Source organism: Hyperoodon ampullatus (genome assembly GCF_949752795.1).
Source record: "Hyperoodon ampullatus genome assembly, chromosome: 19".
Taxonomy (NCBI): Eukaryota; Metazoa; Chordata; class Mammalia; order Artiodactyla; family Ziphiidae; genus Hyperoodon; species Hyperoodon ampullatus.
The window spans coordinates 59,368,938-59,441,026 of record NC_136932.1 but is presented as its reverse complement, the minus strand read 5'-3'; the positions used below and the strand labels follow the sequence as shown (position 1 = coordinate 59,441,026).

Genomic DNA, 72,089 nt, shown 5'->3' with positions numbered 1-72,089 from the left:
TGAAATCATCAGTGTCTGAATTAGTTGGTTTCTGAATATGGCATAGATGTGCAAAAATCTGCTCATTCCCAAATCCAATTAAAAATAAGTTATTAATAAAACGTCTGAATTTATGTAAAAATACAATGCTATTAATAACTAGAAAATGTATTTAATGGTAAAAATAAATAGTATAGAATATGAAAAAAAACATAGTGATAAATGGAAAACTTCCATTACATTTTCTCTTTTCAATCCATCCTATTCTATGGAATTCTATAAGATTAAGCACAAACTCGCATTATTATTTTCTAACCTTAAAAAAAACCACTTTTCGGTACTTCTGAGAAAAAAAAAAAGACCTCTTTGTAAATGAGCCAGTGTTTTTGCCTAGGGTCCAAAGCAGGTGTGAGAATCTCCTAACTGAGTCTCTGGAATCACCTGTCTACTCAAGCGGGAGAGAAGGGGCTGCTGGAACAGACAAAACCCAGAATTGTGCCAAAGGCAAAGGCAGAGACATTTCCCCTGTTGAGTTTCGCTACTGCCTTATGCTTCCTGGAAGCGGAGTGTGGTTGTTAACACATCAGAAAGACTGGGGGTCACAAAGAGGAGGAAGAGCTGGAGCACTACTCAGTACATACTTTAAGTGCCCCAGGGATTGAGGGAAGTGCCGGGAATGAGTGAGACTGTTTACCAAACAAGGCTTATATCATCACATTTTCATATTTTGCCTGGCTCTGGCTATGTGAGCTACATAAAAACTCATTCGACTGTAGCATTCCCTTGCTCCACTGGCTTTAATTAAACTTGCTTTGTGCTTAGGAAATTAGCAAACTATCTACAGTAGAGAGGAGAAAAACATGGGTTATTCACATGGGTATATTTTTCCCTTTAACTCACACAGCTCAAATATCTGTCATATTCAGTGATTCTGGTGGCTACAGCACCGTGCCAAAATCCTTTAGCAGTGTCTGCTCACCATTCCTGTGGAATGGGATTGCCACCTAACTCTAGTGCACGTGATTGACGGCATCAGAGAAGGTCGTCACTGGATTCTGACCTTTATCAGAGATCTGACACTCTGAAAAATGGCCCCACAACAATGAGTACAAACAACAGATCCCCTCGTTGGACCATCTGAGGCAGTGGCCTGGGGATTTCCTGGCCTTTCCAGTTTACAATACTCCATTTCATGTGCAAATGACTGGCTGGTGTTAGAGGTCTGAGCCCAGAACAACCTACCTTTCATTCGTTACAAAGAAATAACATTATCTGCTTAATTGTCAAGCATGAAAAATTCTTTGGTGGCAGCAGTATGCAATATTTCAGGTAAGAGGTAAGGAGAATCAGAGAGTGAAAAGAAAACAAAACACTTCTTTGCAGAGACTGGGGCTTGATTTTACTTCACTTAAGGGGAAAACACAACACTAATAAAAAGTGATTAAGGCACATAACAAAATTGATTCTAGACCAGAAATCTGAAACTCCAGAGGCCTCAAGTCTGTTTGAAGGCAAAAATGATTTGGTGACATGTGGTCTTATATTAATGTCACAGAAACTGCAAAGTGCCCTCCTGCAGCAAATCAGACTTGCCCACAGTCACAGAAGACCACAACCTATGAAATGAAATGCCAAAGCTTTCAGAAAAGATGACTATCCATTAATTACTTCCCTTACCTACTTACTACTTATTGGATTCCTTAAATAATTTCTTAATTCAGTCATTATACTCTTTTTCTGCTCCAGTCTCCTCTTCCTGGAATATTCCAATGTCTTTTTGCCTTTGCATGTGCTTTGTCTAGATAGAAATTTTCCCAAGCAGGGCAGCAGTTTTTGATAGATTTGGGGACTTCAGATGAGCCTTGTTCTATATTCATGTGACATTGCTATCGCTAGTTCATAGCAATAAGTCAAGCAGCCTTAGGGTGGGTCCTAGGTCTGACTGATTAATGAGTCATAATGGTCACCTTGGAGTTCCATGGAGTAATACCTAGAAGGTGCTGGGCTCAAGGTTTGAGTCCTAACATTCCAGTATGAGTTATATATGTGCCTTGCCTATGCATTTGTCTTCCATTTGACACGTTTGCTTCCTTATATCTGGATTCCTGTTCCTGAGCAGATGGTGTATTTCCAATCTTGGGCACAGATTTTATAAAAAATGTCACCCTTTACCTCTGCTCAAAGCACTGGAAAGAGACAGGCATGCAATTTTGAGGTGAGTAGAAAGTGCTATCTCCAAGGAAAGGATACATTGCCTAAGACACACACATGTGAAGTGAATGCAAACTAGTATATAAGACATAATTCAAGGGGCTCTAATCCCAACATTCCCGTGCCTTAATGGGACAACTCTTTATCCTTCACATCCTACTTTACTTAATAAATATTTACATCTATTTTAAGTCACAACCTAAATATTACATCCTTGAAATGGTATTCTCTGACCACTGAGTCAAGAATAGAATTGCATATTGTACGTTTTTACATCATCCTAATCATTTCCCCCTTTGTAGTCTTTTCTGCAATTGCAGACGTGGATTTTCAGCACTTCAGATTGGAAAAACTTTTTTTTTTTTTTTTTACTGCTGCATTCCTGCATCTATCATGATGGCGTGCTTATAATGAACAAATATTTTGTTAAGTGAATAAATGAACAGATTAAATTGCAAATATCTCTTAGGGGAGGGACACACAGGTATTCAAAATAATAAAATAACCTTCCCTAAGAGAGGTTCTGATAGGAAGAAAGCACTATCTCTAAGGGTGGAGGACAAGGACCATTTGGTCTGTGGCTAGAGTGTCTTACCTATAGCAATCTCTGCCAGCAAATCACCTTACCCTCAAGACTATTTACTTATCAGTTAGCTAGGGTTGTTATAAAAATGGCGTAACCAATACACATGGAAGTACTGTGAATTATACTATATCAGTTATTATAAGGATGCTTCCTTATTCTGACTATTGGCTCTTAATCCCCAGAAGTGTTGGGGTCTAAATGATTAGCTCCAAAGACTCGTCACAGTTAGCAAAGAATGATAGAGAGCTACAAGTTGAGAGCTAGGTGCCCTTCTCTCTGGTTGTTCGAAATTAATATTTTAGAGTCCCTTGTCGAGTATGGGGAGCTAAGTGTGTCATGGCTGATAAAGGAAATATCACTAAAGATGATTAAAGTTTATGCCACAAGGGAAAGAGTTTTGATGCACCAAAGACATTGAAAGTTTGACCACAAAACCTTGAAAAAAAAATTTAAAAAGGAAAGCTTGAATCCAAAGTTAGGTACATGATAAAGAAGCAGAGAGCAACAATTCATCACAAAGAAGTTTTCTGAGGTCCAGGTCTTGAGAGTGTCATTGTTAAAGTGATAGGTACCCTGACCTGGATTACATGGGGCTGAAATAGACTTTATTCACAATGGCTCAAAACTTACAAATTAGCTCCCTGAATTTGGGCCTTTCTAAGACCACATATAAGCATGAAGAACAAGGATGAAAAATGTCTAGTAATATTTCTCCTCACATCTCAGCAAATTAAACAAACAATTCTTACTTATTTAATGCTGGTTTTCAGGATATGGCCACTTCATTCATTTCCGTGTTCTTAAAACATCATTTGAAATTGTATAGAATAGGACGAAATCTAACTGATAAGAAAGGTATAATATAATGGCTAACAGAGTAAAGTTACCTTAGAACTTTGAACCACAACTAAATTAAGTAATTGACATAACAAGTGCTTAGGGGAGAGGTGCTTACAATTCTAAACCAGGTGTTCAGTGGAAACGTTACAAAAGTGACTTTGTTCAACAATGGAAGGATTCCCCAAGCCAGGAAAACACAATGTGCAAAAACATAGGCATGAAGACTTCGGATTTTTGCATATTTCTACCTGTGTCAATACTTCAGTATGGATTAGCAGAGAGTTCTTGTGGTGGGGATGTAGGGCAGATGAAAACTGATGAGTCTAGAACCTAAACACAGAATCATATAACAGAGATTATATTTCATAAGTAACTACCAAAAAAGGATTAACACAAGAATAAAATAAATAATGGATGAAAGCACTTTAAAAAGAAACAGAATGTGAGAGTATTATTATTATGCACTGTATGAATTAGGGCAAGTTAATCCATTCTCTAAAATCTTCAGTTTTACTCTTTTGTCAAATACAAAAAATAATAACTTTTTAGTGTCTTGAGACTTGCATGAAAGAAATTAGATATTTAAGCATGAGAAAATGCTTTGACAAATCCATACTGTTTTGCACATATATGGTATTGTTATCTATCTTAGGAAAGGATAAATACATCTGGTATAAGTAAATGTTTATCTATATATTTCAGAGGACTTTTAACTTTTAGAGAATTCCCAGGGTCGGGTGGAGGCATCTATTTTCTATTACAAGCAAGAGAAAATTGCCTCTTATGGGACTATGTATTAAAAAGAGACAACAAACAAACAAACAAACATGCAAAACTCAAGAAAAGATCTTCTAGACTGAGGCTCTAAATAAAGCACAGGTTGGAAAGAGTCCTGATCTAGAAGAATGGTCTGGATATCAGATAGAGTCTTAATTTTGAGGTGTACCTCACAGTTTCTTTTTCAGTATCACACAGGTATTAGGTCTGAAACAGATCAAGGTGGATGGGGAGGATACTCCAACCCTTCATCATTTACTAAGCTACTAAGCTCTCCACTTTTCCCAGATTGTTCTTGTGGAGTTTGCACTTGTTGTACTAATCCCAAAGAGAGTCTTATCCACATAATACTAACTTGTGAAATGACCCTCAGCAGTTCCTCAAATTTTCTAACTCTATTTTCTGTTTGTGTATTTTTTTATCTCAGTAGGAAATTTCAACGCCAGTGTTCAAATTTCTTTTTTCAAATGGTGGGCATATCTGGAAGATAGGTTCTTTCTGTGATTCCTGTCTTTGTTTTTTCTAAACAAACAAACAAAAACAATTGCTTGGTCCAGAAGAGAATAATTCAGATAAACTTAAGCTTTTTGGTTGGTGGAAAAGATTTATTGAATATTTATGATGATAGCCCCAAGACACTAAAGGTGATCCCAAACTTTGAGGTGTTTTGTTGGAGAAACAAAAAGTATACTCTTTTATATAAAAGACCTTATTGATACTGAAAAAATATACAATCTCATTTACTCCTCATCTTAAAACTATGAGGTAAAGAGTATTTTGAAGATGCAGAAATTTATGCTTAAAGAAATTAAGTAAATTTCAAGATCATATAGCTAGTTATGTGACAAAGACGAGATTCCATCTCAAGTTTAACCTATTCAAATCCCATGACCTTAGCTATTAGGCTAAACAACATTTACTCAAAGAAAAAACTAAGTAAATAAAACATCCTACGTCTGATGAATCTGGTACTTTACATTAAGGTAGGAAGCAAAGCTTACTCTCATGATATCATGATGAATATCATGAACAGATTGAATGATATTCAATCATGATATCATGTGGCTTGCAGGAAAAATTTTTCAGTAGGTAGTTGAGCCATTTACCTGGTTACCTAGAGTTAGGTCTTACCTAGGTAATATTTATATTTGGTTGAACTTCTACTGGTTCTTAAAAAAAAGATCCATCCATATCTGTGAACAAAAAGGTCTCAAATCCAAACAAATTCTGTAGGGGTTATTCACCTTTTCCATTATCCAATTCCAAATTCAACTTACTAGTGGAGGTTTTAGAGCGAGGTCTAAAAAGCTTTCTCTTAAAATTCATCAAGATTTTCAGAGGTAATTAAGTTTTTAAACTACCTATTTATCAAAACTTATCAAAATAGAAATGCATGTCTCCTTATATACAGTAATTCTTCTAGGAGTTCATTTTCAAAAAAAAAAAAAATTACACATATATTTAAAGATATATAGAGGGATGTTCATCAAAGCATTGTTTAAATAACCAAAGACAAAAAAACAATGTAAAGATTCACCAGTAGGGAATGGTTGAAACCATATTTCTCATGCATTACTATGTGCCAAGCACTGTTTTGGGCTCTGGATATGTATCAATGAAAAGAGCTGACATTCTATAAATGATGGTACATCCGCATAATGGCAAACCATGCATCCATTAAAGAGAATTTGTCTTTCTGTGACGGTGGTCTGAACACTGTGTTTAGTGAAAAGGAGAACCAAGTTAAAGAACAATTTTTATAATCATCTGTCTGTGATATTGAATGTGTGGGGGGGTGTGGGTGTGGTTATGTATATGTGTGTGGGTGTGGGTTTTTTCTGTTTGTTTTAGGTTGGCCAAAGTTGGGGGGAGTGCTCCTCTTTCTGGGGTAAACTTTATTTTGACGCTTAAATCACAATGAGATGAAAATTTCAGGACAGCAAGAGATAAAATACTTTCAAAGGATTTCATGAAAACTTTATTTTCTCTCAAATGCATAAAACAAAAAAAATAGATATTACCAACTCTACTTCTTGGCTTCTTCCTATTGAAGGGAAGATCAATCATTTCATTGTTCTTGGGCTTTTAATTTGGTATTCATCCCTGATGACACATGACAGAACTGGCACCCACAGCTTATAACTAAATCAAGTTACTAGAGGGCTTGACTGGGTCTGGTCCCAGCACAATGAAGGTAGGTGATGCAGGTGGTTGTCCAGTCAATATCCTGGACTTTCCGTGGATTAGAGTAGGTGGCCTCAGGCAAAATCCAGTCACACCGCCTCTATGCTGAATCCCATTACAACTTGCCCGGGTTTAATTTTGTCTTCAGAAGGGTGAGTTTGGTCCTATTTAGTAAGACATAAAGATTAAAAAAAAAAAAAAAAAAAAAAAAAGGAAGCAGGATCCTTAAAACAAAGAAACAAAAATAAACCCTAGGGTTTGAAGATGCACTTGAATCAATTGTCTTCATGTCATTATGCAGATGATTCAGAGGAAAGTGTCCAGCAAACTTGTTTGGCATATCTTGCTTAGGAGCAGTGATCATACTCTATCTCCCTCTCATCACTGCCTACAGAAGGAAACACCATTGTGTGGCTGTTTGGCAATATGAAAGGGCTGGTTTCTCAGCCCCACTCTGGAATTTTCTTGAGAATTTTCACTCTGTGTGTGTGTGTGTGTGTGTGTGTGTGTGTGTGTGTTGTTTGTGGAAATGTTTCCAGTAGTTGCTTCTGTGGGGTGGGCCTAAGGATTTAAGGTTTTGTTTGGGAAGGAGACTACTTTTTTACAATCAGCTTTTTATTTTGCAATAGTGTCAGATTTATGGAAAAGTAGCAAAGATAATACAAAGTTTTCATATACCCCTCATCCAGTTTCCCCTTTTTTTTCCAATATTTTTTTATTGTGGCAAACTGTACATAATGCAAAATTACCATTTAAATCATTTCTAAGTATACGGTTCAGTGGAATTAAATGCACTCATGTGTTGTGCAGCCATCACTACCATCCATCTCCATAATTCTCTTCATCTTGTAAAATTGAAACCCCCATTCCCTCATCTCCCCAGTTCCTGGCAACCACCATTCTACTTTCTGTCTCTGTGAATGTCACTGCTCTAGGTATCTCATATAAGTGGACTTATACAGTATTGTAACATATGTCAGAATGTCCTTCCTTTTTAAGGCTGAATAATATTCTGTTATATTTATATGCCTCATTTTGCTTATCCATTCATCCTTTGATGGACCCGGGTTGCATCCACGTTTTAGTTATTGTGAATAATGCTGCTATGAACATGGGCATACAAATGACTCTTAGGGTTCCTGCTTTCTATTCTTAGGGTTCCCAATTTCTATTCTTTCAGTTATTTACCAAGAAGTTGAATTGTTAGATCATATGGTAATTCTATTTTAAAATTTTTGAGGAATTACCACAACTTTTTTCCACAGTGGCTGAACAATTTTATATTCCCACCAGTAGTTCACAGGATTCTAATTTCTCCACATCCTTGCCAAAACTTTTTACTTCCTGTTTTTTGATAGGCCCTTATTTTTAATGTCTTTCATCACCATGGTACATTTGTCACAACAAAGAAACCAACATCAGTACATTACTATTAACTAAACTCCATTTTACTCAGATTTCACTAATGTCCTTTTACTATGAGATTACATTTTTACTTTATAATTTTTTGCTATGACTCAAATTGTTAATCTTATGTATCATTTTTCCAAAGCTAAATGTTAAAATACAAAAAATCCAACCATCTCCAGTTTATGATTGCTTTTCATCATTCAAAATCTGTTCAATACTTATTTATCAGGCACCTAAAATATGACTAAGCCACTCTGAGGAATTGAGAAGAGATAGGTGCAAAGAAAAATGCAGTATTTTCCCTTAATTTGCTTGAAATTCATATTTTGTAAATTATATAGATTTTTGAAAACAAATATTTTACTTGGAATTATAAGTAATTGAATTATGAAGATTACTAAAAACCATGTTTTAATGTTAAAGGACATTCATACTTCATATTCCAGGCACTGTGCAAGGCATTTCACGTGATTTGCATGCATTATCTCACAACTCAAAATAACTGCTAACAAACAAGTGGATATTATTTCTACTTATCTATGAAAACCTGAGGAACCAAAGAGTTGAATGACTTGTATAAGCAAAAACAGTATGTAATAGAGCTAGAATTTAAAACCCTTTTTTCTTTTTTTAAAATTTATTTTATTGAAGTATAGTTGATTTACAATGTTGTATTAATTTTTGCTGTACAACAAAGTAATTCAGATATTCATTTATTATTTTTCATATTCTTTTCCATTATGGTGTATTATAGGATAATGAATATAGTTCCCTGTGATATACAGTAATACCTTGTTTTTTATCCATTCTATATATAATAGTTTGCATCTGCTAATCCCAAACTCCCAATCCATCCCTCTCCCATCCCCTTCCCTTTTGGCAACCACACATCTTGAACCCCTTTCTTTATGATTCCAAAGTCTCTATTGCTTTTCACTCTGCCATGTGGTTTCTGTTAATGAGTTACACTAGATCATCATAAGGTCAAATAAGTTGACTGTTATTTCTGAACTCAAGATAACTGACAGGGCAGGTAAATTAAGGCAAGAAGGCAGACGACAGCAAAATAAAAAAGGAGATCCACCAAAAGGAAATTCAATGTACATTAATTTTTCACATTTTGCATAATCTCTAATGGCCACTTTAAATCACAGTGTGCTTAAGACATGAGGAATATAGAGCACACTCAACATCAGTGTCCCCTAATGTGCTTGTAGCTCATAACCGGAATTGCATTCCACTATGATTTGTTCCCATTTTCATTAAATCTTGGGCCTTAATTTTTTTTTATTGTTTCTACTGTAGATTTACCCATAAAGTATGTTGAGGAATCATATCTTCTCTTGAGACCGTTTTTTTCCAGGTACTGTATATTTCAAAGTGACAGCCCAGAGGTGGAATAGAGATTAAGTGGAGGAAGATGCATTAAGAGATAGGCCGCAACTGCAGTTAAAGAATTAAGCAGAGAGAGATTTGAAGACGAAATAGTCTCTTGGCTTAAAGTGTTATCTTCTCTTAATACGGGTGGGGGTTGGTACTTTTCACCAGAGTTGTATTTTCATGAAACCCTGCAATATTTATTCACAGGTCTTTAAAGCTTTGAATGTAAAGACTCAGCTAGAAAGTCTGAAAACTTATTGAAAGTCAGACTTCTCTAGAAGCTCAGTTTTTTCTAGATGGAGTGTAAATTTCAGATTTTGTTAAATACTTATTTAATTTAGGTTTACTCACTATTCTGACTCTGGAGGGAATGTTACAATAGTTACTTATAAGATTAAAGCAGTATAAAAATCTTGAATATAACTATGGCTATTTTACTAAGGAGGCAAGTATAAACCCAGAGTAATCAAATGCCAATGCCTAACAGTTGTATTAAGACAGGAATATGTCTTCTAAATCTTACTACAGCAGATTCTCATTTCTTGAGAAAAAGCTACCCAAAGGAAGATTTGAGATTCCTTGAGGTGTAAGTGAACATATAAATAAATACAACTAAGATGAATAAAATTTCTATCTTCATTATACATTAAGTTGCTCAAGGCAAGGAGCATGCCTCCTTTTTCATGTATCATCCACTTACCTTGAGACCTTCAACAATGTTCTTCCCTGATGAACCCATTATTTGTGATACAACACCTACAACAGGAAAGAATAAGTTATTAATTTGTATCATTACTTAGAGAAATGATTCAAGAGTTTAAATTCAAAATATTTAGGTTCTGGGCTTCCCGGGTGGCACAGTGGTTGAGAGTCCGCCTGCCGATGCAGGGGACACGGGTTCATGCCCTGGTCTGGGAGGATCCCATATGCTGCGGAGTGGCTGGGCCCTTGAGCCATGGCTGCTGAGCCTGCACATCTGGAACCTGTGCTCTGCAATGGGAGAGGCCACAACAGTGAGAGGCCCATGTACCGAAAAAAAAAAAAATTAGGTTCTGCTTTCTAGCAGATATTCAGTAATCTATGATTTCTGAAAAGTAATTTACAATACAGAGTTGTGATAACATAAGAGAGAGTACTTTGGAAAGTATACACCAATATATAATGTTTTGTTATGAATAGTCTTATAGTTCAATAACTTAGCTAGCCCTTTGTTACTTGATTATTTATATTATCTCTATCCAGAGTATGGATAATATTACAATTATTGTATAACAGGTTAAACCAGAGCCTAGGGTGTGTCATTTATCAAACATTATTCTGGGGCTTCCCTGGTGGCTCAATGGTTGAGAGTCCGCCTGCTGATGCAGGGGACACGGGTTCGTGTCCCAGTCCGGGAAGATCCCACATGCCACAGAGTGGCTGGGCCCGTGAGCCATGGCCGCTGAGCCTGAGCGTCCGGAGCTTGTGCTCCGCAACGGGAGAGGCCACAACAGTAAGAGGCCCACGTACCACACACACACACAAAAAAAAACATTATTCTGGTCCCAAAGGAGATACACGTTTCAATGTAAACACATAGCACAGAATTTACTTATTAGTAAGAAAGCTAGTTTACAGTTAATACATCATATTTAATCTGGTTTTCAGATTAAAGGGTGTAATAAAACTTTAATTGCTTTTCTTCCAAGGTGAGCTTTCGAATGAGGTAATTCATCCCTGAAAATTTCAAATGGTATATAATGATAGTTAGCAGTTCACTCATTTTACTGTGTATAATTATCTACTCTGTCCCTGGCCTTTGCAAGACAGACCATTGTTTTAGGATGAATTATCCCAGATGCAAACCTTGAGCCAAGGATTTGAGTGCTAGTGATTTATAAAGTAAATGCTCCTAGAAGAAGGATAAGGATGGTAAGTGTGGGGGAGAAGTAGGTTATTAACGGGGAGTAAGCCAAGAAAGCGTGCAATGTCAGAGGAAGTTTCATCCTCAGTTCCATCCCACAGGGAACTACATCCCAGAATGTGTGTCCCCTGTGTCATTGGCTGCAGGCTGCAGTGCTGGGGTGTGGATGGGAGACTGACTCTGTGGCAGGAGAAGGAGGATCGAGAGGATGGTCACACCTCAGGTATGGGTGAATCCCGGGGACTGACTGCCCAGTGAGGGTCCTTCACTTAGCTGAAGAAAGAATTCAAGAGCAAGCCAACTATAGTAAAAATGCGTTTACTGAAAGGCAGATACACTTTCCAAAAACAGAGTGCAGGCCTCCTTGAAGGGTGAGAATGCCCCCAGGGTATGGGGGTGGTTATTTTTTTTATGGGCTCGGTAATTTCATATTCTAGTGAGTGGGAGGAATATTTTATTATTTGAGGGAAGGGGGGGATTTTCAGGAACTGAGGCTGGAAACCACAAATGGGATGAAAAGACAACTCTCAGAATGGGAGAAAGTATTTGCAAACAAAGCAAATGACAAAGGATTAATCTCCAAAATATACAAGCAGCTCATGCAGCTCAATATCAAAAAACAAACAGCTGAATACAAAAATGGGCAGAAGACCTAAACAGACATTTCTCCAAAGAAGATATAGAGATTGCCAACAAACACATGAAAGGATGCTCAACATCACTAATCATTAGAGAAATGTAAATCAAAACTACAATGAGGTATCACCTCACACCAGTCAGAATGGCCATTATCAAAAAATCTACAAACAATAAATTCTGGAGAAGGTGTGGAGAAAAGGGAAACCTCTTGCACCGTTGGTGGGAAGATAGATTGATACAGCCACTATGGAGAACAGTATGGAGGTTCCTTACAAAACTAAAAATAGAACTACCATACGACCCAGCAATCCCACTACTGGGCATATATCCTGAGAAAACCATAATTCAAAAAGAGTCATGTACCACAATGTTCTTTGCAGCTCTATTTACAATAACCAGGACATGGAAGCGACCTAAGTGTCCATCAACAGACGAATGGGTAAAGAAGATGTGGCACATATATACAATGGATTATTACTCAGCTATAAAAGGACACAAAATTGAGTTATTTGTAGTGAGGTGGATGGACTTAGAGACTGTCATACAGAGTGAAGTAAGTCAGAAAGAGAAAAACAAACACTGTATTCTAACACATATATATGGAATCTAAAAAATAATTAAGAAATGGTTCTAAAGAACCTAGGAGCAGGACAGGAATAAAGACGCAGATGTCGAGAATGGACTTGAGGACACTGGGCAGAGAAATCCTAAGCTGAGATGAAGCGAGAGAGTGGCATGGACTTATCTATATTACCAAATGTAAAATAGATAGCTAGTGGGAAGCAGCCGCATAGCACAGGGAGATATGTGACCACTTTGAAGGGTGGGATAGGAAGGGTAGGAGGGAGACGCAAGTTGGAAGAGACATGGGGATATATTTATATGTATAGCAGATTCACTTTGTTATAAAGCAGAAAATAAGACACCATTGTAAACCAATTATACTCCAAAAAAGTTGTTAAAAAATGTTCATTTTGTTTGTTTTTTATTTATTATTTGTTTGAAAATTATTATAAACCTATCACAGTACAGTAAAATATAGCCCATTGTGTTAGTTGGGTACCTAGTATGAACAAATTTGACTTACAAATGCACTCTTGGAAGGGAACTCATTCATATGTAGGGGACTTTATTTCTTTCTACAGATTTTTTCTTAGCTCAACTTAGAGCTTGTTTGTTTGTTTGTTTACAAGTCAGAAGGACTCTAATCTTTACTGAATCTTATATCTTCATACTTATATGCATGGTGAAGTCCCTGTCCCTAGAGAAGATGGAAAGAACTGTTAGATTTGGATTAGGACCCTACCTTTAACAATGGCCACTTTGTCCAAAGACTAGCCAGCAAAAATCTAATAACTGGTTGATGTGGGGACACAAAGGTCTGGCTCCCTTGATGGAAACTAAGGCTAGTCTAAAGGGCCATCATCCTAGGTGGGGCTGGCTGAGGCCTCATCCTGCTTCTTTCCCCTCTCCCACAGGTGTTGTTTGAGAGAACACACTCCAGTAAGCTTCCTGTATACTAATCACCACCTCAGATGCCATTTTCCTGTGAAACTGACCTGCAACAAAGTGTCATATCTTTTCATCCCTCTTATTGACATCAGTGTCCTGCTCAGATTCATAATCTGATGTCAATTTCATAACTCAAAATCACATGGTAGTATATTCATACAATGGAAGACTGTATAGCCATCAGAATAAACAAGTGATGGCTATATAAAACAACCGATATGAATCTCGTGAATGTATTATCGAAAGACGGAAGCCAGACACAAAAGAAAATATCTATACGATGCAGAGAGAAAAGTGCATTTTACATAAAGTTAAAAAGCAGGAAAAAACTAATGTAAAGGGTCAGCACACAGGATTGTAATTACACTTGGAGGGGGAAGTAATGGCAACGTGCTTTTTCTTGATCTGGGTGCTGGCTACACAAGAGTGTTCATTTTGTGAATATTGATCAAATTGTACACTCATGATTATGCAGTTTTTAGCACGTGGATTATTTTCCACTAAAATTTTATTAAAAACAGAACAAAACTTGGTAATATAGCCTTTAGTAAAATGAAGTGACTCCAAAATTTAAGGCTGTACAGGCATTTTAAGAAGCTCAGAAATAGAATATCCCTGCTGCTTATTGTAAGCCAGGCCATCATCACATCAAACATGAACAGATCTGTACACTGCAGAATCTTTTAAATATATATGCTACAAAAATATTTCCTCCTTCTTCACGAGGACAAATTATCATGATTGGACAAATGACCACCACTGGAATATTTGGAAAGCACTTAAGATGGAGAAAAATCCAACAAACAATATTTGAAATCCATTCAAAGAAAATTGCTCTTCAAATAGCTGAAAAGCAAAGAGAGCAATTGATGGCAACTTATGACAACAAAATCAATCAGCTTGTTGTTGGATTAGCTTGCTTTTAGAATGAATGCATTGAAGACAACAACACACTCAGTTAACTCCTTTCTATCTGTCCAGTATGACAAGTAGAAGTCACTTAAAGTTGTGGCTCTGCAAAGAATGAAAGTTGTTGCTAGGAGTTTTCTTAATTAAGATGCTTTTTGGGGGCTTCCCTGGTGGTGCAGTGGTTGAGAGTCTACCTGCCGATGCAGGGGACACGGGTTCCTGCCCCGGTCCGGGAAGATCCCACATGCCACAGAGCGGCCAGGCCCGTGAGCCACGGCCGCTGGGCCTGCGCGTCCGGAGCCTGTGCTCCGCAACGGGAGAGGCCACAACAGTGAGAGGCTCGCGTAGCGCAAAAAAAAAAAAAAAAAAAAAAAAGAAAGATGCTTTTTGGGTAGTAAAAATAACCCACTATAAACTAGAGTAAGCAAAACTGGAAAGTTATCTAAAGTATACTGGTATACTCAAGAGATTAAAACACACACGCACGCACACACACACACACACACACACACACACACACACATATATAGGTGAACGACCAGAAACATGGAAACATGGGAACCAGAAGCTGGAACCAAGGTGTCTTTTCTCTCAGATAAATAAATACATAAATAAGATTCATGGCATTCTAAAGTACCATTAAAATGCAGAACTTTAGTGTCACATATTTCCATACAAGTTAATAAATAAAATAAGTATATAAAACCCATTATAGCTTATATACGTACCCTATAAGTATTTAGATCGAGTTATAATATTTTTGTTTCTTTGAATTTATTCCCATGCAATGAAACCTCCTCTAAAATTGTGAGATATGTTGAGGACTTAGCTGGGGCCAACCTGATGTCCTTCCACTTTATAGGATGTATGAAAATACATGACTAGAGGTTTGGGAAATTTTTCTACCCTAGCAAACATCCCACACTCATCTTAAAATGTACATCAGAGAACATCACTCCTCTCTCCATATAACTCACAGTAAAATTCAAGACTCTGTAGTGGCCTAGAAAGCCAACCTTTCTCAACTGGGATTCCCTGAACAAATTGAGATATTATAAGTTATTCACTACATATAATAAATTTACTTATTTTTTATGCATCTGGAATATATTAGCTCTGTACAATTCTAGAAATAATTGATCAAAAATGTCACTCAAATCATTTTTATCTGGTATAGCTCTCTTGCAGAGTTGAGAAAGTCTGCCAGACTCTTTACTGTCCAACCAAGTTCTCCTTTACTTCTCTTAACTCATTCTGTTCTATTTTCTCCTCTTTACTCATCCTAGCCCAGCTTTAAGGGCTGTCTTTTGATTCCAAAGTCAAGCTGGATGTGTTCTACCTTAGGGTCTCTGCACTGGCTGTTCCCATTACCTGCAATGTCCTTCCCCCTGGATATCTACACAGTTTGTTCCCCTCCCTCCTGCATATTCTCTCAGCAAGGTGTACTGTACTGTCCCCACTGCTACCCTCCCACACACATACACTGTAACATTTTTCCTCCTTTAATTTTCACAAATCACACACATTATATAGTTATTTTATTTATTTTCTGTCTCATCTCTTGAGTCAGAACAGAAACCTAATGAAAGCTGAGCTTTAGTAAACAGTTTGCATTTGCTGTGTCTCCTAAAACAATGCCTAAGTTCTCCATGGATTTGTTGGATGAATAAATGAATTTTTATAGAAAACAGTTTTAATGATTACATTTTGCAGCATGTTGAAATAGGAAAAGAAAAAGTAAATTATCAAAAAATTGTGATTAACCTTGTCTTGAGTTGGCCAAAAAGTTCCTTCAGTTTTTAAATAAAAATAAAAGACACATTTTTCATTTTCACCAAGAACTTCATTGAACAACATATTCACTGTTTTGTTCCACTACCTTCTGCCATTTTTCAGGCAACTTCATAATTCCATCTTCCCAAAACTTTTTATCTTTTTGAGCAAAAAACTGTTCCAGGTGCCTTTTACAGTCTTCCAGGGAATTAAAAAGTTTTCCACTAACAGAATTTTTTAAAGACCAAATAAATAGAAATCCAAAGGTGCAATGACTGGTTAATATGGCGGATGAATCAGAACTACTCAGCCAAGCTGTAACAGTTTTTGCCTGGTCATCAAAGAAACATGCGGTCTTGCATTATACTGATGGAAGATTATGCATTTTCTGTTGACTAATTCCGGACTCTTTTTGTCAAGTGCTGCTTTCAATTGGTCTAATTGGAAGCAGTACTTGTAATTCATTGTTTGGTTTCCAGAAGGAGCTCATAATAGAGGACTACATTCCAATCCCACCATATACACAACATCACCTTCTCTGGTTGAAGACTGGCTTTGGTATGGTTGGTGGTGGTTCATTTCACTTGCCCCACAATCCCTTCCATTCCACATTATTGTACTGTATCTACTTTTCATCACCTGTCACAATTTGCTTTAAAAATGTTACATTTTGGTTATGTTTTAGTAGAGAATCGCATGTGGAAATATGGTCAAGAAGGTTTTTTTCACTTAACTTATGTGGAACCCAAACATTAAAGCAATGAACATAACCAAGCTGGTGCAAATGATTTTCAACACTTGATTTGGATATTTTGAGTATGTTGGTTATCTCCCATGTGGTATAAGGTTGAGTGTTCTCTAATGTCTCAATTTGATTGCTATCAACTTCAACTGTTTGCCTGACCATGGAGCATCATCCACCAAGAAATCTCCAGCAAATCTCTTTGCAAACTACTTTTGACACATTTGATCAGTCACAGCACCTTTTCCTACACTACACAAATTTTTTTTTTGCATTCCAGTTGTGTTTTACCATTCTTGAAATAAAGCATAATATGCCTGAAATGTTGCTTTTTTTCTTCCATCATCAAAATGGCTAAACAAAAATTCACCAGTTTTGATGTTTTCTTTTTTTTTTAATGCATGCTGATATGACAGCTGTCACAATATAATCTAACAAAACTGTTTCAAATGAAGTCAAAGACAACTAAGTGTTACTAGAGCCATCTTATGGAAAAAACTGAATGGACTCTTGGCCAATCCAATAGATCAAGTTATAGAACATCATTTTCTCAATGTCCAGTGATAAGAACAGTTCTGCTTCTAAAGTGATAGAACACAGGGTTTTTCATATGCATTTATAACCTATGAGTTTTCTACCAAGGCATAAGGAACTTCTCTGTATAAATCCTTATTTGTCAGATGCAGCATCCAGCATCTCTTCACCAAGATTGCAAGCCTCTTCTAGTTCAGTGACTCCCTTTGAGGCCAAATTCAGGCTTTCATCTCAGGTCCATTTGCCCAGTAAACACATAAATCTGGGCTGTATATTCTCAGTCTGTGAAATGGCTGGAAACAGTGTGGGGACTGCCACCTCCAAGGGTAACCAAGAAAAAACCTGCAATATCTTTTCTATTTTCAGACCCTAAATTTAAAGGTGGCTTCATTCTCATGGTAACTACTCTTCAAAGTTGACCCCAATGCATTGCATCACATCCTTGCCCTTATAGAATTCCCTTTCAATGTTGAATCTGTACGTGGATACAAAAGTGTCTTTGTGAAAGTTCTGGGCCTAAGCTTTAAGAAGGACTAGAAGTCTCTACTTTCATCCTCTTAGCAGCCTTGAGTTGCCATGATAGAAGCCCAGCTAACTTGCTGGGGGAAGAAAGCACAATGAGAAACCACGAAGAGGAAGAGACACTGGGACAATCTCGGGGGAGAGAGAGAGAGAGACCGAGCTATCCTAGTGTCCTCGCCTAGCTCAGCCTAATCTTGTGGCTGTCCATCAGTACACCAGTTATGTGAATAAACCATCTTGAATGTTTCAGCCCACTTGAACTCCCATATAATGTCAGCCCCAATCAATATCATATGGAACATAAAAACTATCCAGCTAAACCTATGCAATGTATAGAATAATGAGAAATTATCATTGATGATAAGTTGGTGGTTGTATTAGGTCACTAATTTGGGGCTTTGTTTTGCAGCAACAAGGAATTAAAATGATTACAACTATTAATAATATACTTTACTGGGTGAGGAAGGCAAGGTGTCGGGCTCTCTTTAAGGAACATATAGGATTGTAAGACCTCTGTCTCCATCTCATTTCCTGTTTCTCAGCATAGAAATTATGAACGTAGCTGAAGAAATGTTGGGATGACTACCTCTACAATGATTCTTCCCAAGTGGTTCTGTCTTTCATGAGAATGAAGATTCTGAGTTTTAAAACATTAATTTCTTCTTCTCTAATTATGTGACTGCTACTTTTCCTGACTATGGAGAAGTGCAGACTTCTTATATCATCTCAGATGGGGATGGAGAGCAGAAGAATTTTTAAGTCTGGTGTGACAGGGCAACACAATTAACACCTGTATATTATCCTGCCACATCTCTTCAGACCAGGCAGACACATGTCAAAGTAAGTCCTCTTGGGTTGACAAACTATTTCAAAACAGAAAGCTGCCTCCAGTTCTTACACACTGGAGTTGACCCAATATTTGGATTATTATAGCAAATATTCATTAGACTTTATTACCAGCACAAACAGCTTGTATCCTGAAGATATAAAATAAACTACAAAGAAAAACCTTAAAACAAGAATCTGTCTCTATGTTTCAATAAAAGAACTGAAAGATTTCAGGATTAGAGGCTTCACTCAGTAAGGTTCCTAAGCCAACTTCATTAAAGTTGAACCCAAGTGAGCAATCCGAGAGTCAGGAGTAGAATCCTACTCTTCTCAAATTTGTATTTACTTTCCTTTATATCATATTTATCCTATAGGTTCTGGAATAACTCTTCCAGTTGCTTTTGTCTTATAGCAAATAAATGTAACAATCTAATCTGCTCACATTCAAACTGGAATTCACAAAGCTCTTTATAAAAAGATGTGTTAAATAATTCAATGAGGATATTATCATTACAGTGCATTAAATAAATGGATTTGGTATATCTCTAACACTCTCGTGTAAAGCCTGTTTAAATTCTATAATCCCAACTGGATGCAACATACTTAAATGAGCACTATTAACTTGCATTTTTTCTATTCTGTTTAGAAACACAATAATAGTTGAGACATTTATTAAGAAAATATCAACTCTATTTGCACATTCTTAAAGAGAATATTACAAAAACAATTTTAGTTTTCATGGGTATGATTTGTTAATATAATTAGAATGGAATACAATTAGGTACTTTAAGATCTTTCAGCATTAATTAAAATGCTAATAACTTGAATGGCTATAAATACTGAATTAGTGAGACTAATGCTCCAGGCAGTTAATCCTTTATTTGTCATTTACTGAAGATCACTTAACTGAGATGCCATATTTATGTCAGGGATCCCTTACCAATGGAACTTCATGAATTGTAAGGTTCCTAAATCTTAGATGATGTGTCTCTGTAATATGTGCTTTCATATATCCTTGCACCCCACTCTGGGGATTCCCTAATAATCACAACCACTGCCTTTGACTCATTCCATAAAGGAAATTTAGTGTCAGCAATTTTCCTGCCTCCCTCAGTGCTAATAGTAATTTCTAAGCTTTAGAGAAAGGAAAAGTAGCTCCTCTAGAAAAATAAAAGTGAAGGGTTCCAGTACTACGGTTTAAGAGGCTTATCAATATGGGATTTAAATAGAAATAACATTTTAAGAATGGACAATATGAGCTTCAAATGGATTAATATTACCAATTGGTGGAAATACATCAAATAGTGTTTGATGTATATTTTTAGCAATGAAATTCATGAGTACATAACAGTTAAAACAAAATAAAACACAATCTAATTAGTCACCTTTGGATGATGCTAGGGAACCAGTCCATTATTCTTAAAACTTAGCAAATAAAGTAAAATAATTTAAAAAACTATCTGATGTTCTTTTATAAACTATCTCAGAGCACCTCCTCAGTAATTCTTCTGGGAGTAATACATAAACAAGGAATAACAGAACATCACTACTTTGCAAACCACAATAAAATAAAGATCTAAGCAATAATCATCAATGGTTGCCAAATCCATTAAATTGAAAAATGCCAGAGCAATCTGGTAACAATACAATCCACTGATCAATATTATGTCTATATCATTAAGCTTTTGCTGAAATAATGCTTTAAAAATTATCACAAAACTCAGTAGCATACAGCAACAAACATTTCTTTCTTGGTTATTAAAAGATTGAGGCTGTGGATCACCTGATGTTAAGCTAAGCTTTAAACTCCAAACTCTATGTTGGTTTCAGGTCCATTCTGTCTTCACAATCTGTAATCAGAGATTAACAACGCAGCCTCTATTTGGCATGAGGCAGGAATTCTAGAAGTTTAAGCCAGACGTTGCAAATACCTTTCAATCCTTGGCAAAGATGTGGAGTACATTTTATCCATTCACATTCCACATGCTAAAACAAGTCAAACGGCTAAATGGAGTGCAGAGGTACACTCTTCTTATGAGGGGTGGGGAGAAGAAAGTATGAGGAGAGAGATTATTTGTTGATAATATAATATATAATATAATATATATACATATAATATAATAATATATATATTATACACACATGTGTAGCTGTTTGTTAATATATGTCTCTAAAAACAATGTTGTAAGCTGCCTGAGAGCAGAGTCTAGGACTATTTGCTTTACTATTTCATATCTAGCACTTAGCTCAGACCTTGACATTTAGGAGGCAGTCATTAAGGTTTGCTGAGTGCATATCTGATTGAATGAGGTCCTTCATTAGTTTGACCTTATGTCTCTCTAAAACATCCATCACCTGTGCTAGTTTTTATAATTCCAGGAAACTTGAAAAATCCATACTCTAGACACTGAGTATGAAAACAGAAAGTATACTCTTCCCTTCTCTCAAGGTCCTTAATTATTTACCTAGAAAGGCAGATGCAGATACTTTTAATCAAAACTGGTTAAGTGTAATGTCAAAATAAATATGAAATAAAGGTGGGAATTGAGAGGAAGGCAACAAATCTACCTGTGATTGATTTAGAGGAAAGACAGCAATAGATGTCAAAGAATGTTTTTCAAGACAAGTGATGCTAAGTTGAGTCTTGATGGCTTAGCCCTTGAATTATTGAACATTCACACACATTAAATTAAATAGAACAAATTATATTATTCTTCTATAGGTAGCCTTTTAAGCATAGAGAAGTCTGTCTCTCAAGCTTTTTCTAGGACAAATATCCAAGTTCCTACAACTATTTCTCATAAAACTATAATGTTTTTTGTTTTGTTTTTTGTTCAAAAGATATGGAAAAATGTTTTTGTTCCATAGCAAATTAATTTAAATATCCTGAATTGCATAATCTAAAGAAAACTCTGAATGCAAGGAATATAGAACATGGCTTTCAAGTTAAAGAGCTGTAGCTGAACTCCAAAGGCACCTACCATACTCATGAGTAACATGATTTTTGTAGTTACAGTGTGAGTTACACACGAGCACTGATATACAGACCATCAGCAAATCCCAAGTCTCCTCCCTCAGCATCCTAAATCAAATTGAAAGCTGCAAGATGACCAACACAAATGGGTTTAAAATGAAACAATGACAATTGTTAGTCTTACCATCTTGGCTAACTTCATAGAATAACTTCCACAACCAACAGATATGTAGGAATCATCTGGGTAAGCAGTGCTATTTAATAAGCTGGGGAAGGATAGCTTGGAGTTGATGCCGTTGTCATAGAAACAATTCCTGCCTATTAAATCAGTGAGACGGCTAGAAAAATGTGGACTTTTCTGTTCTGATTAAGTGTAGTGTATGGGAAAATGTTGAAATGTCAGAAGGCAGAAATAATAGCTGCAATGGTAAAATACTATTCTCAATTTAAGTTAATTTTCCCCTTGTTTTCTAAAGGCATACACTTAGTAAGGTATCTCTCCACTCTTCAAAGAAGAAAACAAGAACTTTTAAATTGGAAATGACAAATTAAATTTTTTCAAAAAGATTTGGGAAAATCTACTGAGCTCCTCTGAAGAACTAAAATCAAACTCAGATTGCATCCATCTACTGGAAAACTACAGAACCCCAAGGTGATCAAACAAACAGAACAGCTGCTAGATGTCCATTAAAACAGTGCAAGAAAGGCACTTATTTGATGCGTTTCTCCTGGGAGGTTTCTATCTAAAATGAGACTAGAAATCACATTCCCTACTGTAAAGTAACTCTGGCAGGCCCCAACCTAGGAATATGCTTGTCATTAATAATGAAAATACTAAACTCATCTCCCGTGTTTGCTTCCTCCCACATTACCTTATACTTCTCTATATATGTACAGCTTTTGAATAAGGGGGATTTGAAATGAAATCATGATATATCAGTTGTTTGTTAAGGCATGGGCTTCTTAGTAAATACATAGAGCAAAAAGTGAAAGTAGTAAGTTCCTTGAGGATAGAATTCCTTTGGCATAGGAAACAGAACGGTGTAAGCATTTCACATATACTTATTTCTTGATTATTTTCAGTTAAAAAAAATGTCATAGTGGCTTCAGTCTCTAATATAGAAGAACTGTTCATCTACCAAATAAATGGCCATTGAGGCCATGGCCAATGATACCATGATTCATATCTAGGTCTTCACACTTTGCCAAATGCTATCTTTATCTTATTACTAAATATTCACAGCATTTTCTTAGTTGGACTGTTCCATTAGAATAAACTCCATAAAATGAGTGGGTTATATACATGGTATCTGAATTCTGAATTTTGTATTAGTAAATTAAAAAAAGATATTACTGCAATTGAAGTTCCAGATTATCAAAATTGTAAAAGCACTCAAATGACTCTCTACAATTTATTGTTATATTAACCTATGGGAATATTTTCTGTAGTCACTACTGAAAATGAAGCCTTTGGGTTCCCCTGATCAAACAAACCCAACTAGTAATAGACACTATTTCTTAGGAAGATGTCTCAGTTTAATGTTATTTTGTCTGATTATCATCAACAGGGTCAGAGAAATTTTTCAGGTTGTCATATTTGAGATAAGTACTGAAGAGCTCAAGGAAATTAGGAGGTAGAGAGAGGCTATTCTAGTCAGAGCACTGAAAAAGTAATTTTCAATGTGTGTATCCCAGAACCAGTAGCATCAGCTTCACTTGGGAATTTGTTAGACATGCAAATTCTCAGTCCCACACCTCAGACTCACTGAATCAGAATCTCTGGGTTGGGGTCCAGCAATCTGTGTTCTAACAAGCTCTATAGGTGAGTTTCATGTACCTTAATAGTGAGAACCACTGGACTAGATGTTAGTAATCTGAAAGAAAATGTTGTGTTTGAAGGACCTCAAGTTCTTCAGTATTGCTCAACTTCAGATTACATGTGGATAGTGGTAAAGTTTGAGGATGAAAAAGTAAGGTAAGATGACAAAGTGTATGATGTACCCTCTTGTGGAATTTGTACTATATCAATTAGAATGATGGAGAGCTACTAAAACATCTGTAAGCAGGGAATTAATAAGAAATTATCCATTAAAATAATTCTAGGGGCAATGTGAGAAATAAGCTGACTTCCTGACTAGATGAGGTTGCCCAATGAAGCAAGGTAATAATTGGTTGGAGATTAAAAGATGTCACAGTTATGGAAGACTTCTAGAGGCTGGAAAAGGATTACCTAACTCCAAGTCAGGATGGGCAGAGGAGGAGAGAGAAGTCAAAGATCTGTTTCAGGCTTTTGTTAGTGGGTAGATGTTGAAGCTACTAAAAGCAATTAAAAACAACTGAGACAGATTGGTTCTGGATGATGGAGTAGAAGGACGTGCTCTCACTCGATCTTGGGAGAACACTGGAATCACAACTAACTGCTGAACAATCATCAACAGGAAGACACTGGAATGCACCCAAAAACATACACCATATCCAAAGGCAAAGGAGAATCCACAGTGAGATGGTAGGAAGGGTACAATCACAATAAAATCAAATCCCACAATTGCTGGGTGGGTGACTCACAAACTGGAGAACACTTATACCACAGAAGTCCACCCACTGGAGTGAAGGTTCCGAGCCCCACGTCAGGCTTCCCAACCTGGGGGTCTGGCAATGGGAGGAGGAATTCCTAGAGAATCAGACTTTGAAAGCTAGTGGGATTTGACTGCAGGATTTCAACAGGACTGGGGGAAACAGAGATTCCACTCTTGAAGGGCAGACACAAAGTAGTGTGCACATAAGGACACAGGGGAAGGAGAAGTGACCCCATAGGAGACAGAACCAGAACTACCTGCTAGTGTTGGAGGGTGTCCTGCAGAGGCGGAGGGGTGGCCCTATCTCACCATGAGGACGAGGACACTGGCAGCAGAAGTTCTGGGAAGTACTCCTTGGCATGAGCCTTTCCAGAGTCTTCCATTAACCCTACCAAAGAGCCCTGTAGGCTCCAGTGTTGTGTCGCCTCAAGCCAAAAAACCAACAGGGAGGGAACTCAGCCCCACTCATCAGCAGTCAAGCAGATTAAAGTTTTACTGAGCTCTGCCCTCCTGAGCAACACCCAGCTCTACCCACCAGCAGTTCCTCCCATCAGGAAACATGCACAAGCCTATTAGATAGCCTCATCCACCAAAGGGCAGAGAGCAGAAGCAAGAAGTACTACAATCCTGCAGCCTGTGGAACAAAAACCACGTTCACAGAAAGATAGACAAGATGAAAAGGCAGAAGGCAGGGTACAGATGAAGGAACAAGATAAAAGTCCAGAAAAACAGCTAAATGAAGTGGAGACAGGCAACATTCCAGAAAAGAATTCAGATTAATGAGAGTGAAGATGATCCAAGACCTCAGAAAAAGAATGGAGACAAAGATTGAGAAGGTGCAAGAAATGTTTAACAAAAACCTAGAGTAATTAAAGAACAAACAAACAGAGATGAACAATAAAATAACTGAAATGAAAACTACACTAGAAGGAATCAGTAGCAGAATAACTGAGGCAGAAGAATGGATAAGTGACCTGGAAAACAGAATGGTGGAATTCACTGCTGCGGAACAGAATAAGGAGAAGAGAATGAAAAGAAATGAAGACAGCCTAAGAGGCCTTGGGACAACATTAAACCCAGCAGCATTCTCATTATATGGGTCCCAGAAGGAGAAGAGAGAGAGAAACAACCCGAGAAAAGATTTGAAGAGATTATAGTCAAAAACTTCCCTAACATAGGAATGGAAATACCCACCCAAGTCCAGGGAGTGCAGAGAGTCCCAGGTAGGATAAACCCAAGGAGAAACATGCTGGGACAAATAATAATCAAACTGACAAAAATTAAAGACAAAGAAAAATTATTGAAAGCAGCAAGGGAAAAAATGACAAATAACATGCATGGGGACTCCTATAAGGTTAACAATTGATTTATCAGCAGAAACTCTGAAGTTTCTGCCAGAAGGAAGTGGCATGATATACTTAAAGTGATGAAAGGGAAGAACCTACAACCAAGATTATCCTACCTGGCAAGGATTTCATTGAGATTTAATGGAGAAATCAAAAGCTTTACAGACAAGCAAAAGCTAACAGAATTCATCACCACCAAACCAGCTTTACAACAAATGCTAAAGGAACTTCTCTAACTGGGAAACACAAGAGAAGAAAAAGACCTACAAAAACAAGCCCAAAACAATTAAGGAAATGATAATAGGGACATACATATTGATAATTACCTTAAATGTGAATGGATTAAATGCTCCAACCAAAAGACACAGGCTTGCTGCATGGATACAAAAACAAGACCAATATATATGCTGTCTAAAAGAGACCTACTTTAGACCTAGAGACACATACAGAGTGAAAGTGAGGGGATGGAAAAGATATTCCATGCAAATGGAAATCAAAAGAAAGCTGGAGTAGCAATAGTCATATCAGATAAAATGGACTTTAAAATAAAGAATGTTAGAAGAGACAAGGAAGAACACTACATAATGATCAAGGGATCAACCCAATAAGAAGATTTAACAAATATAAAGATATATGTACCCAAATTAGGAGCATCTCAATACAAAAGGCAACTGCTAACAGCTCTAAAAGAGGAAATCAACATTAACACAATAATAGTGGGGGACTTTAACACCTTAATTACACCAGTGGACAGATCATCCAAACAGAAAATTAATAAGGAAACAAAAGTTTTAAATTCCACAATAGACCAGATAGATTTAATTGATATTTATAGGACATTCCATCTGAAAGCAGCAGATTACACTTTCTTCTCAACTGTGCACAGAACATTCTCCAGGATGGATTACATTTTTGGTCACAAATCAAGCCTCAGTAAATTTAAGAAAATTGAAATCATATCAAGCATCTTTTCTGACCACAACCTATGAGATTAGAAATCAATTGCAGGAGAAAATGCGTAAAAAACACAAACACATGGAAGTTAAATAATACATTACTAAATAATCAAGAGATCACTGAAATAATCAAAGGGGAAACCAAAAAATACCTAGAGACAAATGACAATGAAAACACGATGATCCAAAACCTATGGGCTGCAGCAAAAGCAGTTCTAAGAGGGAAGTTTATAGCTATACAAGCCTACGTCAAGAAACAAGAAAAATCTCAAATAAACAATCTAACCTTACATCTAAAGGAACTAGATAAAGAAGAACAAACAAAACCCAAAGTTAGCAGAAGGAAATAAATCATAAAGATCAGATCAGAAAGAAATGAAATAGAAACAAAGAAAACAATAGCAAAGATCAATAAAACTAAAAGTTGGTTCTTTGAGAAGATAAAAAAAAGTCATAAACCATTAGCCAGACTCATCAAGAAAAAGAGGGAGAGGACTCAAATCAAGAAAATTAGAAATGAAAGAGAAGTTACAACAGACACTGCAGAAATACGAAGCATCCTAAGAAACTACTACAAGCAACTCTATGCCAACAAAATGGACAACCTGGAAGAAATGGATAAATTCTTAGAAAGGTATGACCTTCCAAAACTAAACCAGGAAGAAATAGAAAATATGAACAGACGAATCACAAGGAATGTAATTGAAACTGTGATTTAAAATCTTCCAACAAACAAAAGTCTGGGACCAGATAGCTTCACAGGTGAATTCTATCAAACATTTAGAGAAGAACTAACACCCATCCTTCTCAAACTGTTCCAAAAAATTGTGGAGGAAGGAACACTCCTAAACTCATTATATGAGGCCAGCATCACCCTGATACCAAAACCAGACAAACATACATAAAGAAAGAAAATTACAGACTAATATCACTGATGAATATAGATTGAAAAACCCTCGACAGAATACTAGCAGACAGAATCCAACAACACATTAAAAGGATCATACACCATGATCAAGTGGGATTTATCCCAGGGATGCAAGGATTCTTCAGTATATGCATATCAATCAATGTGATAAACCATATTAACAAATTGAAAATTAAAAACCACATGATCACCTCAATAGATGCAGAAAAACTTTTGAAAAAATTCTACACCGATTTATGATAAAAACTTTCCAGAAACTGGGTATAGAGGGAACCTACCTCAACATAATAAAGGCCATATATGACAAACCCACAGCAAACATCATTCTCAATGGTGAAAAACTGAAAACATTTCCTCTAAGATCAGGAACAAGACAAGGATGTCCACTCTCACCAGTATTATTCAGCATAGTTTTGGAAGTCCTAGCCACAGCAATCAGAGAAGAAAAAGAAATAAATGAATACAAATTGGAAAAGAAGAAGTAAAATTTTCACTGTTTGCAGGTGACATTATACTATACATAGAGAATCCTAAAGATGCCAGTAGAAATCTACTAAAGCTAATCAATGAATTTGGTAAAGTTGCAGCATACAAAAGTAATGCACAGAAATCTCTTGCATTCCTTTACACTAATGATGAAAAATCTGAAAGGGAAATTAAAGAAACACTCCCATTTACCATTGCAACAAAAAGAATAAAATACTTAGGAATAAACCTACCTAGGGAGACAAAAGACCTGTATGCAGAAAACTGTAAGACACTGATGAAAGAAATTAAAGGTGATTCCAACAGATGGAGAGACATACCATGTTCTTGGATTGGAAGAATGAATATTGTGAAAATGACTATATTACCCAAAGCAATCTACAGATTCAATGCAATCCCTATCAAGTTACCAATGGCATTTCTTACACAACTAGAACAAAAAATCTTTAAATTTGTATGGAGACAGAAAAGATCGCAAATAGCCTAAGTGGTCTTGAGGGAAGAAAACGGAGCTGGAGGAATCAGACTTCCTGACTTTGGACTACACTATAAAGCTACAGTAATCAAGACAATATGGTACTGGCACAAAAACAGAGATATAGATCAATGGAACAGGGTAGAAAGCCCAGAGATAAATCCATGCACCTATGGTCAACTAATCTATAACAAAGGAGGCAAGGATATACAATGGAGAAAAGACAGACTCTTCAATAAGTGGTGCTGGGAAAACTGGACAGCTACATGTAAAAGAATGGAATTAGGGCTTCCCTGGTGGCGCAGTGGTTGGGAGTCCGCCTGCCGATGCAGGGGACGCGGGTTCGTGCCCTGGTCCGGGAAGATCCCACATGCTGCGGAGCAGTTGGGCCCGTGAGCCATGGCCGCTGAGCCCGTGTGTCCGGAGCCTGTGCTCCGCAACGGGAGAGGCCACAACAGTGAGAGGTCCGTGTACTGAAAAAAAAAAAAAAAAAAAAAAAAAAAGAATGGAATTAGAACACTCCCTAACACCATACACAAAGTACACTCAAAATGGATTAGAGACCTAAATGTAAGACTGGACACTATAAAACTCTTAGAGGAAAACATAGGAAGAACACTGTTTGACATAAATCACAGCAAGATCTTTTTTGATCCACCCCTTAGAGTAATGGAAATAAAAAGCAAAACAAACAAATGGGACCTAATGAAACTTAAAAGATTTTGCATAGCAAAGGAAACCATAAACAAGATGAAAAGACAACCCTCAGATTGGGTGAGAATATTTGCAAGTGAATCGATGTACAAAGGATTAATCTCCAAAATATATAAACAGCTCATGCAGCTCAATATTAAAAAAAATCATAGAACCCAATAAAGAGATGGGCAGAAGACCTAAATAGACATTTCTCCAAAGAAGACATACAGATAGCCAAGAAGCACATGAAGAGATGCTCAACATCACTAATTATTAGAGAAATGCAAATCAAAGCTACAATGAGGTATCACCTCACACCAGTTAGAATGGGCATCATCAGAAAATCTACAAACAACAAACGCTGGAGAGGGTGTGGAGAAAGGGAACCCTCTTGCACTGTTAGTGAGAATGTAAATTGATACAGTTACTATGGAGAACAGTATGGAGGTTCCTTTAAAAGCTAAAAATAAAATTACCATATGACCCAGGAATTCCACTACTGGGCATATACACAGAGAAAACCATAATTCAAAAAGATACATGCACCCCAATGTTCATTGCAGCACTATTTACAATAGCCATATCATGGAAGCAATGTAATTGTCTATCGACCGAGGAATGGATAAGGAAGATGTGGTACATATATACAATGGAATATTACTCAGCCATAAAAAGGAATGTAATTGGGTCATTTGTAGAGATGTGGGTAGACCTAGAGCCTGTCATACAGAGTGAAGTAAGTCAGAAAGAGAAAAACAAATATCGTATATTAATGAATATATGTGGAACCTAGAAAAATGGTACAGATGAACCGGTATGAAGGGCAGAAATTGAGACAGAGATGTAGAGAACAAACATATGGATACCAAGGTGGGAAAGCGGCCGTGGGTGAGGTTGGTGGTGTTATGAATGGGAGGTTGAGATTGACATATATACACTAATATGTATAAAATGGATAACTAATAAGAACCTGCCGTATAAAAAAATTAATAAAATTAAATTTAAAAATTAAAATAAAAGAAAAACACCTGAGAGGTTTGTCTCTCTCCTTCCCACTCTCTCTCTATATGTATGTATCTCCAAATAAAACAAATTAAACTTGGAAACCAATGAGACCTCCTAAGGAACTATTTAAGAGAAAATAGAACTAAAGGGGGAAAAAGCCCTGAAATATCTTAAAAGACCTTTATGGGTATGCTGGGCAGCAAAATAAACTTTAGTCTCTGATTTTTGCACTGTTACCACAGACCTAGTCATCTACAAAGTTATTTGCTTAGTTGTAAAAATATGGTGAACTGGGCAAAGCCCTAGTTTGCATAATTTTGAGAGAAGTCTAGCTTTTGCAAAGGTAAAGGTTTAACATGAAAAAAAACAGCTATTAAGCACCTTAAAGCAGCAATGCTTTCAACAATATAATTTAACTTAAAAAACAGAGGGATTAAAACATTTCCCTAATGCCCTTAAAACTAAGGAAAACTGATTTATAGTACAACTTTATACATCGATAATTTGGCAAATAAAATTAATAATCATAAAAACACAACTAGGTGAAGCCCTTTCTCCAATCCCTCCACTGACATTCAACATCTCCCTGAAGTGTGCACTACATACTTATCCAATACCACCCCCTCCAAACTTCTTTTCAAAATGTAAGCTTAACTAAATTTTTAAGTAAACTTTCCATTTAGAAGAAGTCAGTTGGGACTTCCCTGGTGGTGCAGTGGTTAAGAATCCACCTGCCAATGCAGGGAACACGGGTTTGAGCCTTGGTCTGGGAAGACTCCACATGCCGCGGAGTAACTAAGCCCGTGCGCCACAACTACTGAGCCCGCCTGGCACAGCTACTGAAGCCTGCACGACTAGAGCCTGTGCTCTGCAGCAAGAGAAGCCACCTCAATAAGACGTCCGCTCACCAACACGAAGAGTAGCCCCTGCTCGCCACACTAGAGAAAAGCCCGCGCGCAGCAATGAAGACCCAACGCAGCCAAACATAAATAATGTTTTCTAAAAGTCAGTTTATAGTTAAGAACTTATTTCCATATGTTACTTGATCCTAGGGAGGGTTGTAAGGGCATCATGATACTTCATGCTACTACGAAGCTTTCACTGCAATTACCCCCAGACTCACAGTCCAAAAGACAATGTGGTCCTCGGGGGAAAAGAAGGTTCAACTTAAAGTGTCACCTTAATCCTCATGTTGGCCTCTCTGGCGGCTGATATACTTTTTGTTGTTTTTTGTACATCATCCTACAGAACACATTGCAAACTTGCCAGAATATGCTGCCTCTGCTCCTTTCAACTGCCTTCTCACCTCCCACTCCCCAAGCCCCCTCCCTCCGTCCACCCACACCAGCTTCTGAAGGACATACACACACATTTCAGGGTAAGGAGGAGGTATAAGATGAATTATCTCTTTCTACCAAATGTCATTCCTCTCCAAATTATGGATAACGAGGCCAGAAGTGTAATTACTAAAGGAGTTTGGAAAGGTAATTGCTGAAATAATCTCAAAAATAGTGGTGACTGCAGTGAGTACAACGACTCACTTTATAGCTGTCAGAGCCACTTGGAATGTGATAAATAGCTTATGTTTGCAAACCCAAGTGCTGCATCAAACGAAGTTCCATATCAGTAAATTACCACAAGAACCCCTTATAGTCAACTCATTTCGATTTTGTAATGAGAAATCCCATTAAAGAGGAATAACTTTAAGTTGTGACTGTTAAACAAGTTGTGAAGCAGGGGAAGGACAGAAAAAAGATGGAAGGTCTGAGGGAATTTTTCTGCGATCCTCTCCTCGAAGCCTGTAATTTGCAGGCAGCTCTACCTTTCTTGTTCCCATTGATCACCGGAGGATTGTGAAGTTTAAGGTAGCATTCACTGGTTCTCAAACTAAAAGCACTTAGCTTTGAGATTGCCGGTCAAGACTGCAGGGGAGAATGGATATTTCTGAAGCTTAGGCACAAGTGACCGTGGAACACACACCCCGTTTCCAACTCTTATCCTTAGGTTCTCTGTGCAGAGAGCAATTTCTCTATTCCAGCTGCTTCTGCACCTAGCATCACGAACAACGTGAATTTTTTCCCACCACTTCTCATCCAGAGGCCCTAGGCTCTGCCGCCTCTTTTCCCCAGTGCTTTGTGATGAGTGGCCCCAGGCCAAGCCCTAGTGCTCACAAGGTAGGTGCAAACCCGGAGTGCACTCAGTGCTCTGGGCGCTTCAGTCTGGCTTGGGCTCAGGTCCTGCTGCTCCAACCCCAAGGGACCCTGGAGGCGAGCCCTGACACTTCCATCACTCACCATGGCCGGCCAGTTTTGCCTCCCTGTCTCCCCGCGCCTCTCTTCCGTGAAGCCCTTGAAGCCGCACTTCGGAAACATCCAAGTGGGCATCTGTGTGGCGATACAGCACAGCGATGGGCGGATCCACCTCGCGGTGGTCACACAGATCAAAACACAAAACGCTTGGGTCATGGTAGAATGGGTCTAAAAAGGAGTCAAAAAAGGCAAAAAGATTGATCTAGATACAATATTCCTGTTGAATCCAGCGCTGGCGTCTGCTGAGCACCCCACGCCGCCCAGGGTGTTGCCCTCCTTGTCTCTAGCGCCCTCTTCGGCCATCGGGAACCAGCGGACGGCCACGCGGTGGATTGCGACGATCCCCCAGAAAAATGAAACGCCCTCAGGGGACAGTCCCGATGTGAGAATTCCCAGCAGTCTTTGCCTGATGAAGCAGAAAAAGTCTCCCTGCCTACGGAAAATTGAGAAACTGCAAAAGCAGCGAGAGAAGCACAGACGGCTGCAGCTGGAGATCCGAGCTCAGCGCGCCCTGGCTGTCAACACGGGAAACCCCAACTACGTGATTCAGAGCATGATCCAGGAATGCCGCAGGCACCTGGACTGAAGCCAGTTGTCGAGCCCGGAGACACTGGAGGACCACCGCATCTGCGTCTGCGTGAGGAAGTGACCTCTCAACCAGCAGGAGACCACCATGAAGGACCTGGATATCATCACCATTCCCTTGGACAAAGTGGTCATGGTGCACGAGTCCAAACAAAAGGTGGACGTTACTCACTACCTGGAGAACCATTCCTTCTGCTTCGACCACGCCTTCGACGACACCGCCTCCAACGAGTTGGTGTACCAGTTCACAGCCCAGCCACTGGTTGAGTCCATCTTCCACAAGGGCATGGCTACCTGCTTTGCCTATGTGCAGACGGGCAGTGGGAAAACGGACACCATGGGTAGAGCCTTTTCAGGAAGGGACCAAGATTGTTCTAAATGCATTTATGCCATGGTGGCACAGGATGTCTTCCTCCTGCTCAAAACTTCTGCTTATGAGAAGCTGGACCTCAAAGTCTGTGGTACATTTTTTTGAGATTTATAGGGGAAAGGTGTATGACTTGTTGAACTGGAAGAAGACGCTGCAAGTCCTTGAGGATGGCAGTCAGAAAATCCAGGTGGTCGGGCTGCAGGAACAAGAGGTGTGCTGTGTGGAGGACATGCTGAACCTTGTGGAACTTGGAAACAGCTGCCGGACTTCAGGACAGACATCAGTCAATGCCCACTCTTCCAGGAGCCACGCAGTGTTCCAGATCATTTTAAAGTCTCGACGGAAACTGCATGGTAAGTTTTCTCTTGTTGACTTAGCTGGGAATGAGAGGGGAGCGGATACTGCCAACGCCAACCGGAAAAGACAGCTGGAAGGAGCAGAGACTAATAAGAGTCTCCTCACACTCAAAGAATGCATCCGGGCTTTGGGTCAGAACAAGTCTCATACCCCATTCAGAGCCAGCAAGCTCACACAGGCGCTCCGGGACTCCTTTATAGGTCAGAACTCCTCCACTTGCATGATTGCTACTATCTCTCCAGGAATGGCCTCTTGCGAAAACACCCTCAACACTTTAAGATATGCCAATAGAGTAAAAGAAATAACTCTAGATTTAAGGCCTCACCATCGTTGTCTTTATCCCGCTGAATGTAAGGTGACAAGGATGTTGGAAAATCACATGAGAAATTCAGAAATGTCCCTTCAAGGGAAGGAATTTATTAAAATACCTTGTACACAAAGTGAGGAGGAGGAAGAGACTAAAGAAATCAAAGCACTCTCCTCTCCATTAATGGAGGATACAGCAATCTCTTGGAAGGACTCAAGCCAACAGCCAGGGAATAACATCCAGGAGACAGCTGATGGGGTAAACTGTGATGTTGATTTTTGCATTGCCCAGTTATTTTCCATTTTGGAGCAGAAAATAGGTTTTCTGACTGAGATTCAAAGGAAACTGAAATTATTACGAGCTGACTTTCAAAAGAAGAGCAAGCATAGTGAAGCCAATGGTGAGAGATCAGACCTGAAATGATGGATACAGTGCTGCAGTTCCCTAAGTCTCTTATAAAGGAAAGTTGCCTAAATTATCTAGATATAAAGATCCTCCTGGAAAGTTTAAAACCTCTTAAAATATGGTTTCCAGAACTGTGCTCTTTCTTCTCCCTTTGTATTTCTGTAATTTGTTTTTATTCTGTAGGACAGTGGTTCTCAACTTTGGAACTATTTTACCTCCTAGGGACATTTGGCAATGTCTGGAAACATTTTCATTTGTCAGAATTGTGTGTGCGGGGAGTGGTGATACTGGCATGTAGTGAGTAGAGGGCCAGCAATGATGTTAAACATCCTACAATATACAGAATAGCCTCCTACAACAACTAATTATCTGGTTGAAAATATCAATAGTACTGAGGTTGAGAAACGCTGCTTTAGAAGAACCTAGCTGTGATGAAACCAGATTCCCTAAATTTGTGGCTAAGAAGGAAAACTATTGCAGTCCCTTTAGGACTAGAGATGGAACACACCAAGGGGTGCACAGTTGAGTAAATGTAATGATACCCACTCATGAGTCTTTTTCTGCTGCATTTGTATGTACATTCAAATGGTTTCTAAGCTCTAGACATACTGGGGAGGTGAGAGTGGAGAAGGGAAAGGTTTTATTTAAGAGACTTTGTATGAGAGCCTAGAATTGAGAAGGATTTTATTTTTAATCTTTGAGTTGAAATTGCAAAGCACTGTGCTTCCTGAGAGTGATAAAGTGTGCATGTTGCAAAAGCATTGCGTTGCTAACTATGGTGTCTTTAAGCTTTTTTTTTTTTCTTCTTCTCACTCTCTTTACCAAATAAAATGAAATATCTGAGGAAGAATCTGCACACAGAATGTATGTCTCTCTTCTCTATGGCTCCCCTTTCTCCAAAATGAGCCCTGTTGAGTTTAGTAGGCCTGAACATCAATCTTGGGCTCCTATGAGCCTGTGTCCTTATGAGACTGCACCAATATTTACTTGGCTACTGCTTTGTTTGGGCTTACTTTTCACACTCAGAAATAAGTAAGTGCCCCAACAGAAGTGCAGTGAATGTAATGACCATCTAAATGTAGTTGTTTTCTCTAAGAACTTTTTCTTTAAATATCTTTGCTTTTTAGTATATTTAGAGTTGTGCATCCATCACCACAATTAATTTTAAAACATTTTATTACCCCCAAAAGAAACTCTGAACCCCCTAGGCATCATCCTTTAATTCCCCCACTCCCCAGCCCTAGGCAATGCATTCTATCTCTATAGCTCTCTGATTCTTTAAGCCCTGACTTCCTTTTGTTTTTTGACCCTTCCCTAAACTGTTGTAGTTGGGTGTTTTATTTAACTTTGCTGTGCCCTTAATAAGATAGCTTGCTACTCTATTTTGATGATTTGTTAATATAAATAACATAAACAATGATTTATGCATTTTATACATGACTTTGTAGAAAAACTACATATTAGTAACATTTCTTATAATAAATTCTAATCAATCTCAACGAAATTAAGGAGAATTTTATTCTATGTTAAGCTTAGCAAGTAAGAAAGAGCAGCATATCAACATAGTTAATTAATGGTACCCATTGCTGGAAAGTGGATACAAAAACTACAGGATAATATTGAATGTATCATTTGCCATATATAGATATAGATATAGATAGATATAGATATAGATATATACACACACATATATATATATATATACACACACATATATATATATACACACACACATATACTCACACAAGTGTGTGTATATATATATATATATATATATACACACACATATATATGTTATTAGTGGCTTTTTATCTAGTTTTCGCTTATCTGTTACATATTTGGAAATTGGGCACAAATGGTAAGTTCTGAGAGAAATTCACAGGTAGATTTTCTTAACTCTTCCATTGTAAAGGCTGTATAAACAAACTTATTTATGTTTGTGTACATGTACATACATATATACACACAGTTTTACAAGTATAGTTATATATATTTTCCCAAGGATTTTTACATCTGCAAAACACAATTTTAAATCTGTCTTTTAGTAAAAAAAAAAAAAAAAAAAAAAAAAATTGCTTGCTAACTAGTCTTAGCATAATTTTTTCTGTTGAGTTGACATTCTTCCTTAAGAAGTGCACCATTTTATTTCCACTGACAATTAATTTTTTTCTGAGAATATACATGGTACTTGAAATGATCTCAAAACACATAGCATAAAATTTAATAGGAACATTAGAAAAGAAGATCTTATATAAATGAAAAAACTCAGAAAGTAAATTAATTGGGGTCCACTAAAAGAGAATTGCTAACAGTTCACACAGATGCCCTGAAGTTAAAAAGGAGGATTGTAAATTAATGCTTTAATAAGATTGTTCAGAAAATGTCAGAGCATCTAAAGTGAGAAATGTAAATACTTTCAGTTCTTTGGAAACATTCATTTGCACACAAGAAGTTGACATGCTAATTACAAGCTATGCTTATCTAGTAATTAAAGTAGCTTTTCTTGTTTGTCCATTCTTGTAGTGGACAAACTTATTTTGAATTGCTGCATGAACTTGCACTTAATAAAACTGTTTTTAAAATACATAATAATTAAATACATAATTTCAAATTCTCCTTTGCACAATTAATCTGTGATGGTAAGGTTTTACACTATTATTCTATTGATCTTCTCAGTAAAGTTATTTTTAACAGTCTGCATAATAAAACAGTATGAGAGTCCTAGATAAATATTTATGTGCTGGTTAAATGAATGAATGAATGATTTTTCCTTTTCAATTTGATTACTGATTTAAAATATCATTCTAATAGAAGAAACATTTTCTAACATGTGTTGCTACTAAAAACAATGTAAAATTGTTATTCAAAGTGTAGAATATTATCCTCAGAACAAACCGGTCATTTATGAATATTTTCTGCAATTCTTTCTATTCTCCAAAAGAGCAACTGCTGATAGAAAATCTTAACAAGTCTTTTTTTCTGAAATGTTTTTTTTTTTCCATATTTAAGGCATTTCCTTTCTAACCTTAAATAAAAGTAATCTCAGAAATTAAAAAGAAGGCAATGGCTTTTAGAAGATATTGAACTAAATCAGTAATTGAATATAAAAATTGGACAGACCCAGGCAGCCTTCTGTACCTGTGTGTTTGATGTGATACTGAACATGTCAAAGCTAGAATACAAGGGCTTAAATGGCAACAGAAGAAATGAATGAAATAATCAGGGTAGGAAAATGGGAGAAGACATCAAAGCAACAATTACAGAGGGTTTTACCCTGAAATAATTAATTGAAAATAAAAGTTACAACATGGAACCAGTTAATATAGCATGTTGCGGTTTAGGTTTGTCATGAGGTTTGTGAGGACAAGAAAGAGAAGACTGCTTTGGGCCACATGAGCAAATATAAATTGTTAATCTTATACAACTATCTGGACACAGTTCTAAATGCCAAGATTGGAACCAAGTGAGCTAAGTAAGTAATAATGCAGATTTAGGGTCAGATATTTTTTGCTTGTTCAAAGCTTTGCCACCTCATAGCTATGTGACTTCAAACAAGTAATTTGACTGTCTGCATCCTTCATTATTTTCAAATATGTTAAAAAAACAAAAGCCTAAAGAATACAACACTAATCATACAGAGTGATTTTGGAGAATCAGCATAAAATTTTTCAATAAAATAAGATTTTATTGATAATATTCTATGTACTAGATGCTAAAGACAGAAAAATGCATATATAACTGTTCCTGCCTTTAAGGAGCTTATCATTTAAATGAGGAGATAAAGCCTTGTACAACTGAGAAGTATATTAAAAAATGTGCTATCCTATATAAAAAGTGCTATGGGAATATAGTAGTTAATAGTTAATTTAGCCAAAAGGGCAGGGGAAATCTTCACAAAATGATTCATCCCTAAGTCTCGAATGAGAAAGGAGAAACCTGGTAGACCTAAAATGAAAGGATGGGACATTCAAAGCAGTAAATATGCTGTATACTTTGCTGAATAATATGCTGGTGTAATAAAAAGAAAATCAGCCAGAAGCCGGCTCAACATCGTCTTTTTCAATAAAATGTAGGCTCCTTGAGGGCACGGACAATTTCTAATTTAGTTTATATCATTAACATCTCCCAGGATCCCTGATGCTTTGTATGTACTCAACACTCACGTGCAGATATTTCTATTTTTCCATCAATTTCACCTAGCTAGAATAGGAGGAAAGTACAGCTATCTTTGTTTAAAAAATATATTTTGAGAAATCACTCTGTCCAATGGCAGAAAGTAAAATTTTTGTGTGAGCAGTCATCACAGGTGAATGCCTGGTTTTCAGCATTTGTTGGGCTGACAAACAGTTGTTCTAGGGAAGGGGTCATCTCTTCACTCTGGCACCTACCTGGCCTCATCTTTCCAACCTGACATCTAGAAAGAAACTCCATGGCACATCTGCTAATACTATTCATTTTTCTTAGCACAGGGCTCCCCCAGGTCCTTTGGCATTACTGTCACATCTCTGTTACCCTCAGCCTTACAGGAAAATACTTGACTCTTAGCTGCCACCTACCAGAGACCTGCCCTGAGGCTCTGTAGGTTTGGATTCAGCCATTACTTGTCCACATGCAGCTGTCTCTATACTTTTAGAGGAGTTGTCACAATCTAGGAATCCAACCAGCAATCTGAACATAGGTTACCTCGCTCCTTGAGTGCTTAAATCATTGCAGGGTTTTACCACTACTCTTTAGGAAATGGCTCAAAGGGAAGAGGACACAGGTCATGCCTGTATCTCTCTTGTTTCCTCCTATTCAATAGCCCTTGGGATCTTATTTGGGAAGGCAGGCAGGAAAAACTCTGTTGTTACAGAATTTACTTTATGCTTTAGAAAGCCAAAAACTTGCCCTCTTGCACTTCTAAAATCCTTTTCTTGCAAGACCATGTCTTTTATTGCCAGTTCCAAAAGCCTATTTAATACTTAAAAATAGTATTTTGACCCATTTCTTTTCTCCTGAATTTCTTTGTTAATAACCCTCTCCTCAAATGTGTGATCCCATAATTTCCTACCTGCTAGGGTAGGGACTGAGAGCACAAGAAAATGTATTTGAAGGGTGAGGGCCTTGAAGGAGAAGTTGTAGATACATCAGTCAATTACTCAGTATATTCCCACACATGCCCTTTCCCTAACTAATGAACTAAAGGACTAAAGGACTGAGGGAAGAGACAATAACACTTCCAGTGATTCCTGTGTCTCCAGTACCTGAAACAGTACCCAGTACATAGGGGAAACTATTATTTGTTGAATAACAATTGTACAGAAGGTAGCTCAAATGTTCCCCACCAATATAACCGTTCAGAAAAGCATTCAGAGAAAAGGGTCAGAGGCAGAAATCTGAGAACATAAATATTTAAGGGACAGGATAGTGGAAAATTGTAAGAGAAGAAAAATAAGAAGAGGTCGTAAAGGTAGAAGAAAAACCAGGTGAAAAAAAGTGGTACAGAAAGCATGGGAAGAGAGAAATTAAAGGAGAAAGAGTACGTTACCATATTAAAAAAAAAAAAAAAGAAGGCTTCCCTGGTGGTGCAGTGGTCGAGAATCTGCCTGCTAATGCAGGGGACACGGGTTCGAGCCCTGGTCTGGGAGGATCCCACATGCCATGGAGCAACTAGGCCCATGAGCCACAACTACTGAGCCTGCGCGTTTGGAGCCTGTGCTCTGCAACAAGAGAGGCCGTGTTAGTGAGAGGCCCATGCACCGCGATGAAGAGTGGCCCCTGCTTGCCACAACTAGAGAAAGACATCACACAGAAACAAAGACCCAACGGAGCAAAACTAAATAAATTAATAAATAAAATTCTACCCCCAACATCTTCTAAAAAAAAGAAAAAGAAAAAGCAGTGATTGAATAGAATAAGGACTTAAGAGCAGGTTGGTGGTTTTTGACAATTTGTGGGTCATTAATAGCATTTGAGAGATCAGCTTGAGTGAAATGGATGTTCCAGAAGTCATTTTGCAATGGGTTGAGGAGTTAGAGAGCAGCCTGGATAATTAGTGTGAAAGTGTGAAAGTGCTTCATAAATCCTAAACCAATTTACAAATGCAATTAGGATATACAGCTTGTTAGATTTAAGGCCTGGTTGTTGCTCATTCACCAAACTTTCTGAATTCTTTTTTCTTTTTTCTTTTTTTTTTTTAGCATCAGGCACACACTTCCTAGGACTTTGGCAGAATATGTTATAATCTATGGAAAACTTAAGGAAACAGATGTTAAATTTTAACAGTTTTCTTGTACCTTAAACTAATTTTTTTCTATAATATTCCTCAGGTGTAAAAAAAAAACAAAACACTATCATTAAACAATCTCCAAACACTCCCTACTCTTTCTTCCAAGTCATCTTCCTGTTGCCAGCTGCTTAGCAACTTCACCTTAGCTTCTTGAAAACTTCTGATTTGTTTACACAAAATTGATATAAATTTGAATATGGCCTTGACTCCATCCATGAAGTTTGGATCAGAGTCCATCACTTCTCCATCCCTGACAATTGGGTCCAATTGCATTACTTTCAATATCTCTCCTTACTTGGCTTCTCTATCCCTAATTTCCATTTTGTATAGATTCCCCGTCAATCAAGTTAGCTTACTAGACATTACATGGACTTAAAACACAATTAATCATACTCTGAGTGGTTTCTTTCTTGACCTGAGACCATACTCCTCAAATAACCTTATTCTAACTCTCCTTGTAATGACACCTAATTGTCAAAACTTTAATATAAAGGCATAAAATGAGCAGCTTTAAATTAGCTATATGTAAAACGATTCAGAAAGTAATGGATTTAATGTATTAATGTTTTTTGTTTTTTACAGAAAACACAACCAGATATTAATATTTAAAAGACGCTGCCACTGTTTGAGATTTTTCTACAAGAACCCTGTAGCTTATCTGTTCAGCACAAGGATTGTTTATGGAAAAAAATAATCAAATTAAATAATTCTATAGTTATTTTTATTGGCCAAACAGTGACATCTATTGTTCAATGTTATATCAAATGGAATTTAAAAATCAGAAGCAATGCTATCTTTTTTAGATGATTAGCTACAAAATAATAACTTTCTTAAATTTACTGTTTTAAAATGGTGGTATCTAGAAATTTATATTTAATTTAAAATCAAATCCAGCTGATTATTTAGGAGTTCCAACATTTAATCACTATTCAAAAGATCCAGGATCTGTCTAGTTGCTAAAAACAGGGAGAGAGATATAAGACAATAAAAATATAGAATACAATTCTTAAAGTTGCCTGCATTGTCCAATAGATGTGTTTTTCTCCCCACAAATCACTCAGATACACACTATTGAAATCTGTGAAAGCCCAAGCTGAATTCTGAATTCAGGGCATGTTTCTGTTCTCATGTTTCATCTGTTGTCAACGAAATCTATATATTTAGATAGGTTGTTTACCATCTTAGCTACAGTTTATTCTCTATAAAAGTATGGGGCTTTACCTGAAGGTGATCAGTTTCCTTCTAGCTCTTACCTGTCTCTACGGTGTCATTCACCACCATTTGATTAAGCAAAATTTTTAAAAGTGAGTCTCTATCTAAACAAGTCTCTTCCTAAAGGTAGTCATAAAAATTGAGATGATTTAGGGAAGAAAAGAGTTTAATTTTGTGAAGAAACGTTTATTAGATATATTTTTATAAATAATTGGCCAATTCAATGAAAATGATTACACTTTTGATCATGTGTTAGTACAACATTAATAATAAGCTCAGTTATCATCAACCTATAACAAAAGAAAAAAACCCCAAAATATGGCCCTTTAAAGGAACCTGAACATGACACTATAAGCATTTTCCAGTGTATGGTATAACAGATAATGTTCCAAAACACTAGAAACCAAAATCCTAATGTGACTTCAAAGAGCTTCTGAGCAGTGAATCAATATAGATTGTGAAATGTTCTGTTCACCTGAGGCCTTAGGGGTTGCTAATGGAGAAGGAAAAATCAGATGCTGCTCAGTGTTACCTGGAGCCCTGGCCCTTGAAAGCAGTATTTTCTTCTACCATCAACTATCGTAATTTTAATAAATTTCTAAAATAATAAAAATCATCAAACTGATAATCATCTTGGGAAAAAAGCATCCTTTGAAAATGTGAGACTCACAAAGTGTAATATTAGAGAATAACAATAAAACAAGCTTTTATTTAGTCCCTTACTCTCTCTTTAAATTAAAATAGAAACCTATACATTCATTTTTTCTATAAATATTTTGAGTTTGTATAACATTAAAGCACTCAGTTGAGTGTGATTGTTTCTTTCTGCTCACATGCAAATATGAAAGTATATGCCATGGCTACTATTTCCTGCTCTGAGGTCATGTAGAGGAAACATCTCACAGTCTCATGACATCTCCTCACCCTCTGCTGAGGCATTTGACCAGGGAAATACTATAAATCCTATAAAACAGAAGAGAGGGAGACTCAACATCCAAGTAGTCAAGTCCCCATTGACATGCCCATGTGTGTAAAGAGCATTTGAGGCCAGAAGTTGGGCAGCACAGATCTATCTGAAGCACAGGGTACATGTAGTTTCTGTTTTTGCATCCTGCTATCTCCAAATATCTCCTTGTCCCCTATTTTAAAAATTTACCATTCACAGACAACCCTCAGAATGGTACAAAATATTTTCAAATGAAGCAACTGACAAGGGATTACTCTCCAAAATATACAAACAGCTCATGCAGCTCAATATCATCCCAATCAACCCAATTAGATAATGGGCAGAAGAAGACCTAAACAGATGTTTCTCCAAAGAAGACATATAGATGGTCAAGAGACACATGAAAAGATGCTCAACATAACTAATTATTAGAGAAATGCAAATCAAAACTACAATGAGGTATTACCTCACACTGGTCAGAATGGCCACCATCAAAAAAAAAAAATCTACAAACAATAAATACTGGAGAGGGTGTGAAGAAAAGGTAACCCTTTTACACTGTTGGTGGGAATGTAAATTGGTACAGCCACTATGGAGAATAGTATGGAGCTTCCTTAAAAAACTAAAAATAAAACTACCATATGGCCCAGTAATCCCACTACTAGGTATATACCCTGAGAAAGCCATGATTCTAAAATATACATGCACCCCAATGTACATTGCAGCACTATTTACAATAATCAGGACATAGAAGCAACCTAAATATCCATCAACAGAGGAATGGATAAAGAAGATGTGGTACATATATACAATGGAATATTACTCAGCCATAAAAAGGAACAAAATTGTGTCATTTACAGAGACGTGGATGGACCTAGAGACTGTCATACAGAGTGAAATAAGTCAGAAAGAGAAAAACAAATATTATATATTAACACACGTGGAATCTAGAAAATGGTACAGACGAACCTATTTGCAAAGCTGAAAGAGAGACACAGATGTAGAGAACAAACTTTTGGACACCAAATGGGTAAGGGGGGATGGGATGAATTGGGAGATTGGGATCGACTTATATACACTGCTATGTATAAAATAGATAACTAATGAGAACCTACTCTATAGTACAGGGAACTCTACTCAGTGCTCTGTGGTGACCTAAATGGGAAGAAAATCCAAAAAAGGGGGGATATATACATACATATAGCTGATTCACTTCACTGTACAGCAGAAACTAACACAACATTGTAAAGTAACTATACATCAATTAAAAAATAAAAAAAATTACCATTCACTTTATGATTGACCATCATCACAATCAAATTAACAGAACAGTTGCAGAATGTTTAGTTTAGGATTAATGTCTCTTTTTAGCCAACTTAAATTCATGTCTCCCGGAGAACTGAAAATTTGGTTCTCAGATTTTGTCAATGAAAGAAGATTCTAACTTTGAGGATAGTTAAGTATTGTAATGAAACACAGTTAATGCCATAAGGCAATAGCAAGATTTTCATAGGAAGACAATATTGGGTATGTAGAATACATGATCAAAATTATAGAATGCATCTATTTGGCAGACCTGGTGCAGTTACTGTCTACTGCCAAGGTTTCCACTACCAATGCAAAAAGAAAATGTCCATGCACTTCCTGTTTGTCTGATTGGGCAGCCAAGATTGGATAGGAGACTACAGAGAAAAACATGGTAATACGAGGAGCAATACAGAGAGAGAATTTTTGCAACTCAGAAATAACCTTGTAAACAGTGAAGATCCTGTTTTACTCCAAACAAGAATCCAAAATTTGAGTTAAAAATTAGAGCAAAAAGAAAAGCATACAGACTTCCCTGGTGGTCCAGTGGTTAAGAATCCGCCTTCCAATGCAGGGGGCATGGGTTCAATCCCTGGTCTGGGAACAAAGATCACACATGCCATGGGGCATTTAAGCCCATGTGCCACAGCTACTGAGCCTACACATCACAACTAGAGAGAAGACCACACACTGCAACCAAGAGCCCACACATCACAATGAAAGATCCCGTGTGCAGCAACTAAGACTAAATGCAACCCAAAATAAATAAACAAACCAATAAATAGATGAATAAGTAAATAAAAAACAAAGCATAATGCCATGTTATTCCTTATTATTGTCACAGGGTCAAATAAAACTGGTTACAGAAGCAATGTAGCTGTAATCAAAACATCACTTTTTTTTTGTTGTTTGTTTTTAATGCTTAAGGTATGAAAGAATTTGCACATACAAAGGCAGGACCTCAAGCAGATATATCTTAACTGAGACTCCAGAAAACTAGGGAGACAAATATTGAACTGATTTTTTTTTGGAATTTTATTTACTTTTTTATACAGTAGGTTCCTATTAGTCATCAATGTTATACACATCAGTGTATACATGTCAATCCCAATTACCCAATTTAACACACCACCATCCCCAGCCCCCCACGGCTTTCCCCCCTTTGTGTCCATATGTCTGTTCTCTACATCTGTGTCTCAACTTCTACCCTGCAAACCGATTCATCTGTACCATTTATCTAGGTTCCTCATACATGCATTAATACACAATATTTGTTTCTCTCTTTCTGACTTACATCACTCTGTATTACAATCTCTAGATCCATCCATCTCAACAAATGACCCAATTTCATTCCTTTTTATGGCTGAGTAATATTCCATTGATATATATATATATATATATATATATATATATATATATATATATATATATATATATATATCATACCATATATATATCATACCATATCATATATATATATATCATACCATATCATATATATATATCATACCATATCATATATATATATATCATACCATATCATATATATATATATATATATACACCACATCTTCCTTATCCACTCACCTGTCAATGCACATTTAGGTTGCTTCCATGACCTGGCTATTGTAAATAGTGCTGCAATGAACATTGGGGTGCATGTGCCTTTTTGAAAAACGTTTTTTCTGGATATATGCCCAGTAGTGGGATTGCTGAGTCATATGGTAGTTCTATTTTTAGTTTTTTTAAGGAAGCTCCATACTCTTCTCCATAGTGGCTATATCAATTTACATTCCTACCAACAGTACAAGAGGGCTCCCTTTTCTCCATAACCTCTCCAGCATTTGTTGTTTGTATATTTTCTGATAATGTCCATTCTAACTGGTGTGAGTTGACACCTCATTGTAGATTTGATTTTCATTTCTCTAATAATTACTGATATTGAGCAGCTTTTCATGTGCTTCCTAGCCATCTGTATGTCTTCTTTGGATAAATGTCTATTTAGGTCTTCTGCCCAATTTTGAATTGGATTGTTTGTTACTTAATATTGAGCTGCATGAGCTGTTTATATATTTTGGAGATTAATCCTTTGTCCGTTGATTCATTTGCAATTATTTTCTCCCATTCTGGGGGCAGTCTTTTCATCATCTTTATGGTTTCCTTTGCTGTGTAAAAGCTTTGATGTTTCACTAGGTCCCATTTGTTTGTTTTTGTTTTCACTTCCATAACTCTAGGAGGTGGATCAAAAAAGTTCTTATGATAATTTATGTCAAAGAGTGCTCTTCCTATGTTTTCCTCTAAGAGTTTAATAGTATCTGGTCTTACATTTAGGTCTCTAATCCATTTTGTGGTTTTTTTTTGTGCATGGTGTTAGGGAGTGCTCTAATTTCATTCTTTTACATGTAGCTGTCCAGTTTTCCCAGCACCACTTATTGAAGAGACTGTCTTTTCTCCATTGTATATCCTTGCCTCCTTTGTCATAGATTAGTTGACCATTGGTGCATGGGCTTACCTCTGGGATTTCTATCTTGTTCCATTGATCTATGTTTCTGTTTTTGTGTCAGTATCATATTGTCTTGATTACTGTAGCTTTGTAGTGTAGTCTGAAGTCAGGGAGTCTGATTCTGCCAGCTCCGTTTTTTTCCCTCAAAACTGCTTTAGCTATTTGGGATCTCTTCTGTCTCCATACAAATTTTAAGATTTTTTGTTTTAGTTGTGTAAAAAATGCCATTGGTAATTTGATAGGGATTGCATTGAATTTGTAGATTGCTTCGGGTAGTATAGTCATTTTCACAATATTGATTCTTCCAATCCAAGAACATGGTATATCTCTCCATCTGTTGGTATCATATTTAATTTATTTCATCAGTGTCTTATAGTTTTCTGCATACAGGTATTTTGTCTCCCTAGGTAGGTTTATTCCTATGCATTTTATTATTTTTGTTGCAATGGTAAACAGGAGTGTTTCCTTAATTTCTCTTTCAGACTTTTTGTCATTAGTGTATAGAAATGCAAGAGATTTTGGTGCATTAATTTTGTATCCTGCAACTTTACCAAATCAATTGATCAGCGCTAGTAGTTTTCTGGTGGCATTATTAGGAATCTCTATGTATATTATCATGTCATCTGCAAAGAGTGGCAGTTTTACTTCTTCTTTTCCAATGTGTATTTATTTATTTCTTTTTCTTCTCTGATTACCGTGACTATGACTTACAACACTGTGTTGAATAATAGTGGTGAGAGTGGACATCCTTGTCTTGTTCCTGATCTTAGAGGAAATGCTTTCAGTTTTTCACCATTGAGAATGATGTTTGCTGTGGTTTTGTCAGTATGGTCTTTATTATGTTGAGCTAGGTTCCCTCTATACTCACTTTCTGGAGAGTATTTATCATAAATCGGTGTTGAATTTCCTCAGAAGCTTTCTCAGCATCTATGGAGATGATCATATGTTTCTTCTCCTTCAATTTGTTAATATGGCGTATCACATTGATTGATATGCATATATTGAAGAATCCTTGAATTCCTGGGATAAATCCCACTTGATCATATTGTATGATCCTTTAAATGTGTTGTTGGATTCTGTTTGCTAGTATTTTGTTGAGGATTTTTGCATTTATATTCATCAATGATATTGGTCTGTAATTTTCTTTTTTTGTAGTATGTTTGTCTGGTTTGGGTATCAGTGTGATGGTGGCCTCATAGAATGAGTTTGGGAGTCTTCCTTCCTCTGCAATTTTGTGGATGAGTTTGAGAAGGATGGGTGTTAGCTCTTCTCTAAACGTTTGATAGAATTCACCTGTGAAGCCATCTGGTCCTGGACTTTAGTTTGTTGGAAGATTTTTAACCACAGTTTCAATTTCATTACTTGTGATCGGTCTGTTCATATTTTCTATTTCTTCCTGGTTCAGTCTTGGGAGGTTATACCTTTCTAAGAATTTGTCCATTTCTTCCAGGTTGTCCATTTTGTTGGCATAGCGTTGCTTGTAGTAGTCTCTTAGGATGCTTTGAATTTCTGTGGTGTCTGTTGTAACTACTCCTTTTTCATTTCTAATTTTCTTGATTTGAGTCCTCTCCCTGTTTTTCTTGAGGAGTCTGGCTAATGGTTTATCAATTTTGTTTATCTCCTCAAAGAACCAACTTTTAGTTTTATTGATCTTTGCTATTGTTTTCTTTGTTTCTATTTCATTTATTTCTGATCTGATGTTTATGTTTTCTTTCCTTCTGCTAACTTTGGGTTTTGTTTGTTCTTCTTTCTCTAGTTCCTTAGGTGTAAGATTATATTGTTTACTTGAGATTTTTCTTGTTTCTTGATGTAGGCTTGTATAGCTATATACTTCCCTCTTAGAACTGCTTTTGCCTCATCCCATAGGTTTGGATCATCGTGTTTTCATTGTCATTTGTCTCTAGGTATTATTTGATTCCCTCTTTGATTTCTTATTTGATTTCTTAGTATCATATTGTTTAGCCTCCATGTGTTTGTGCTTTTTACGTTTTTTTCCCTGTAATTCATTTCTTATCTCATAGTGTTGTGGTCAGAAAAGATACTTGATATAATTTCAATTTTCTTAAATTTATTGAGGCTTAATTTGTGACCCAAGATGTGATCTATCCTAGAGAATGTTCCATGATCAGTTGAGAAGAAAGTATAATCTGCTGTTTTTGGATGAAATGTCCTACAAATATCAATTAAATCTATCTGGTCTGTTGTGTCATTTAAAGCTTCTGTTTCCTTATTTATTTTCATTTTGGATGGTCTGTCCATTGGTGTAAGTGAGGTGTTAAAGTCCCTCACTATTATTGGGTTACTGTCGATTTCCTCTTACAGCTGTTAGCAGTTGCCCTATGTATTGAGGTGTTCCTATGTTGGGCGCATATATATTTATAATTGTTATATCTTCTTCATGGATTGATCCCTTGATCATTATGTATTGTGCTTCCTTGTCTCTTGTAACCTTCTTTATTTTAAGGTCTATTTTATCTGATATGAGTATTGCTACTCCAGCTTTCTTTTGATTTCCATTTGCACGGAATATCTTTTTCCATTCCCTCACTTTCAGTCTGTATGTGTCTCTAGGTCAGAAGTAGGTCTCTTGTAGACAGCATATATATGGGTTTTGTTTTTGTATCCATTCAGCAAGCCTGTGTCTTTTGGTTGGAGCATTTAATCCATTCACGTATAAGGTAATTATCAATATGTATGATCCTATGACCATTTTCTTAATTGTTTTGGGTTTGTTTTTGTAGGTCCTTTTCTTCTCTTGTGTTTCCCACTTAGACAAGTTCCTTTAGCATTTGTTGTAGAGCTGGTTTGGTGGTGCTGAATTCTCTTACCTTTTGCGTGTCTGTAAAGATTTTTATTTCCCCATCAAATCTGAAGGAGATCCTTGCCAGGTAGAGTAATCTTGGTTGTAGGTTCTTCTCTTTCATCACTTTAAGTATATCATGCCACTCCCTTCTGGCTTGTAGAGTTTCTGCTGAGAAATCAGCCTTTAACCTTATGGGAGTTCCCTTGTATGTTATTTGTCATTTTTCCTTTGCTGCTTTCAATAATATTTCTTTGTCTTAATTTTTTGCCTATTTGATTACTATGTGTCTCAGTGTGTTTCTCCTTTGGTTTATCCTGTATGAGACTCACTGCACTTCCTGGATTTGGGTGGCTATTTCTTTTCCCATGTTAGGGAATTTTCAACTATAATCTCTTCAAATAGTTTCTCATGTCTTTTCTCTCTCCTCCTTCTGGTACCCCTATAATGCGAATGTTGTGGCATTTAATGTTGTCCCAGATGTCTCTTAGGCTGTCTTCATTTCTTTTCATTCTTTTTTCTTTATGCTGTTCCACAGCAGTGAATTCCACCATTCTGTTTTCCAGGTCACTTATCCGTTGTTCTGCTTCCGTTATTCTGCATTTGATTGCTTCTGGTGTAGTTTTCATTTCACTTATTTTATTGTTCATCTCTGTTTGTTCTTTAATTCTTCCAGGCCTTTGTTAAACATTTCTTGCATCTCCTCGATCTTTGCCTCCATTCTTTTTCCGAGGTGCTTGATCATCTTCACTATCATTATTCTGAATTCTTTTTCTGGAAGGTTGCCTGTCTCCACTTCAGTTCATTGTTTTTCTGTGGTTTTATCTTGTTCCTTCATCTGGTACATAGCCGTCTGCCTTTTCATCTTGTCTTTCTGTGAATGTGTTTTTTTTTTTTTCTTTTTTCCCACTAGCTGCAGGATTGTAGATCTTCTTACTTCTACTGTCTGCCCTCTGGTGGATGAGGCTATCTAAAAGGCTTGTGTAAAACACCACTTCTTGACTTCTACTGAGGTTTTGACTTTCTCATTATGTAAAATATATGGATAGATTGTTCTCATAATATTTTCTATTAAATTAATTATTTCAATATTTTTGGGCATGGGAAAAGATTGTGATTTTGCCTTGAAAATTCAACCAGAATTTTTAAGAATAGCATTTTATAATATTATTTTAACATTGCATTTCATATATCACATTATATCTTACACTAGTACTAAGAGATTCCTTAGTAATTGTTTTAGCCAGACTTCCCCAGAATCAGATCCTGAGATGAGATTTTGTATACAATATATAAAGTAAGGAAAACGTCCCAAGGAAGTGAAAGAAGCTGAGCAATGTTGCAATATCTGGAAAAAAAAAAAAGAAAAGTTAGAGGGTAGCTTTAATGTCACCTGCACAGGCATTTTAGAGTATAAGTTATGCCTCAGAATTTTACTAACTTGAGGAAAAGGATCTGAACTTCCTTATGCCCACTGCCTCTGACAATGACTAGGCATCTTCAAGGGGAATGTAATTTTCCAGGTAACTGTCTCCTCACCATTTGTGGGCAAGATACATTTCAGTAGCCCAAGTGCAGTCTTTTGCTCACTGCTATAAGCTAAAGCACACAGAAGCTGAGAGTGGGGAGGGGGCCTTCAAAACAGTATTTAAAAAATTAAGCCAAAGATATATGAGATGAGCACAAACATTGTACACCACAGTCAGGTTTTACTGTCATGCTAAAAGATTAGAAAACAGTAGTTCAGAAAAGAAATATGATTTACATACAGACATCCACAGGTAAAAGTGTGAAACCGATGATGCAAGACCCTGGCTGTAAATCCTATGTTTCTCTTGCTGTTCCCCTCTTCCTCGCGTTTCATCATGTTACATGATAGTGTTATTTATTTTCATAATTAACATATAACCTTATAATAAAAAAGACCTGATATTTTATAACATGCTACACATTTCTGATTATTTTGAATATTTTATTTTTCTTCATGTATGTAGTTTTATATCCAGTTAAACCAGAGGTCATAAGTATAGGGTTCTGGCAGATAATATAAATCAGTGAATCAGAACAGATGAGAAAGCCAGTAAAGAACTGAAACTCTTTGGAAAGTTGCTGCCTGTGTAAAGGAGGAAACCACTTCTCAGACCCAGATTATTGTTGCCACAGGGGAATAAAGATCCAGTGTTGCTAGAATTTCTGCTTTTCATGCTCAGCCAGAAATCAGGATGTTTCACCTACAGTCTCTTAATCTCTAAATTCTGGTAACTGACCAACCCTTCAGTCATCCCTATTTTTTTTTCCAGTAGGAGGCAATTTTGTACAAGTTACAAAATTCATACTCCTGTTACACTTGAAGTGCCATTTTATTCCTTTGGTATATGCCAGCAGGGTTGCTAAAGCTTAAAGTATGTACTCATCTAGTCATTCAAATTAAAACAATTTTGAATTATGATGCTGGCCAAACCAAACTTTAAAAGAATAGGATTTAATTTGTGGGTCTTGAGTTTAGGATCTCTAAATTAAACTAATGTTTCCATGAACTGTAAATGTTGTTCAATTCAATCACAAATAATAGTTTCTTTTATAGCAAATGAGGGGATTTTTGTGGTTTTTTTTTTTTTTTTTTTTGCATTTTGAATGTTGGCATGTACTAAAAATGAGTGGAAGGTTTCAAAATTCTTTAATGTTGTTCTAAATTCTGTCAAAGTGGGTCCACTCTGATGAAAGCAGTAACTTGCAACCTCATGACACCCAAAGTTCCCATTAACAATAGTTCTAACACTACCTCTATTATCCTGGAATAAAATTCTTTGGGTACTATCACATAGCAACACATGTAAGTTATAATATAATCAGTATAAAGCCTTAACTCTAACATACAGGAGAGAGAAGAGAAAACTAACTTATAGTTAAATAATATGTATTCTTTTTTATTGAATTAAAGTTGATTTACAATATTTTTTAGTTTCAGGTGTATGGCATAGTGATTCAGTAGTTTTGCAGATTATACTCCATTATAAACTATTACAAGATAATGGATATAATTCCCTGTGCTGTACAGTATAGCCTTGTTGCTGATCTATTTTATATATAGTAGTGTATATCTGTTAATTCCATACCCCTAATTAGGCCCTCCCCCTTTTCCCTCTCTCTTTTGGTAACCACAAGTTTGTTTTCTATATTATGGCTCTGTTTCTGTTTTGCATATACATTCATTTGTATTATTTTTTTGGTAAGTGATATACAGTATTTGTCTTTGTCAGACTTATTTCACTAAGCATAATATTCTCTGAGTCCATTCACATTGTTGCAAATGGCATATTTCATTATTTTTTATGGTTGAGTAATATTGCATTGTGTGTATATATACACACAATTATATATATATATATACACTAAATTATACTTAAATAATATGTATTTTTTATATATATATATATATATATATATATATATATATATATATATATATATATATATATATATATATATATATATATATATATATCTTCTTAAGCCAAGTATCTGTTGATGGGCACTTTGGGTTGCTTATATGTCTCAGCTATTGTAAATAGTGCTGCTATGAACATTGGGGTGCATATATCTTTTCAAATTCATGTTTTCATTTTTCCAGATACATACCCAAGAGTGGAATTTTTGCATCATATGGTAGTCTTACTTTTAGTTTTTTGAGGAATCTCCATACTGTTTTCCACAGTGACTGTACCAATTAACATCCCACCAACCATATACCAGGATTCCCTTTTCTCCACATACTCTCCAACATTTGTCATTTGTAGACGTTTTGATGATAGCTATTCTGATAGGTGTGAGGTGATATCTCGTTGTTGTTTTGATTTACATTTCTCTAATAATTAGCAATGTTGACCATCTTTTCATGTACCTGTTAGCCATTTGTATGTCTTCTTGGGAGGGTTGCCTATTCAGGTCTTTGCTCATTTTTTATTAGATTGTTTGTTTTTTTGATATTGAGTTTTATGAAATGTTTGTATATTTTGGATATTAACTCTCCATTGGTCTCATCATTTGTAATTATTTTCTTCCATTCCATATATTGTCTTTTCATCTTCTCAATGCTTTCCTTTGTTGTGCAAAAGCTTTTAAGTTTAATTACATCCCATTTGTTTATTTCTGCTTCTATTTATTTTGCCTTAGGAGACTGATCCAAGAAAATATTGCTAAGATTTAAGTAAAGGAGTTTTCTGCCTATGTTCTTTTCTAGGAATTTTATGGTTTCAGGTCTTACACTTAGGTCTTTATACCATTTTGAGTTTATTTTTTTATATGGTGTGGGGAAACGTTCTAATCTCATTGTTTTACCTGTGGTTGTCCAGTTTTCCCAGCACCACTTGTTGAGAGACTGTTTTTCTCCATTGTATAGCCTTGCCTATTTTGTCATAGATTAATTGACAATAGGTATGTGGGTTTTTTTCTGAGCTCTCTACTCTGTTCCATTGATCTATCTGTCTGTTTTTGTGCCAATACCGTGCTGTTTTGATTACTGTAGATTTGTAGTATTAGTCTGAAGTCTGGGAGGGTTATACTTCCAGCTTTATTCATTTTTTTCTCAAGATTGATTTGGCAATTCAGGGTTTTTGTGTTTCCATAGAAATTTTAGAATTATTGGTTCTAGTTCTGTGAAAAATGTCATGGATATTTTGATAGGGATTGCACTAAGTCTGTAGATTGCTTTAGGTAGTATGGCCATTTTAACAACATTAATTCTATCAATCAAAAAGCACTTGATATTTTTCCATTTGTTTGTTTGTTTGTTTGTTTTTTTTGAGGTATGTGGACCACTCACTGTTGTGGCCTCTCCTGTTGTGGAGCACAGGCTCTGGATGCACAGGCTCAGCGGTCATGGCTCATGGGCCCTGCCACTCCATAGCATGTGGGATCCTCTCAGACCAGAACAAGAACCCGTGTCCCCTGCTTCGGCAGGTGGACTCCCAACCACTGCACCACGAGGGAAGCCCTCCATTTCTTTGTATCATCTTCAATTTCCTTCCTCAATATTTTAGTTTTCAGAGTATAGGTTTTTCACCTCCTTGATTAAATTTATCGCTAGGTATTTTATTTTTTGATGCAATTTTAAATGGAATTATTTTTTACTTTCTCTTTCTGATATTTCATTATTAGTGTACATAAGTGCAACAGATTCTGTATATTAATATTATTTTCTGCAACCTTGTTGAATTTATCTATTAGTTCTAATTGTTTCTGTGTTGAGACTTTAGAATTCTCTATATATTGTGTTATGTCATCTGCAAATAGTAACAGTTTTACCTCTTCCCTTCCAATTTGAATAACTTTATCTATTTTCCTTATCTGATTGCTGTGACCAGGACTTCTAATACTATGTTACATAGAAGTAGCAAGAGTGACCATCACTGTATTTTCCTGAATTTAGCAGGAAGACTTTCAGCTTTTTATCAATGAGTATAAAGTTGGCTGTGGATTTGTCATAAAAGGCCTTTATTATGTTGAGATATGTTCACTCTATAGCCACTATGATATTTTTTTATCATGAATGGATGTTGAAATTTTTCAAATGCTGTTTCTGCATCTACTGAAATGATCATGTTATTTTTATACTTACTTTTGTTAATGTGATGTATCATATTGATTAATTTGTGAATGTTGTAACATCCTTGTGACCCTGGAATAAATCCAGCTTGACCATGGTTCATGATCCTTTTTATGTACTGTTAACTTCAGTTTGCTAGTATTTTATTGAGGATTTTTGCATCTATATTTATCAAAGATATTGGTCTATATTTTATTTTTTGTAGTGCCCTTTTCTGGTTTTGATATCAGGATAATGATGGACTGTAGAATAAATTTGGATGTACTCCCTCCACTTTAATTTCTTTGGAATGGTTTGAGAAAGATAGGTATTTGTTTTTCTTTATATGTTTTGTAGAATTCCCCTGTGAAAACATCTGGTACTGGGCTTTTGTTTGCTGGGAGTATTTGCATTATGAATTCAATTTCATTTCTAGTGATCAATCTCTTCAAATTGTCTGTACCTTGTTGACTCAGTCTAGGCAGATTGTATGTTTCTAGAAATGCATCTATTTCTTCTAGGTTGTCCAATTTGTTATCATATAACTGCTCATGGTATTCCCTTTTCATTTTTTGTATCTCTATAGTATCAGTTATATTTCTCCTCTTTCATTACTCATTTTGCTTATTTGGGTCCCTTCTCTTCTTAGAAAACAGCTCTTGGTTTCACTGATCTTTTCTGTTGTTTCTTTTCTCTTTATTTTATTTATTCCTCTCTGATCTTTATTATTTCCTTCCTTCTGCTGACTTCAAGTTTTGTTTGTTCTTCTTTTTCTAATCATTTTAGGTAGTAGGTAAGGTTGTTTATTTGAGATTTTTCTTGTTTCTTGAGGAAGGCCTGTATTACTATGAAATTCTCTCTTAGAACTTCATTGGCTGGTTCTCATACATTTTGGAAACTTGTGTTTCCATTTTCATTTGCCTCAAGATATTTCTGATTTCCTCTTTGATTTCATTGTTGACCCATTTTTTTTTAGTAGCATATGGTTTAGTCTCCAAATATTTGCTCTTTTCACAGTTTTCTTTTTGTTGTTGATTTCTAGTTTCATACCATTGTGGTCAGAAAAACGCTTGATATAATTTCTATTCTCTTAAATTTGTTGAGGCTTGTTTTGTGGCCTTGTTTGTGATCTATCCTGGAGGACGTTTCATGTGCACTGGAAAAGAATGTGTACTCTGCTGGATTTGTATGTAATGTCCTGTAGATATCAACTATGTCCAACTGGTATATTGTCATTTAAAACCACTGTTGCCTTATTCATTTTCTGTTTCGTTGATCTGTCCATTGCTATCAGTTTGGTATTAAACTCTCCTACTACTATTGTATTATTATTGATATCTCCCTTTATATCTGTTAGTATTTGCTTTATATATTTATGTGCTCCTGTATATGTTAAGGAGTGTAATATCTTCTTCTGGTATTGATCCCTTTATCATTATATATTGCTCTTCTTTGTCTTTTGTTTTGGCCTTTGTTTAAAAGTCTGTTTTGTCTGATATAAGTATTGCTACTCTCACTTTTTTTCTTTTCCATTTGAATGACATATGTTTTCTCCCATCCTCTCCTTTCAGTCTGTGTGTGTCTTTAGCCCTTAGGGAGTCTCTTGTAGACACCATATTGAAAATTGATCAGAGCATTTAGTCCACTGACGTTTAAAGTAACTATTGATAGATATGTACGTGTTGTCATTTTATTAATTGTTTTCCAGTTATTTTTGTAGTTCTTCACGGTTCATTTCATTTTTTGCTTCTTTCATTGTGGGTTGATGATTTTCTTTTGTAGTATGCTTGGGTTCCTTTCTTTTTTTCTTTATTATTATTATTTTTTTTTTGGTCTATCTACTGTAGGTTTTTGATTTATGGTCACAGTGGGGTTCATATATGTTGACCCATAATTTTATCTACTTGATTTAAACTATTAGTCATTTACATTCAAACATATTCCAAAAGATCTACATTTTTACTCTTCTCCCCCACATTTTGCATTTATGATGTTATATTTTATATCTTCATGCCTATTCCCTTTACTGTTTATTGTAGTTATAGTTGCTTTAACAATTTGTTGTCTTTTAATCTATGTCACTGTTTTATTTAAGTGATCTTCAGTCCTTACTATATATTTGCCTCTCCTACTGGGATTTTTCCTATAGATTTTTTGCTTCTTTTCCATTTAAAGATGACCTTTCAACATTTCGTTTATAGTGTTCTTTTTTTTTTGCCATACATGGGCCTTTCACTGTTGTGGCTTCTCCCTTTGTGGAGCACAGACTCTGGATGCTCAGGCTCAGTGGCCATGGCTCACGGGCCCAGCCACTCTGTGGCATGTGGGATCTTCCTGGACCAGGGCATGAACCCACGTCCCCTGCATCAGCAGGCGGACTCTCAACCACTGCGCCACCAGAGAAGCCCTGGTGGGTTTTATGTTGCTGAATTATTTTAGTTTATTCTTGTCTCAGAAGTTCTGTATCTCGCCTTCTATTCTAAATGAAAATCTTGCTGGATAGAGAATCCTAGATTGCAGGTTTTTCACTTTCAGCACTTTGAATATATTATGCCACTCTCTTCTGACCTGTAAAGTTTCTGCAGAAAAATCAGCTGATAGCCTTGGGAGGATTCCCTTGTATATGACTGTTTGTTTTCCTCTTGCTGCCTTTAGAATTCTCTTTTTATCATTTACTTCTGGCATTTTAATTATGATATGTCTTGGTGTGGGTCTGTTTGTGTTCATCTTGTTTGGGACCCTCTGTGTTTCTTCTACCTGTATATTTGTTTTGTTCTTTAGGTTTGGTAAGTTTTAGCCTTAATTTTTTCAAATTTATTTTTGATACCCTTCTCTCTCTCTCTTCTCCTTCTGAAACCCCTATAATGTAAATGTTGGCACATTTGATATTATCCCAGAAATCTCATATGATGCACTAGTTTTTTTTTTTTTTTTTTTTTTCATTTGTCTTTGTGTCTGTTGTTCTATTTGGCTGATTTCCTTTATTCTATCTTCCAGATCACTTATGCATTCTAATAATATGTATTTTTATGTCTAAGTGCTTGGAACTGACTATACTAGAAGATTTAATTAACTAGTTGATGTTTCCACCATATATAAAAAATGACCATTCATATGTCAGCTACAAATAAAAACCAATAATCTTCTGGGCACACGTGACCTGAATTTCAATGCATTGTTCTCAGTAAAATATTTTCCAAAATATCAAATAATTATTGGTATAAATTTCCAAAAATATAAATAAAGCATATTCTTCCCTTGATTTTCACACTTGTTAAGTATCTGAAAAATGCAATATATTAAAAAACTAGGGCTTCCCTGGTGGTGCAGTGGTTGAGAGTCTGCCTGCTGATGCAGGGGACACGGGTTCATGTCCCGGTCTGGGAAGATCCCACATGCCACGGAGTGGCTGGGTCCATGAGCCATGGCCGCTGAGTCTTGCGCATCCGGAGCCTGTGCTCCGCAATGGGAGAGGCCACAACAGTGAGAGGCCCACGTACCACACACACACACACACAAAAAAAAAAAAAACTAGCAAAAATATCTGTATTTATATGTAAAAATGAGTTAGGTTCTGGTCTCAGATAGCTGTTATTACATTTGTAAACTACATGGTTGGCCATTAGAACATCTGAAAGTCATACAGAACATTCTTCATTATGTTCACTCTCTCTTACATTGAAGGGGACCTAGCAATCCGGGTCCCTTCCTACTGAGTGTTAGTGAAGTTTTCCAATAATTGTGACAACTCAGAGTCTTCCAGAGATGCCCAAATTGTTCCCTAAGGAGCAGTACTTTTCTCTTGATAGCCAACATTCTAAAGTCATCATGAAGACAGAGCCAGATGATTAAACTAACAACAAAAAAAAATGTTGAATGAAGCAGATGATATAGAATTCATTTTTATCCCAAATTAAAGCTAATATGGTACGCAGGAGAGAGTACAATTTTGAACTCAGTATCAGCCAAAGTTGGCCAGTCCTAAGCAAAGGGCAAAATAATAATTTATTATCCATAAGGTGTTCTGCTCGTCACCTCAGGCTGAAAAAGCAGTAGACTAAAACACTCTTTGTGACCATGGTTATTACACATTAGATGTAATAAAGGTCCAAATAAATTAGGCCAAAGTCTTTCTCGTATTCAAACACTTTCATTCAGAGTTCTGACATGTGCCACTTTCTTCAATCCAGAGATAACCAAATATTATATTTAGTTGAAATTATGATGACTTATGGTATAGGTGGACTTTAAAAATACATGTCTTTGCCTTTAAAATTTTGAAGATATTAGCCAGTGATGATGACATCACCAATTTATGTATGAACACAAACTAGAAATTAAACTGGAGCTCAGATTTTTCAAGCAATTTGCAGATCACAGGCTCTGGTACATTGTCTTTTAAGGTAAATAATAAATAAATGTCTATTTTAGGACTTTTTCTATCAAATAATTTTGAGCAAATAGCAAAACATATCATTCTAAAATATAGTAACACAATGACACTGTCTGGAAAATTTGAAGCAGGACTCTGCTTTTAAAATACTGATAGAACTATTTCCAATAAAGATCAATAACAGTAAAAGAAAATTTTCAAAAAGAAAAAAAAAACCTAGCTTCTTCAGTCTTACTAAATGACAGAGGGAGAGACATGAATGTATTCTCAAAGCATCTTGCTAACAAAAACAAACATTGCTGAACCAAACAAAATTACAAGAAAAGTAATAATAGCTAAGGGATGGGGGAATTATCTAAACTGATTGTTGAGCTAAGAAAGCTCAATAATGATAGAACATAGAAAACACTAATTTATTAAATAAACTGTGTAGTCATTTGAAATGAGGCTAGAATCTTCATATTATGAGCTTACTGGGAAAATACAAAAAGTAAAGAATTTGATATGGGACAATCAATTTTATTATCTGAGCAAATATTCTCCATATATTCAGTATATATATTTTCCAATGTTCTTCTCATCCCTCCTCAGAGTTAGCAATCAAAATAAATTTCTTTGACAAGATTGTTGGCTGATGGTTTTTACAAATTAAATGAGAAGCCAAAAAGTCAAGATTATACTCCTTACTCAACCCCTAACACATGAAGTATTGGGCAAGTCATTTAATAACTCTCATCACGAAAATGAACTTAATTATTTTTAACAATCTTTACCTCATAACATTTTATATTATATCACTAAAGATTACATAAGTAAAGCAGCAATAACCATACTGTTTTAATTCATCAGAAGTGTATTATCAAGAAGCTACTCAGTTTGGTTCAAGATGGAGGAGTAGAAGGATGTCCTTTCACTCCCTCTTGCGGGAGCACCAGAATGACAACTAACTGCTGAACAATCATCAACAGGAAGACACTGGAACTCACCAAAAAAGATAACCCCCATCCAAAGACAAGGGAAAAGCCAAAATTAGATGGTGGGAGGGGTGCAATCACAATAAAATCAAATCCCATAACTGTTGGGTGGCTGACTCACAAACTGGAGAACACTTATACCACAGAAGTCCACCCACTGGAGTGAAGGATCTGAGTCCCACGTCACGCTTCCCAACCTGGAGGGCCAACAATGGGAGGAGGAATGCAAGGAGAGTCAGACTTTGAAGTCTAGCAGGGTTTGATTTCAAGACTTCAACTGGACTGGGGGAAACAGAGACTTCACTCTTGGAGTGCACACACAAAGTAGTGTGTGCATTGGGACATGGGAAGGAGCAGTGACCCCATAAGAGACCGAACCAGACTTACCTGCTACTGTTGGAGGGTCTCCTGCAGAGGTAGAGAGTGGCTGTGGCTCACTTTGGGGATAGGGACACTGGCAGCAGAAGTTCTGGGAAGTACTCCTTGGCATGAGCTCTCCCAGAGTCCACCATTAGCCACAACAAAGAGCCTGTAGCCTCCAATGCTAGGTTGCCTCAGACCAAACAACCAACAAGGAGGGAACTCAGCCCCACCCATCAGCTGACAAGTGGTTTAAAATTTTATGGGGCTTTGCTCACCAGAGAAACAACCAGCTATACCCACCACTACTCTCTCCCAACACAAAATTTGCACAAGTCTCTTAGATAGCCTCATCCACCAGAAGGCAGACAGCAAAAGCAAGAAGAGCTAAATCCTGCAGCCTGTGGAAGGAAAACCACATTCACAGAAAGATAAACAAAATGAAAATGCACAGAGCTATGTACCAGATAAAGGAACAAGATAAACCCCAGAAAAACAGCTAAATGAAGAGGAGACAGGCAACCTTCCAGAAAAAGAATTCAGAATAATGATAGTGAAGATGATCCAGGACCTTGGAAAAAGAATAGAGGCAAAGATCGAGGAGATGCAAGACATGTTTAACAAAGGCCTAGAAGAATTAAAGAACAAACAAACAGAGATGAACAATAAAATAAGTGAAATGAAAACTACACTAGAAGCAATCAAATGCAGAATAACGGAAGCAGAACAACGGATAAGTGACCTGGTAAACAGAATGGTGGAATTCGCTGCTGTGGAACAGCATAAAGAAAAAAGAATGAAAAGAAATGAAGACAGCCTAAGAGACATCTGGGACAACATTAAATGCCACAAAATTCGCATTATAGGGGTCTCAGAAGCAGAAGAGAGAGAGAATGGACACAAGAAAATATTTGAAGAGATTACAGTTAAAAACTTCCCTAACATGGGAAAGGAAATGGCCACACAAATCCCGGGAGTGCAGAGAGTCCCAGGAAGGATATAACCAAGGAGAAACATGCTGAGACACATAGTAATCAAACTGACAAAAAATAAGACAAAGAAAAATTATTGAAAACAGCAAGGGAGAAGTGACAAATAACATACAAGGGAACTCCCATAAGGTTAACAACTGATTTCTCAGCAGAAACTCTGAAGTTTCTACCAGAAGGGAGTGGCATGATATACTTAAATTGATGAAAGGGAAGAACCTACAAGCAAGATTACTCTACCTGGCAAGGATATCATTTAGATTTACTAGAGTAATAAAAAACCTTTACAGACAAGCAAAAGTTAAGAGAATTCAGCACCATCAAACCAGCTCTACAACAAATGCTAAAGGAACTTCTCTAAGTGGGATATACAAGAGAATAAAAGGACCTACAAAAACAAACCCATAACAATTAAGAAAATGGTCATAGGAATATACATATTGATAATTACCTTAAATGTGAATGGATTAAATGCTCTAACCAAAAGACACAGGCTCTTTGACCGGATATGAAAACAAGACCCACATACATGCTGTCTACAAGAGACCTACTTCAGACCTAGGGACACATACAGACTGAAAGTGAGGGGTTGGAAAAAGATATTCTGTGCAAATGGCAATCAAAAGAAAGCTGGAGTAGCAATAGTCATATCAGATAAAATGGACGTTAAAATAAAGAATGTTACAAGAGACAAGGAAGAACACTACATAATGATCAAGGGATCAATCCATGAAGAAGATTTAACAATTATAAATATATATGCCCCCAACATAGGAGTACCTCAATACATAAGGCAACTGCTAACAGCTATAAAAGAGGAAATCGACAGAAACACAATAATAGTGAGGGACTTTAACACCACACTTATACGAATGGATAGATCATACAAACAGAAAACTAATAAGGAAACAGAAGCTTTAAATGACACAACAGACCAGAGAGATTTAATTGATATTTATAGGACATTCCATCCAAAACCAGCAGATTACACTTTCTTCTCAACTGCACATGGAACCTTATCTAGGATATATCACATCTTGGGTCACAATCAAGCCTCAGTAAATTTAAGAAAATTGAAATCATATCAAGCATTTTTTTCTGACTACATTGCTATGAGATTAGAAATCAATTACAGGGAAAAAGATGTAAAAAACACAAACACATGGAAGCTAAACAATACGTTACTAAATAACCAAGAGATCACTGCAATAATCAAAGAGGAAATCAAAAAAATACCTAGAGACAAATGACAATGAAAACACGATGTTCCAAAACCCATGGGCTGCAGGAAAAGCAGTTCTAAGAGGGAACTTTATAGCTACACAAGCCTACATCAAGAAACAAGAAAAATCTCATATAACCTTACACCTAAAGGAACTAGAGAAAGAAGAATTAACAAAACCCAAAGTTAGTAGAAGGAAAGAAATCATAAAGATCAGAGCAGAAATAAGTGAAACAGAAACAAAGAAAACATTAGCAAGTATCAATAAAACTAAAAGCTGGTTCTTTGAGAAGATAAACCATTAGCCAGACTCATCAAGAAAAAGAGGGAGAGGACTCAAATCAAGAAAATTAGAAATGAAAAAGGAGAATTTACAACAGATACTGCAGAAATACAAAGAATTATAAGAGACTACTGCAAGCAACTGTATGTCAAAAAAATCGACTACTTGGAAGAAATGGACAAATTCTTAGAAAGGTATAACCTTCCAAGACTAAACCAGGAAGAAATAGAAAATATGAGCAGACCAATCACAAATAATGAAATTGAAACTGTGGTTAAAAATCTTCCAAGAAACAAAAGTCCAGGACCAGATGGCTTCACAGGTGAATTCTAAAAAACATTTAGAGAAGAGCTAACATCCATACTTCTCAAAGTCTTCCCAAAAATTGCAGAGACAGGAACACTCCCAAACTCATTCTATGAGGCCACCATCACCCTGATGCCAGAACCAGACAAACTTACTATAGAAAAAGAAAATTACAGACTAATATCATTGATGAATATAGATGAAAAAGTCCTCAACACAATACTAGCAAACAGAATGCAAAAACACATTAAAAGTATCATACACCATGATAAACTGAGATTTATCCAGGGATGCAAGTATTCTTCAATATACACAAATCAATCAATGTGATACACCATATTAACAAATTGAAGAATAAAATCCATATGATCATCTACATAGATGCAGAAAAAACTTTTGACAAAATTCAGCACCCATTTATGATAAAAACTCTCCAGAAAGTGGGCATAGAGGAAACCTGCCTCAATATAATAAAGGCCATATATGACAAAGCCACAGCAAACATCATTCTCAATGGTGAAAAAGTGAAAGCATTTCCTCTAAGATCAGGAACAAGACAAGGATGTCCACTCTTGGCACTATAATTCAACACAGTTTTGGAAGTCCTAGTCATGGCAATCAGAGAAGAAAAATAAATAAAAGGAATACAAATTGGAAAACAAGAAGTAAAACTGTCACTGTTTGCCAATGACATGATACTATAGATAGAGAATCCTAAAGATGCCGTCAGAAAACTACTACAGCTAATCAATGAATTTGCTAAAGTTGCAGGATGCAAAATTAATGCACAGAAATCTCTTGCATTCCTATACACCAATGATGAAAAATCTGAAGTAGAAATAAAGGAAACCGTCCGATTTACCATTGCAACAAAATGAATAAAATATGAAGGAATAAACCTACCTAGGGAGACAAAAGACCTGTATGCAGAAAACTATAAGACACTGATTAAAGAAATTAAACATGATAACAACAGAAGGGGAGATATACCATGTTCTTGGACTGGAGGAATCAATATTGTGAAAATGACTATACTACCCAAAGCAATCTACAGATTCAATGCAATCCCTATCAAATTACCAATGTCATTTTTGACACAACTAGAACAAAAAATCTTAAAATTTCTATGGAGACACATAAGACCTGGAATAGCCAAAGGAAACTTGAGTGAAAAAAACAGAGCTGGAGGAATCAGATTCCCTGACTTCAGACTATACTACAAAGCTACAGTAACCAAGCCGATATGGTACTGGCACAAAAACAGAAATATAGATCAATGGAACAAGATAGAAAGCCCAGAGATAAACCCACGCACCTATGGTCAACTAATCTATGACAAAGGAGGCAAGGGTATACAGTGGAGAAAAGACAGCCTCTTCAATAAGTGGTGCTGGGAAAACCTGATAGCTACCTGTAAAAGAATGAAATTAGAACACACCCTAACACCATACACAAAAATAAACTCAAAATTCATTAGAGACCTAAATGTAATACTGGACACTATAAAACCCTTAGAGGAAAACATAGGAAGAACACTGTTTGACATAAATCACAACAAAATCATTTTGACCCACCTCCTAGAGAAATGGAAATAAAAGCAAAAATAAACAAATGGGACCTAATGAAACTTAAAAGCTTTTGCACAGCAAAGGAAACCATAAACAAGATGATAAGACAACCCTCAGAATGGGAGAAAATATTTGCAAATGAATCAACGGACAAAGGATTCATTTCCAAAATGTATAAACAGCTCATGCAGCTCAATATTAAAAAACCAAACAGCCCAATCCAAAAATGGGCAGAAGACCTAAATAGACATTTATGCAAAGAAGACATACAGATGGCCAAGAAGCAGATGAAAAGCTGCTCACTACAAATCAAACCTGCAATGATCTATCACCTCACACTAGTTAGAATGGGCATCATGAGAAAATCTAGCAGCAACAAATGCTGGAGAGGGTGTGGAGAAAAGGGAACCCTCTTTCACTGTTATTGGGAAAGTAAAACTATACAGCTACTATGGTGAACAGTATGGAGGTTCCTTAAACAGCTAATAATAGAATTACCATATGATCCAGCAATCCCACTACTGGGCATATACCTAGAGAAAACCATAATTCCAAAAGACCCATGCACCCCAATGTTCATTGCAGCACTATTTCCAATTGACAGGTAATGGAATCAACCTAAATGCCCATTGACAGACAAATGGATAAAGAAGATGTGGTACATATATACAATAGAATATTACTCAGCCATAAAAAGGAATGAAATTGGGTCATTTGTAGAGATGTGGATAGACCTAGAGACTCTCATACAGAGTCAAGTAAGTCAGAAAAAGAAAAACAAGTATTGTATATTAACACATATATGTGGGACCAGAAGAATGGTACAGATGAACCTGTTTGCAGTGTGATGAATTCGGAGATTGGGATTGACATATATACACTAATAGGTATAAAATGGATAACTAATAAGAACCTACTGTATTAAATAAATTAAATTAAATTAAATTAAAAATAAAAAAATAAGTGTATTATCTTCACTTAAAAATATTATTTAAAGAGGTTTTCTTGACCAAGATATATCTAGAATGTTAAAGAACTAACTCTTAGATATATAAAATTCTTACAGCTTTTTAGCAAGCTTTTGTTTAACATAGGTAGGGATTCCCTTACTCACTGAACTAACTTTTACTAAACTCATCTAGTGTGACAGGTACTTTGCTAAAAAGTAGGGAAACATCCTCCTGTCTTCAACAGTGCTTTTAAGTAAATACATTTTAGGTAAATGTTGGATATGTTGTATATGTATAAAAATTTATAAATCAGTGTAGTGTAAGTTAAATTCCATGAGAAATCTATGTACAGGGGTAGAAGGGAACATGTCTGACTGAAGGAATTATATAAGGCTTTCTTGAAGACCTAGGCCCTGAATAAAGGATAATTTTTCACCAGCCAGAGAGAAGTATGAGGAGGGATGGGAATGGAGAGAAAGGATTACATGGCAGAAGAGATTTCTGTCAGAGGGACTAGCCCTAGGAAAAGTAGTATCTTGGTAAACAGCAGGAATTTACATATTCCCTTGAAGAGAATTTATAAAGGCAGATAATATGGGATAAGACTGAAAAGGTGAGGTATGATAAAATCATTCTGTGGCAGTAGGAGACTCTGAATTTTTAAATGTATGAGAGTAATATAAAAAGATCTTTATTTTTAACACTACTCAATAAATTGAATTTTGTTAAGAGATCATGCAATCATAATAGAGAAGAAGATATGCATTTTTGTAATATAGTGAAAATTGCAAAGAATTTAGTGACATGTGCCTTTTATATTTATTTTATGGAGGGTAACATCATGGAAATATGAAAGAATGTGATTTAAATTTCAAACACTGACTATGAACATTAAAGTTTACCAAACCTAAAAGCTAGATGCCCTCCTCAACACACAAAACAAGAAAATACTTCCCATAACACTGTCTTTCTCCAAATTTCTGGAAATCTGCTTGGCCTCCTTCAGCAACAGAAAGCCTCAATCTATGTGCTTCATGCAGAAGATGTATGATTTTTGTATTTGTTTATACAATTTTCCATGAGCTTAATCAGGATAGCTATCTAATTTATTCTCTGAGGATAGAGTAAAACAGCTTGTCTCTTTTCAGAGAATATGTGGACTGAATTATTTATTTCTAACTTCTTAAGAAGCTTATAAAATGCAGGATGAAAGGTCAGGATTAATTAAGAAAAATTGTGTGAATTCCAACAGAAGAAATGTATACTAATTGGCAAAAAACCGCATAACCATTACCCTATTGATATTCACCAAAACTTGACTGGACTGAAAAAAATAATATCTTGGCTTCAACAAGTTGTGTGTTGTGATGTTGATTTCAGTGTGGAAGTGCATACAATCTGCAAATAATAGTATTTCTCAAGAGTGGCTCTAAATGACAGTTGTGTTTCCTTTCATTATCAAAGGCAATGGAAAGATTTTCAAGATGTTGGCAACGAATCACTAAGGCCAGTGGACTGGGTTGTAAGGACAGAGTCAACATTAGGGAAGTTGTAGCCCTAATACATCATAATTCCCATGTCCTCTATATAATGCAACTTTTTTTTTTTTTTTTTTTTTTTTTTTTTTTTTTTTTTTTTTTTTTTGCGGTACGCGGGCCTCTCACTGTTGTGGCCTCTCGCATTGCGGAGCACAGGCTCCGGACGCACAGGCCCAGCGGCCATGGCCCACGGGCCCAGCCGCTCCGCGGCATGTGGGATCCTCCCGGACCAGGGCACGAACCCGCGTCCCCTGCATCGGCAGGCGGACTCTCAACCACTGCGCCACCAGGGAAGCCCCTAATGCAACTTTAATGATTGTACCTTTTATGCTAATGAGAATTTAGATCAACTTCCCATCCATTTAGAAGTAAACATTTGTGCTGACTGCTGCTCACTGGGTTAATGCATGGTAAGGATTGACTACTGATCCAGGAATCAGAAAATATGTCCTCTGCCTCTTGCGATTTGAGTTGTTACTTTATCTTCTCTGTCTACACTTGTACAGAGTGCATATTGTCTTGGATTTATTACAGTACTTCCTCAAAGAACATATTCCAGCCTCATAATCTTCCTTTGTAAGCTGAATTTTAGCTCTAGCTTCCAAAGCATTTACTTCATTTCAATGTTTTTTTTTTTTTTTTTTTTTTTTTTTTTGCCAGGTATTGTCCCAAGTTTGGAGCTATAAAGACAAATCTTTAGGTGAACTGCCCTCAGGAATCTTATAACAAAATAGAGGGAGACAGTCATGTGATATAATATAGCTTAACATGTTACATGCTATGATAGTAATATATAAGACTCTTCAGCCCTTTAATCATGTGAAAATTAATAAAGAGAAACCTCACTAAAATGGAGTCAGGCCAGAAAGGGGAGCTCTCAGGCATTATCACTGGAGGTCAATTAGAGGAAACATTGTTAATTCCAAACCTCAACAGAAGAATCATCAATCGCAGGACCCAACAGAAAAAGATGCACATTACGTCTCCTACAAGAAATTGAATACCCCAACAACTCAGTGAGAAATCATCATCACCCTGGACTCTCACTTTTCTCCAGTGAACTTTCATTCAAAACAATCTATTCCAGCTTCCTCCTTTTTCTCTATAAAATAACATTCCTCTCTTTTTTTTGTTGGACTTGCTCTATGTCTTTTGCCCTGGCTTGCTTGTCCTGAATTGTAATTCTTGGTCATTATCAAATAAACCCATTTTTGCTGGTAAAATAAGATTTATTTTTAAGGTTGGCAACCACTATATCCAATCTGTCACCTAATTTTGGTGAACTTAAGCTCTAAAAGAACAGAAACGGGGCTTGAACATAGTAGGTCAATAAACATTTATTGAATAAACTTGTTGAATGCCTGGAATAATAATCAAAACATTGTAGGTACTGAGTAAATATTTGTTAAATGAATAAAAATGAATTTCCTTTTATTCAGCTCTGATGGAAATAAGTTATCATTACTTTTTGCTTGGACTATCGTAGAATATCTTTAGTCTCAGTTTTTCCCTTTTCTGGCATCCAAAAATAAAACTACTAAATGTATTGGTCCTAAACAATTAGCACCTAATACATGGGTGGACAAAACTTTTCTATGAAGAGTCACATAGAAAACATTTCCAGCTTTGTGATCCATATTTTCTCTTTAGCTACTACTCAATTCTGCTATTGTAATGCAAAATAGCTATAACAAATATGTAAATGAATGAGCCAGTTAGCTTGTATTCTAATAAAACTATTTACAAAAACAAGCAATAGGTCTGATTACACTTTAGTTTTCTCACCTCCACTATAATAGCTATCTGAAGTTCACAAAGCATTTCATAAATGTTTTCTAGTAGATTGTATGACGACATTATAGTGTTTTTGCCACTTGCTCAACAAACAGTAATTGATTTCCTATGTGTAAGGAATTGAGTTAGGTACTAGAAATAGGAGGGAATGGAGAACAATTTCTGCCCTAGTAGATTAACTCATAGTTAAAACTATAGAGAGAAGCCTGTAAAGGTAGAAACTTTATACTGAGATGAGTGTTATATTAATAGCACATGTAGAATACTAAGAGAATAGAGTAGGTGCTAATGATCTTGTCCTTAGTACTTAGGTATTAAATAAACAGATCACAGAGTTTATTAGAATTGTTCAGAGAAAATATATCAAAGTGCAAATTCCACTTCTCCCAAAGTGCAATGGTGCTGATGTATAATCTCAATTGCATTTTGGTGCTAGTGTAATTCTTTCAGATTAGTAACTGGTGGAAGCAGCCTGCCCCCGCTCACTTTTGTTAATGAGTCCAAACCCTTACTGCTTGCCATATGACAGGCCGATAAATCGAGACACGTCGTTGGGGCAAGGAATAATGATTTTATTCAGAAAACCAGCAGACTGAGGAGATGCTGGACTAGTGCTCCAAAGAGCCACCTTACCCAAGTTACGATTCAGGATTCTTTTATGCTAAAAGGGAAGAGGGTGTGGTTTGTTGTTGCAAACTTCTTGGTGTCCTTGTTCTCGGTGTCCTTTGAATCCTTTTTTCCTGCAGCTGTCCACATAGTTTGGGTCACAATTGTTCCTGTAAACTTTCAAAAGACAAATATTATTCTCTGCTTTGCAACTTTTAATCTCTATATGAAAGGAAAAGTGTTATACCCTTAAAAGTGAGAGCCTGGAGAATGGGTTATCTTGTATATTTCAAGCTATAGGCAATATTCTTAACTTGTAGCAAAAGCAACAGTATACAAAGGTTGAAGTAAAAGAAACGTCCAGTACAGAGTCAGATTTGCTCTTCCGTATTACACTCTGACTTCTCTAAGACCTGTGGGATAAAACATAGGCCTAATCCTTCAGCAGGAAGCCTACATCTTGCTCCTAAAGACCCATGTTTAGCATCAAGACTGTGAATTTTGGAATAAGAGAGATCTCAGTTCAAATTCAGACTCCCATCACCTATTAACATAATGATGCTGGGGAAACATCTTTCATCCTCAGCTTCTTCACCCATAAAGTAATAATAATAATATTTATTATAGGGAAATTTGTGAGAATTAAATGCAATAAAATGAGTAAAGCAGAAAGTCAATCTTTAGCTGTGTCTTTGCTTGTCTGTTACTCAATGTAAATTGCTTACTTTCTTCATCTCAGTTATTCCTCAGTTTTTCAAGACTTTATGCGAGATATCTTCTCTCAGCTTTAAACTCACCCCTATATACTCAGCATTTTGATATTGGGGCTGGGACTCTGCAAACCTTATTTCTCCTTTGCCAGCTGATCCCATGTTTGATTCTTTCAAAAAGAAGTACTGGAGGAAGACTCTAAAAGCTGGAGGAAGAAAAAGGGACCTCTCTTTCCTGTTTTCCTCCACTTCTTGGCAGCATCACCTCATCTTCTCTTCTTTACTCCCCAGTAAGAGTCCTTCGCAGAAGCAACAGTTGAATCCATGTTACAATGTTTCTAAATCTCACAGAACCAAGCCTCATTGTGTCCTACTCACATGCACTAGCTCCAGTCTGGGACCCTCCCTCTCAGAGGTCTGGGGCCCAAGTCCAGGGGACCCTCATCCAGCTCAGAGGATCCAGCACCAGCTCTGCCAAAGGTTCTGAGTTTCACTCCATGGGAGCCCTCCTCCTCCATGCTGCTAGGTTTTAATAATTTCAGCCTCTTTCATTTGCTTCTGCAGCCTTAGGAGTGGTAGCTGCTTCCTGGGAACACTGCTGCTGTGATCCCTTACAGTTTTCTTTTTATCTTTTTCAATACCTGTTCAACAATTTTATTCCCACTCAAATAATCAGTGTGGCTTTTGTTTCCCAGTAGGACTCTGATTAATACAAAAATATTTGAGATCCAATTTTCTTTTTGGATTCTTCCCTAAAAAACATATTTTCTAAATAGGGCCTAGAAAATAGTCACGTTATTCATTGTGACAGTTCATTTACTCAACATCCATTGGGTACCTCTAATATGTCAGGAATTATGTTAAAGCTGGAGATACAAGACGAGTAAGACTCAGTTTCTCTCTCCAAGTAGTTCACAGTGCCATGGGGAGCAAGAAATGTAAACATATAATTGCAATTATAGGATTGCAAGTGTTATGATAAAAGATACAGAGATAGCACCCTTTAAGGAGTAGTAAATATTCAAGGGGCTGAAGAGTAGTGGTTCCATCTGAGTCTAAAGAATACACAGATAGCAGACAGTTGGAAGGAGTGCGGATTCTCAAGGAAACACAAAATTGCCTGGAACTCTGTGGCATCAGCAAATAGTATTGATTAACTGAAGAGTAAATTGTGAGAACAACACTGAAAAAGGAAATGTGAAGAGTACTACCAAATCATAAGGGTCTTTGTTCACATGCTAGAGAGTTTTAACTTCATTCTTTAGGCCAGACAT

The 72,089-nt window shown here is 36.5% G+C and overlaps 1 protein-coding gene across 1 annotated transcript; it reads left to right on the top strand.

Annotated features, from left to right (window-relative positions):
• Positions 1-32,466: 32,466 nt before the first annotated feature.
• KIF2B (kinesin family member 2B) lies at positions 32,467-34,522 on the top strand (the record flags this gene model as incomplete). The annotated part of the gene is given in 5 exon segments (XM_079726450.1): positions 32,467-32,649; positions 32,653-33,063; positions 33,067-33,126; positions 33,130-33,531; positions 33,533-34,522. Coding segments are annotated over 5 exon segments (2,046 nt in total).
• Between the last annotated feature and the right edge of the window lie 37,567 nt (positions 34,523-72,089).